Source organism: Macadamia integrifolia, chromosome 10 (genome assembly GCF_013358625.1).
Source record: "Macadamia integrifolia cultivar HAES 741 chromosome 10, SCU_Mint_v3, whole genome shotgun sequence".
NCBI classification, from domain to species: Eukaryota; Viridiplantae; Streptophyta; class Magnoliopsida; order Proteales; family Proteaceae; genus Macadamia; species Macadamia integrifolia.
The window spans coordinates 2,011,758-2,083,846 of record NC_056566.1 but is presented as its reverse complement, the minus strand read 5'-3'; the positions used below and the strand labels follow the sequence as shown (position 1 = coordinate 2,083,846).

Below are 72,089 nucleotides of genomic sequence, written 5' to 3'. Positions count from 1 at the left end.
GGTGCAGGGTCATATCTGAATCTTTCTTTGTTTTTATTGATCTCACATCCATCGTGGGTGATTCAATTATCAAGTATAAGAGTTATGAGATTACCCTATCTCCAATCAATTTGTTTTAAAATGAAAATCTAAACATGGTATCTGAGTAGGTATATTGAGCCTTTGTTGAATCTACAAATGAGATCTGCAAGTAAAGAGTGGCATTGAGGTAATCCCTTATTAATTGTAAACAACTCAACCATCAAGTATAAGAGCCACACGAGACCACCTCACTTTAAATCAATTGGTTTTAAAATAATAACCATAACAATTATCTACGACTCTAGAGGCTTTTGTTTCCTTGAAGCAATGTCTTTTTCTTTTTTTTTTTAATAGTTTGAAGCAATGAGTAATTGAAGATGGATTTGGTTATTGTAGAAGAACCATTCTCGTACGGGTTGACTGATCCACACAGATGAAATCCACCATAGAGTTGATTGTTGGGTGGATTCCATCTTGCGGATCAGACTTGTATGAGGATGATTCTCATAAGTAATTCTTGGTTTTTTTTTTTTTTTTTTTTAAATCAGCAAGAGAATATATTGAAAAAATTAAGAATTACAAATACAAAAAATGAGAGAAAAATAAGTCATGAAATTGCCATTCCACCTTCAACATTGCCATTAACAGAGATATAATCGAATCAACAAATGAAAACCGGTTAACAAAATCTATATTCTTAGGCTTTGTTGAATATATTGATGATTCACTAAAAACAAAAAAAATTGAGACATTTACCAAAATCAACCAAACAAAATTGCAGAGATGACTGGTATACAGTTTGTGATATTTAGCATGAACAACCAGAGCTGTTCCTTCCAAACTTTTGGTTTGTAGGGTATGGATGGTTCCAGAGTTGAAAAGGTGGTTTAGGAATTGGTTTGCGAGGCAGCCCACAAGAACACTGTTCCTATGGGTGTATCTGCCACATGGTTCAAGAGATCGGATTGGTATAAGGGGCATGGATTTAGTATTGATATTGGTATTGATCGATCTAATATCAATCTGGATTGGATTGGATTGATGTATATCGATTACTTCTGTTCTTGCTTTTCCAAAAAAAATATTACATTTCTATTGTTTTACCCCTGAAATGATATCGATAATCAATCCAATTTGGTCAGCTATCAGTATTGGTTGAGACTGATACCAATATTGAAACCATGATAAGGATAATCATTTCAATTGGATCAGTAACAATCAATGGTGATTCTATTACTCATATTAGTCTTACATCGACTTTAAGTGGGATAATCCTTTTTCTCATATACCTGTGAATAAGGGTGTCAATCGGTCCGGAACCAAGTATTCGGTCTGGTTCCGGTTTTAGTTCCAAGGAGTGTTAGTGTGATCTAGAACCGGACCAAGTCTCGTCTCGATTCTAAAAATCGGTACTCGTACCTGACCTATCCGATTCCGGTCCGGTTCTGGTTCCTATTTGGATTTTGTATTCGGTTCTTATTTGGTTCCAGTATCCAGTTTCAAATTCGGTTTTGTTATGCAGTTGTTATTTAGAAAACAAAATGTAAATGTTCATTCGCTATGTTATTAGTCTTCCCCAACAAAAGAATGAAAAAAAAAAAAATCATGAGCTATGGATCATCTATTGAACTTCTAATATCCGGTCATTAACCATATCCATCAAGTTTTTAGTTAAAGAGGAAATTAAAGAGGAAAAAGTGGACATTAAGTTATCCGGTCTGGTCCGGTTTCGGTTAGAGCATCCGGTTCTTGGCATAAATCCAGATCTGGACTAAACCGAATTATAAATACTTATTTCAGATCCAGGATTTAACCATATTATAATGGATTGGATTTGGTTCAAGGTATTCGGTCTGAATCTGGATTCGGTTTTTGGATTTGATTCCGAATTGACACCCTTACCTGTGAACACCTTATCTTACTTGATCAGTCTTTTGAATGAAAATTTACAATTCTGATTCATGAATGATCCCATTTAACTGGATCAATATGATAAAAATAAAATAAAATAAAAATAAAATAAAAATAAAATAAAATAAATATCATTTTCAAAATTAAAATTAAAATAAAGAGTAAATATGTCCAATCTAAACCCAATACACCCAATCTTGATCTAGATCATACTCATATCGGCCGATACCAATCGCAGTCCCGATTCGGATATCTAAAACCATGGTCCACCATGATTCCCAAAGCAATCCGGATGGGTGATCAATCAGTTTTACCCCTCTTTTTTTTTTTTTTTTTTTTTGCTAACGACGGGTATCTAGGCCTTCGGCCCGACTAATCCCGCGAGCCCATACTGACCCTATAACCACATGGATCAGGTCATATCGATGTTGAATGAAAATCATTCAACTTTCACAGAAAATAGTAAAGAGCACTAAACACCCCATATGAGTGGCCCAAAATGTACCTAATGGGAATCGATTTTACCCTTTCTTTATTGATTATATATATTCATGAAATGTTCAACTAGATAGTCTTTTTTCTGTCTCTGCTGATTCAGGAGCCACATACCCTTGCTCTGTAACTAAAGTTTTCTTTTTTATATTTTTTAAAGTTTGGCTCTATTTATGGGAGAGGTGGGCTTTGATGCTCGTGTGGTCTTTCTACCCAAAAAAAAAATCACTCTGGTCGTCCTGTCCAAGTCATGCTATGATGAACCTCAATATTTATATTTTTTTTATGGGGATTAATTAATGAAAGAAGGATTTGCATTAATTTCTCTTTATTTAAGGATTAAATTTCTCTTAACCTAAGTGAAAGGAATGATCGGAATCCCCTCCATAGAGGGCATCGCCCATAGAATACCCACCTAGAAAACAATGGAGATGTGACACCAAGATTTTTAGGATTCAAGGGTCAAGAACAAATCCCACATTTTCACCCACTTCAAACCTAATTCATCTCAAAATCCGACACTTTCAACTTGAGCCATACCTGACTCAGGGAATTAAAAATACCTCTTTCTCAATTTCACCATCAAAAGAACGAACGGGATCTGAGGAATCCATCTTCAAACAATTGGCTTTGGCATATGGGTTTTTCATTATTAACTTAGATCAGAAAATCAGAAAATAAAGATCTTTAACCCCTGATTAATCATCTGATGGTTGCAAATTAGTTAAAAATGTTAGATTAGAAAATCTGAAAACAAAGATCTTTAACCACTTTTCATATTTTAATCTCCCCTTGCTTTCTTCAGTGGGGTTTTCTTTATCAGGTAAATTAATAATGAAAAACCCATATGCCAAAGTTCTGGTCGTCCTTGAATCATTTGGAGGTGAATTCCACAGATACTGCGATTTGAGCTCCTTCGCTAGATTCTAATAGTGGAGGTAAGGGTGTTAATCAGTTCGGTTTCGATTTAAACGGTTTAGTTCACATATATTTTGGCTGAAATCAAAATCGCACCATTTACTAAACGGTTGCACTTTCTGAAACCGCAACAATTTAGTAAACGATTTCGGTTTCCACGGTTTTTTAACGGTTTCAATTTCAGTTTATTCCATACAGTTTCTAAATGGTTAGCAATCAGTTTGCTAATTTATTCGCATATTTACTAAAATTTTCTTTTGGTGATAAATGATTCAATCTTGAGAATGTGAAATACAAACTATTATGTTTTGTTAAAACAACCAAACAACTAAGTAAAAGAAAATATTTTGATAGAAAATAGCCTTAAACGCATTTAACAAGTCAGTAAGTAATGCTTACAATAGGGATTTTCTTCTTCTTCCCCCCCCCCAAAAAATAATGTGTTATAATATTAAAACATATATATTTAATATGCCTTGGTATAAGCAAAAATTACATTTTTATCGGTATACATTCTACTTAGTGCATTAGATTAATTTAATCGGCATTCAAAACAATGAGCAAGCTATCTCTAGAATTACTTGCAAGCTTACAGCACTCAATCTTTGAATCAAATGAGATACTAATGATATTTTGCAACCACCTTATTTAGTCTTTAAATGGGTTAATCGGATTGGTTTTGACAGTTTAAATAGTTCGATTTTCACAGTTTCAATTCGGTTTGAAAGCAACGAGTTAAACGGCTCGGTTCAGTTTCAACATGTTTAGTTAATAGGCCTGAAACTTGATACCATAACCGAACCATTTACTAAATGATTTTGCGATTTCGGTATAAATGGTTTCGGTTTCAAATTCAAATCTTTAAGTGGAGGTAAGTTTTCAGGTGTTTGGGGATCGAATCCATAGAGGAACTACTCGAGGTGGCAATCTAGCTTCTTCAAGTTCTTCTTGTTCATGATTTTGACAATGAAGTTGATGAGAAAGGAGAGGTAAGCGGTGCGTAATGAGGCAAAGAGATATTTTTAATTTCCTGAGTCAGGAATGGGTTAAGTTGAAGGTGTCGGGTTATGCTTGGTGTTTGAAATGTGTGAAAACACAAGATCTGTTATTGACCTTTGGATCCTAAAAATCCACATGTCTCGCCCTCATCGCTCTATCGACACTCTATGGGTGATACCTTCTATTGAGAGGATACCGATCCGCGAAGGGAAATGGGTATTACTCTCCAACAACTACACCCTCCAATGATCATCCAAGGGTTGGGAGGCTTGGTTACGCATTCCAACACGTACCAACACTTAGGGATGCGTGTTCTGATAGAAAAAAAAAATGCGAAAACAATTCATGGAGATTAGTAAGCATACACGATAAACACTATGTACAGAGACATGTTTTGGGTGTACCTAAATCCATAGTTGAAGAATAACAACTCTTCAAAACTCTTTTCGTATGCTCCTTGTACAACACGATGAATGTTGGTTTGATTTACCTTTTTTCCCTTTCAATTTTGATCACTAGCTTCACTTAATGTGCCAATGATAACTATATATAAAGGTGATGGTAGGGACCAATTCTGCAAGAAAATTAGGGTTTCTTTCCCAATAAGGAAACAATACTTTAGTTCCACACATAGTAATATATATTTCATACCATTAAGGTGTACTAAAGAATCCAATATAACCATAGAGATCACTTACCAATATTGGATCATTTTTGCTTACTCCATTTAGTCAACACCACTAAACCGATTTTGAAAATAAATCTTGTACTATGCTAGCCCACCTAATTGAAAATCTTACAATCTCCCACTTGAGTAGTAAAAAAACGATATGAGACCAAATGCATTGGTCCGAATGAAAATTACAAAATACCCAAGCGTATTTGTCATCACATTTAAAGTGATATGAGACCAAATATGTCAAAATGCTTATAACCTCGTCGACTTGGGCTAAAGAGTAGTAAAGTGTGGTATGAAAATTATATGTAATAGTGATCATCATGACTATTTTCAAATTGGTCTAGGCTCGAGAACCAAATGAGCCCTATGAGATAGATACCGAATGTCTCATTAATCACAAACATCTCCCAAATGCAAAAGCTCAAGCTTAGATTAAGGAAGCTCATTGGGGCTGGGTTCCAATGATCTAAAACACTAGCACTAGACCTCAATCAATCAAGGCCTTACTAGTGACTGGATGTGTATGTATTGACTGGAATCTCAGATATCGAATAAAGTAAATACACCACATATAGCCTTAATTTTCTGTGGGATTTAAATAAATAAGTGCATACATATAAACAAATGGTCATAATAAAATATGCATTTTTTTTCGCTAAAAATCCAAATTTTATAAAAAAAAAAGAACAAAAAGATCACAAACAACAAAAAAGAGCTGAAGAGCTAAAACCCCCACCTTCGGCATTGCCATCAGCAGAGCCACTCAACAGCCACTATAGAAACAATAACGAGGCATACCTAAAGCATCTTTCACCACTTCTTCCTTAATGTGAGTTGGAAGATTTGGAGAAGTTTCAGAAAGACCTGATTTGGCTGCTACTTTAGCAAGATAATCAGCAATGACATTTGCTTCTTTGAAGCAGTGAGTTAGCTTCCAAGGAATAGACTGAAGATAACGAGAAATACTAGACCACTCTTGCAGAACAGACCAAGGAATGTTTTTTCCCTGCATCACCGCCACAACCGCCTCTGAGTCTTATCTCTATCCATAGAGCCTCAATCATTTTGGTTTTTGCCCTCCATATTCCTTCTACAAGACTTTGAATTCAGCCACATAGTTTGATTGTGTTCCTAAGAAAACAATAAAAGAATCAAGAATTACACCTTTATGATCTCTAAGAACACTAGCAGCATCAGCTTGGCCTGGATTTCCCAAAGAGCATCCATCAACATTCAGTTTATACCAGCTCACCATGGGAGCACACCAATATATATCATACTATTATATAAAAGTATGTACTCATGTTTCGTGGCTAATCTTTTCTTTGACTTTTTTACCCCTCTTACTTATTTAAATACATCAAATTTTTCATTATCTTTTTAGTCAATTCTTTTTATTTTTTTGATATTGTTGGTACCCTATCTTTTTTTCTTAAAATCTATATCTTTTTTAAGAGAAAAGCAAAAAATATATATTTTGAAGAGTTTTCATAATACAAAAAAAAAATCTTACTAAAATTTCTCCCTCCCCTCTCTCACGTTCCTCTCTTTTAATCCATATCTTTCTAAAAAAAAAATTATATATTGCTATCTCTCTCTCTCTCATCTTTTATTATATTCTTTCTTTATTAATTTACTTCTCTCTTCACTATCTTGCTATATTTTATCTCTTTCTATTTTTACTAAAACAAATCTATATATTTCTATATTCTCTCCTCTCAATTTCTAAAATTTCTCCCTCCCCTCTCTCACGTTCCTCTCTTTTAATCCATATCTTTCTAAAAAAAAAAATATTTATATATTTTCTAAATTTTAGTTTTTTTATTCCTATCACATCCCTTTCCTTATCTCTCCCTCCTTTTTTCCCACTTTCCTTTTCTTCCTCCCCTCTCACACGTTCTCTTAAGTTGGTCTCTTTTTTTTTTAAATCTGTATTTTTTTTAAGAGAAAAGCAAAAAATATATATTTTGAAGAGTTTTCATAATACAAAAAAAAATCTTTCTAAAATTTCTCCCTCCCCTCTCTCACCTTCCTCTCTTTTAATCCATATCTTTCAAAAAAAAAAAAATTATATATTGCTATCTCTCTCTCTCATCTTTTATTATATTCTTTCTTTATTAATTTATTTCTCTCTTCACTATTTTGCTATATTTTATCTCTTTCTATTTTTACTAAAACAAATCTATATATTTCTATATTCTCTCCTCTCAATTTCTAAAATTTCTCCCTCCCCTCTCTCTCGTTCCTCTCTTTAACCGACCAAACCTGATATCCCCTAACTCGCCTTCGGCGAGTGCATCTTCACGCAATTTCATCTTCCCTCTTCCCGTCGAGTGCATCTTCACGCAATTTCATCTTCCCTCTTCCCGTCGAGTGCATCTTCACGCAATTTCATCTTCCCTCTTCCGGTCAGCCAGCTAAAGAAGTGGAAGTTAAATCTTCGGAATGGCTTCGAGAGTTTCGAATCGAGTTTGTTATACAAAGGTAAAATCAAATCTGAATGTGTCCCCTTCCCTGTAATTGAATTTCTGGTTTTGATTCGTCTTTAATTGAAGCTCTTTTATGTTCTCACATGCATTTTCACGACTCTCTCTCTCTCTCTCTATCTCTCTCTCAACATAAGAGAACAAATGAAACTTTGAATTAATATTACTCATTTTTGTTCCCACGTGCATTTGCACGTGTATTTCTTACTAGTATATATATATATATATATACACCCCAACAGCAAATTACCCATAAAAACGAAATGAAAAGGGGAAAGAATTAAGGAATGATCCTTGTTGCCAAGGAGATCCCCTTCTTCATCATCTCAAGGTAAACTAAAAATTGCAACTTTAGATAATCTTGTCTTGAAACAATTCCTGAAAGCTAGCCCGTCTGTCCAATGCCTAGGCTGGAGAGAAGGGGGAAATGACCCATCGTGAAGAAAGAGGGGTAATTTTGGGTTAATGAACTCCAGCGCCACCGCCATCGGCAGGTCTACCTACGCTCGCCTTTGCGCAGTGATGAAGAACGCTGCCGACAATGGAATATATAGACCAAGATGAAGTAGTAGATGAGAGAGGCATATTGCCTCCTTTCCCCACCATGACACACCCCATCCACATCCACATCCACATCCACATCCACTCGATCGTTATATCCAAACTGAGAGTTCATAGCATGGGAAACAAGCCAACAATCTTCCTAACTAGTCTCATGAGAACCTCTAATAGTCTAGTGTGTTCTTCCATGTAAGTACAAATGCAAAGGGTTTGTTGAAATAGTTGCAATTTATCATCACTGTCAAAAGGAAATTGGTAAAATAAATTTGAGTGTTGATTGCAGAATAAAAATGACCGATCAATCAATTGGTGCAGAGGAAATAATCTTATAATTGTGGCATTCTGCAAGGGATGGCACTGTAAATTACCTTTTATTTATTTATTTATTTATTTATTATTATTATTATTATTATTATTATTATTATTATTATTATTATTATTATTTTAAGAGTCTAGAGTTTAGAGCTGTTGTTAGCAGTTCGTTGTCAATTTAAATGGTTGCACACAGAAGTGTTCCTTTAAAACTTTTGGGTAGCCAATCAGTTTCACCCTCTATTTATATATTCATGACTTGTTCAATTTGAATAGTCTTCTCAGTCTGCTGATTCAGGACCCCACACCTTTTCTTACATCAAAAGAGTCTGTTGAAGAAGATTTTGTCAACCTAGCGACTCTTTTTGACTGCTGTGAAGTGTTTTTAATTTTTTATATATATTTTTTTAAGTTCGGCTGGATTTGTGGGAGGCGTGGGCTTTGACACTCGTGTGGTCCTTCTACCAAAAATAAAATACACCCATACTATCATGAGCCTCAATATTTTATATTCCATTATGAGGATTAATTAATGAAAGAAGGATTTGCATTAATTTCTCTTTGTTTAAGGATGAAATTTCTCTTCACCTACAGAGATGTTGCAGATGGGTTTGAGTGGTATTAGAATAATGAGAAAAGCATTATCGCCTTAAACTAATACTTGTGTATGCTTACCTTAATTATCATTGTTAGACCACCTTAATCATGAATTAATCCATCTCCCAATCCATGTTCATTGAGACAACTAAGTTTATGGTGAGCTTATGCAGCTTGGTTTTATGTTGACAAATTTTTAAATGACCCAGATAGCAAGAGCCAAAATAGTTATTGGAAGACGCATTGTTTCTTTCAACAACTAAAACTATTTCTTAAATTTTCTTTATCGATAGAGTCAATAAGGAAAAACATCAATCAAACATAGTGTATATACAAGGATTAAAGTATCGTTATCGGTCATCGTATCGGTCGACCAAAATTAAGATACATATCGGAAGGTATCGTATCGTATCGGAGATACGCTAAGATACGCTAAAGATACGCACATAAATAGATAGAAAACACTTTTTTATACACATTTGCATAAAAAAATAGTTAAAAAAAATTATATATAACATGTATTATGCATAAACAATAAATTGAGAGTATTGCACTAAGAATCCAAGGTTTGTAATTGTCCCATAAATGTAAAATCCTTGTTCCCAACCTTGATTTCCACTTTAGTTAGAGAAAAATGGTTGGCAGCAACTTTGGAACAAAAACACCTCAAAAAATTATGTTTTTCTAAAAAATGACCCATTTTGGCCATTTTATGACCGTATCGGTGTGTATCGGTCGATACATACCCATATGCACCGATACGTATCGATACATACCGATACATATCGAAACGTATATTTCACTTCAATTTTGAATTTTTCATAGAGTATCGGTACTTATCGGTGAGTATCGGTGCGTATCGGTGGGGTATCGGTGTGTATTATAGGATACGTATCGATACAGAAGGGTTTTAAAATTTTCATGATACGTATCGGTATGTATCGTGCCGATGCCTACCGATACGGATACGTATTGACCGATACAGATACGTATCGATCGATACGATACGATACGCACTGATACTTAAAACCATGTGTATATATATATATATATATCAGTGGAAGATCTACAGAATGTTTACTAATATTGATATTTTATAATTCAAGTCAATAATGGGTACGAAAATAATATATTTAATAAAAAGAGAGAAGAAGGACCCGTATATTTCATGAGAAGATAAGCGAGAGACTATGATACGAAAGTATCACTAACAATATATGCTTCATGTTCCTAGTTTGAATATGTTTGAAAATATTTCAATTAAAAAAATCACTATAATAAATAAATAAATAAACTTTTTTTTACGTTGAGGGCTCATAGGCCACCAAGGATGGCAGTGCAAGAGGGTGGCCAGGAGCGGCATCCCAACTCCTAGAGGTGACGGTGGGCAAGGGATTAGAGGGAGGGGGGCACAAGAGAGATTTACAAGTGTCACGCATCCAATGGGGGGAGAGTCAAATGTTCGAACTCTCGCTAGAACTCAGGCAAGCGTTCTCCTACAACTGGCAACCACCCCCAAGGTGCTGATGCTACATGTCATGACTCAATTTAAGGTGAAAGGCTTTCTTGTCATGCAACATCTAACAACCCTGCTTATACTGAATGCATATATACCAGTGGAGGTTAATTATCATGGGAAATCTCACTTCTGAAACAATTAAGCAAATTTATACTCATGGTTAAGAATCCGAACTATTAAGAATCAAGGCAGGGGTTACTCGAAGAAGTTATGGAGGAGGCAATTGCAAGAGAGAAAATTTGGTTTTTTTCAAAATTGTTGATAAAGTAGTTATAGATGAAAAAGCATAATATAAATTTGTTTTTTAGTAATTATTGCAATTACAGGAAAATGGATATATACTAAACCGGCAATGTTCTACAACTTATAGCCAATTCTTAGATATATGACCTTAAATTAGTCTTTTATCCACGGGATTTTCTTACGGGCATTATTTGATATATCAAATAATTTGCGATCTTAATTTTTTTCCCCTTTAGTATCAGTCGCAAATGATTTCCAATGAAGATAAATATTTTCATATCACAGATATGGTACAAATATGTGTATAAAAATAAAACATTTTAATAATGATAAGTGACATAATGATATGTCATTCAAACCCTCTAAATAGTTGACATTTATCTACTCCTATAAAGAAAAAAAATATTATTTCCTTCAGCTACCATTATCTTTTCAATTTCCTAAGCACCTTCTCAAATCTGTGTGTTGTGCAGGATAACTTAAGGGGACCTTCAATCTTGGGCTCCAACTCCTCACCATAAGACTGCTTCAACAATTCTTGGAACTCAAGGTCAGACAAAAGCTTCAATGGAACTATATATCTCTTACATTCTTCTCCTACATATATAAGAAGACACCCTTTAGGCACAACAAGATAAAGATCATCATCAGCCATGTTCAGCTTTCTGATGGGATGGTAAGAGGTGTTGTCATGGCTGTAGAGACTCATGAGGTTCATCATGACCGAACAGAGAATTCTTCAAGAAGAAGAGAATGAAGATGAGAGAGGAATAGAAAGAGAGAGGGAGCTCTGGTTTTTAAAGGGGAAGAGAGAGAAACCAAATGATTTGAAAATGTCAATGATTTTGGATAGATTAATTTAATAGTCCACAGATTCCACTCTACTTTTTTTACTCTCTTAATTGACACGTGAGTTTTGTTTATTTTATTATTTAAACCTATGCCTTTCAATGAGGTAGGGCTTTATAGGTAGACCATCTAATTGACACGTGAGTTAAAAGAAGACATTGGTCAGATTATTGACGTTGCTCTAGCTTTCTACTCGGTATTTCTATATTATTCAACTGTCATGGACTTCGGTCAAAGTTGAAGGGTGGGGGCGTCTCTGACTCTGGATCTCCTTTGTTTTCTCTGGAGGCTTAGGGTCGAGCTATTCTAGTCAGCGTCCATCGTTCAGGTCTTGCACATTGTTATTTAAGTGAGTGTTTCGTGTCTAGTTAAGAATTCAATGATTTTTCATGCCTTACTTTTCATCCTTTTGTCAGTGTCTTGTTTATCGTGCTTCTTTTCAAAGTGTTAGATCTTCGTTTTGATACAAAATACTCACCCAAATAATTATAGGTCAACTTGAGTGTTGGATGCTCAGGAGAAAAGTTGAATCCGAAGGCAAAATGAAACTGTCAGTATTTGTTAGATTGGAATGATATCGATTAGGGTGAAATAGAGTCGGATTGGATCGGGTTTCTTTAAAAACTTTAGGTCCCCAAAACTCAACACTTGCCCAACCTACCCCTGTCGAGTTTATGCTCAGGCCTAACCCTATCGGGCTCAGGATTGATGGACCAAGTTGACCCTACATGGTACCCTTATTCCATAAATTTATAGCAAGCAAGATTGTCAATTTAATTATAAGATAGACCTTTTAATTGCCTGTTATTATCACATCTCCCAGAAATTAGATAGAACAAATTTTTTGCCCAATTCTTTATGATTGCTATTGTAACTAAAGTTCACATCAATACATGACATGGGACACAAAGACAACATATGTAAAGAAAAGGGGAAGAATAGTTTAGTCATTTGGTTGTCTTTGTTCAATAGATAAGAGTATTTAGCTGTGTAACACATGATGTGACTTGAAGTCATACATACAACTTGTATATGCTTATGTAATACTTGTGTAACACATGATGTTGGCCTAGGGGAAGGGGAAAACTATTACTAAACATAGTAATAGATCAAGGTTAAAATTGGGCAGGGTTGAGTCGGGTCGGGCTAGGCTAGGGTCTCAACTCTAGCCCAACCCAAACTTAATCAAGGTTGGGTCAGGTTGGCCCGGGTTGACCCTCATAACCTAGTTAGACAAGGTTCAGGCTCAGGGCGAGCCATGGTGGTTCAGGCTGTTTAAGCGAAAATTACAATCCAAGTATCAACCATGATGGGTTCCCGATCTCATTCTACCTATATGGTTTAAGGGTAAAATGTTATAAAATTGATTGAAAAACAAGGATAGATCTGTTCATTAAGATCCAATTCGATCTATTCCAGAACCATTTTGGCCTCGACCAGTCCCAAGTTTTAGAACCATTGTGATACTGTCTATCATCTAGATTTGTCAATCATGCTGCGGAGCAAGCTGATGGTAGATACCAATTTGATTCCGATGTGGATCAGATTGGATCGATGCAGATGAATAATTTTTACCATGATCACTTTTAAAAAAATACAGTTTTTTTAAGGTTTTACCCTGAAACGATACTTGTAATTGATTTATCATTACCAATCTTAATTTCGTTTTAAGCGCGTTTTAGTGATCTTGACTAATAATAATATGATACAATCAGTACGACTGATGATACAAGAACCATGGTGCTGATTCAACATCGAACTGCATACCATTGCTTACATCAAGAGCATTTTGTCAATAGCTGACTCTTTTTTACTAGAATTATTTAAATTTTTTTTTCTGGCTGCATTTATGGGAGACGTGCACTTTGATACTCGTGTGGTCCTTTTACAAAAAAATAAAATACTTCTGTCATCTCGTTCAAGTCATACACTCTGGCTGCGTTTGATGGTTATTCAGAAAAATGTTTCTCTCATTTTTATCATTTTATGGCAATAAAAATATGAAATAAAACGTTTGGTGTCAATTTAGGCACCGTTTGACAACATTCATTTATGTTGTTTCTGTGTTTTTCTGTTCCCAGAGATGGAGAAACAACCTAAAAAGTGTTTGATAAAGTTATTCTGTTTCATCCATTTCTAGAAACATAAATCAAAATTTTCATTTCACATGTATAATAGAAATATGTGAGACAATAACACATTTTGATAATAATAATGACATAATAATATGTCCCCAAACCACTCTAAATGACTTACATATATCTATTCTTGACATTTTGATAATAATAATGAGATAATATGTCCTCAGACCACTCTAAATGGCTTACATATATCTATTCTTGACATTTTAACAATAATAATGACATAATAATATGTCAAACCACTCAAAATGGTTTACATATATCTATTAAAAAAAAAAAAAAACTTATTTCTACCAACTATCATTATCTTTTCAATTGCTTAAGCACCTTCTCAAATCTCTGTGTTCTGCAGGATAGTTTAATGGGACCTTCAGTCTCAGGCTCCAACTCCTCACCATAAGACTGCTTCAACAATTCTTGGAACTTCGGGTCAGACAAAAGCTTCAACGGAACAATATATCTCTTGCATTCTTCTCCAACATATATGGGAAGATACCCTTTTGGGACAGGAAGATGAAGATCATTGTCTGTGTTCAGCTTTGTGATGGGATGGTAAGAAGTATTGTCAGGGTTGCAGAGACTAATGAGCTTCTTCATGACTGTGCAGATCATTCTTCTATGGAGTCCTATAGAGAAAATTGTTGCCAAAAATATTCAAGTAAAGAAGGAGAAGAGGATTATGAGTATCTAATAGAGGTAGAAGGCAAAGAATGAGGATGAGACTTGAAGAATAATAGGAAGAGTGAGCTTTCGTTTTTAAAGGGGGAGATAGAGACCTTATGGTTTGAAAAGGTCAATGTGCATACATTAATAGTCCATTCCTTTCTTACTCTCTTAATTGACACGTGGGATTTTCTTATTTTATTATATTTTTTATAGGTAAAAAGGAATGTGCACTGTGCAGAAGCTTGTTTACTTATTTTATTATTATTTAAGGTATTGCCTTTCAACAACGGAGACTAGGTAGTCCATCTAATTGGCGCGTGAGTTAAAAGAAGCAAGATCTTCTCCCACACCGCAGGAGAAAGCCCAACCACGATAGTTGGTGTAACGTCTTCAAATCCGAGTAAAATATGGGTGCAGGTCCTCGCGGGCCATTGTTAAATAATAGTAAAAGTATATGTATTATTGTATTGAGTGTGATTATATCATGTTCTGTTTTACTAAGTTAATTCTCATTAGCTCATGCCACAACAGTTTCATGTCTCACAGATCAGGTGTGACTTGGTACAAAGAAAAAATCAATTGAAGAGAATTGAGGAAATACATTTTTGAAGAATTAATTGTATTTTATTATAATTTATGAATAGACTACATGATATGTATTTTTTGAGTTTTTGACAAACTTTGACATGTAGCATGTTGCACAAATGTTAAACGTGTCAATATATATGTATATTTGATGAAATTGACCAGAGTGCGTAGCGGGAGAGTGGTAGGGCCCTGTGAATAGTAAGATGAATATGATTAATTGGCCAAAGTTTTGAGGTTTTGAAGTTAGTTGGTCGTTTTTATACTGTTATTTAATGGTGGCCCATGAGGGTCTGCACCCATATCTTGCCCGGATTTGGGGGCATTACAGTTGGAAGCACCTGGGCATGCACCCCAAGGGGTTCTCAGCCGTGGTTTGTGTGTTGGGCTCTCTCCTACGTGGGAGAGGATCTGGTTCCCCTCCTAAGCTGCCGTTGAGCGGAGAGGTCTAGGATTGTTGATCGTCTATCGTCAAAGTTGTGTGCACCCGGTCGTGCACCCCAAGGGCTTCCCAGCATGGGGCTCTCACCTACGTCGGGGAGGGATCTGATTCCCCTTGTAAGCTGCTGTTGAGCGGAAAGGTGTAGGAGTGTTGGCCATCTATCATCAGAGTTGTGAGCAACACCCGGGCATGCATCCCAAGGGGTTCCTAGACGTCGAATGTTTGCTGGACTCTCTCCTATGTGGGAGAGGATCTGATTCCCCTCCTAAGCTGCCCGTCGAGTGGAGATGTCTAGGGGTGTTGGCTATCTATCATCAGAGTTGTGATTCAAGGGGCCAAAGTTGGGCAGATGCATTCAATGTGCAAAGAGTCCTTTTATCTGGTGATTAAGTCGCTTTGGTTTTCCTATTCTATGTTCGAAGCTTTGGGCTATTGCAAGATATAATAGAGCCATGCATTGAGAGCAATAGTGTAGTAGATTTTCTAATGAAATTAGCTGTGAAAAATGGGACATTGTCTATTATAGCTGTCTTGCCATTCCATATGCAATCTGAGTTGTTTATTGATGCTCAATGAAGGTCGAGATTTCGTATTTCGTAGTAATAAATTTAATTTAGCATATTAGATTTTTTTGCTGATGACAATGACGAAGGTGGGAAGACTCTAATTTTTCTTTTCTGCATTAATTTCTGGTTCATTGCCATTATTGTTATTGTATCCTATTATTTTCATTTATTTTTTTCTAATGCAATGATCTTTTAGTAGGGGAAAAAAAAAAACAAGAAAAACAACCTTTTCTGTCTCCATCGATATCGTGTTTTGATGGAACTTTGGGTCTCTAAAAATTGTTTATATAGAAGAAAAGGAAGAACAATAGACAAATCAAGTTCCTCTCTTGCAAGCAACCACCCACCACCTGACATCATTTCACACCATCTTTGGGTTTGGGGACAGTGTGAAATGGAGAAACACACCCCATAGAAAGTGTGAAATGGAGTGGGGTGGTTATCTATAGGGAAGGTGGTCCATACCTGGGACCTTTTTCATAGTTCTCTATCCATTTGTTAAGTTTAGGCCAAATATAATCCTCCATGTACAAAATTAGAATCCAAAAAAAATTTGAAAAATCAATTTTTTAAGAGAAATAATAATAATAATAATAATAATAATAATAAAGATAAATGTTCAATATATTGTGGACTATATATTTTCCTCGGGCTATTAAGTATGAGTTAGGATCTCCTCCCTTGTAGGTAATCACCCCACCCCACCCCACTCTATCTCCTGAAATACCTTTTTCTTTAAATATTACATGCATGTGTCGGCAGGGTCTTTACCTATTGGAGTGATCATCCCTTCAAAATTTGTCAACAAAGGCATTTTATCTAATCAAAAATTTTTTAATTTTTTTTATCTTTGGCAAACTTTAATCAAGGATTGTTATATCACATAATAATATCATGTGATATATTGTGTATATTTTTAAGGTAAAATGTAATGTGACATGATACGGGATATTGGTATGCAATAAGTATTTATTGGGTTGAGCTTACCAGTCAAATGTGAAGATTAGTATTTTATGAAATAGTGCCATCCAAAGCATAAATGATAGGTTCAAGTACTACTTATATTATATAAAAGCAAGTTTTCATTTTATAGTTTTCATAATAAGCAAAGATATGCCTAGTTTGATTATCTAATCCCTTTTATGATAATCAGCTAAAGCATATGATTAGTGTCTCTATGAAAAAAGGTTTGTGTCATCATTGAGTTCCATCCTAGAGTAAAATATTATGGAGCTTGTACTTAAGGTATCATAAGGACCACTACCTGATGTTATCCATTATAATAAGCATACTTCCTTTTTTTTTTTTTAATTTGGTTTCATGTGTTGATAAACATGGTACTCATGCAGGGGCCAGAATCTTATATTGTTCATCATCACTTTTCGAGTCCAATATTGAAAATTGAAAATTGATCATCATATTTTATTATCCGTTTAATAATTTCAATTCATATTGGATGATACTTGAAAATCTGATTAAGTAATCGAATTCAAATTTGATTAAAAATGTACAAATGGTTCGGCCATTTGGTCAATGCCATTGATTTTTTATCCATTTTTCAAAAAAGGCTCCAGCTGAAAGTGCCGCAAGTCGCTCACTCTCCCTCTCAATCGTGATTTTACATATCTGATAGATACTTTAATAGAATTCGAATATCAGATTTTATATAAACTCAGATAAATCATCCAAGACAAACGAGAATGGTAACAACCAAAACATGAAATTCAAGGAAATTTACATGCAAAAAAAAAAAAAAAAAAAAAAAAAAAGGAAAAAGCATCGAGTCTATGAAGTTCCATTGATTCCATCAACTTAGAATTTCAAGATACCTACATCAGTTCAAAGAGTACAGGAAATAACTTCGTTAAATAACTTAATATTAGATTAGTCTTCACCATCTAATCCATTCTATTTTCTCATTGCATACATGTGTCAAGCTGTTGGGCTGGGCTGGTCTCGGTTGGGCCTAGTCGGGCTCGGTCAACTCCTAGGACTGCACTGTGAACGCCCGTTTAGCTAAACGGGCTTAGCTAACGCGGACATGGTACGGTTAATAATCGGGTCAGTCGGTCTCGGGCTTTAATTGGGCTACCAGAAACGCACCTTAACCTGGCTATAGGCCAATTAACTTTAAATAGGCTTTAAACGGGTTCTCTTTAAAATTTGTCTCTTAAATGTGCTTGAAGAGGAATACCAATAAAATGAGGCAAAAACGGGCATAGCAAAGGAAAAATCCCATAGTTAAAATGAATTAAGTTAAAGATGCGCAAAGTAACTAAATTACTAAAGTACTCGATCTTTAACTCACGAAACTCAAATCAATTAAACTATGCCTACACAACCCAAGTTTAAGAAATTCAAATCAATTAAACTAAGCATAAAAAAGATGAATGTTCATATAACAATTACCATAGATTAGTTGTACATATCATATAGCCTTAGGACTAAATACAAATAGTATTAAAAAATTAAAAAAAAAAAAAATACAAGTAGTGTTAAACGGGTCGGGTTAGGTAGGGCTTAAAGAAGTCGATTCAAATCAGGCTTGTAAATATGTCGGGCCGGTCTGGCGCCAGTTGGGATAGGTGGTTGCATCATGTACTACCTATTTATAAATGTATCAGGTTCTAGCCCGACACGTTTATTAATTGGGCCAGTCTAGGTCAGGCCATAAATGTGTCAGGTTTGGTCGAGCCTACTGATGCGGGCTTGGAATTGACACCCCTACTTCATTGTATCGTATCACTATTCACCCAAATATCTCTACGGCTAAAAGACTTTAGATTCTAACCCAAAACAAGATCAGGAAATTTTTTTTTTTTAGATCAGAAAGCAAATATATTAAAAAAGGGAAAGGTATAGGAAAGCTAGTGAGATACAATGGTATCAGGAATGCTAGCTTATATTAGTCATAGAAGTTGACCAACTTGAATTAAACTGTTGGATGGAGAGAAGATATACAAACTTTCAATCCATTGCTGCTACACCTTTCTTCTCCCTCTTTCTCTCCCTTCTCTCTATCTGAGTTGGAAAAACCTTCCTTCTACCAAATCCAGTTGGAGAAAGTGTACTCCGGTGGGATCTCCATTAGTTGGGAAACATGGCTGAGCTGGTGGTAGATCTTCACCAGGCCGTCCAATTCCGTCAGCTTTATGGATCCTTCTCCACCGATTCCTCTAGTTTGAGATGAGGAATCTTTCTCCGATGATGAATCCTTCTCTCCCCTAATTCTATCTCATGCCAAAACTCTACCATGCCGGCACGCCGGCGTTCATACAATTTCAGATACCTATCCCTCTCCCTAATAATAACTTGAAATCTAATTTGTGCAAAGAAGGTGAAGATGGGAGAGAAAGAATGGTACTTCTTATGCCAGAAATATAGAAATAAGTTAATTTACAGTATTCCTTCATTATGTTCTTCCGTTCGCATCTGCAATGATTCTTCCACATCCCACGAACGATTTACCATTTGGGATCTTTTCACAGAAGCTAAAGGGGATCTAGTGGAATGAACACTGGAGCTCAAGATCCTGCAAGGACGAAGTTTAGTCAGTAATTCAGCGAGCAGAGGCTTGCGATCCGAAGGCAATCTCATTTTCAACATTGATTATAGGAAATCACATAACCTTTACTGTTGATCTGTCGCTTCTCTCTATGAACTGTGAGGGTCGCTTTTCTTGCTTAAATCCTTCCCCAGTATTCCTTCATTCATTCGTTTAATTAATTTTCTCCTTTTTCATCAATATTTTCTTCAACCCTTTTAATCACTCTCTCTCTCTCTCTCTCTCTCTCTCTCTCTCTCTCTCTCTCTCTCTCTCTCTCTCTAGATTAAGAAGTAAACTTTATTAATAATTAAACTAAAAAACAATCCATTCCATACGTGTACGATTTTGCAGGATGAATGGGTCGTTTGTAGGGTATATCACTAGAACACACCGGCAGGGGCAGCCATGAGAATTCGATTTTGCAGGATCAACCTCGGTCGGCTTTCTTAGTCCAAATTGAGAGAGAGAGAGAGAGAGAGGGAAAAGAAGAGAACCGGAGTGAGAGTCGGAGTTGGAGAAGGAGGGAGAAGAAGAGGAACAGTCGGAGTCGGAGACGGAGAAGGAGAGTGGAACTTGGCAGCGGCTGTGAGGGATGGGAAATTGCTGAAGATAGTGAGGGAGAAGAAGAGTGACTATACAGTGTTGGTGCTGGGTAGGTTATGTAAAACAACAAGTACCCAACGGTATTGATGTAATCTATCTAATCCAACGGTCTACATTCGTTAGCTTTCCTGATACCATTGTATCCCACTGGCTTTCATAGAGAATGAGAGAAAGCCAACCATTGAGTCATTGCTTCACCTTCGGCATGGCCATCAGCATAGCAGTAACTCAATCAATTGAGAACATACAAATTAATTAGATAAATCCATATCTAGGTACATTTGGGAAGTTGCTAAGTGCTTTCATAGATAGTCAAGTGGGACTTCAAAAAAGATGTATGGCTATAGTGCATGTTTACTACAAATTATTTTCGTATATTTTGTCATAATCTGAAATTATGGTATTTGATGGTTGTAATAATTCTGATAGTACATTTTAATGGAAAGGGAATCTACACACTACTCACTTATATTGACATCTTACACATCAAATTAATAATGAAAAGAGAAACAATATATTTAATGAGAAGAGAAAAGGGACTACACATATTTCATAAGAAGATAGGGGAAAGACTGAAACAGATACAAACTAATAAGTTGTACTTCATTTTTCCAGTTGTAACATTTTTTATTTTGTCATTTTTGTTGAGGCCCCCATGGGTCATTGAGGATGGAAGCCCAAGAGGGCGGACAAATGAGAATTTACATGATATCACACATCCCAATAAGGCGAAGGGAACCTCTCCCAAGGTCTTAGCTAGGCCAGCCCTTTACTGAACTAGTAACCACTACCACGACAAGAGATGCTTCCCCAAAGATGTTGCATGTCTTGACTTAAAAGATGAAATTAAGGCTTTCTTGTCATGTGATGTCAAACAACCTTGTTTATATATACACACTAGTTGAGTTAATTAAACTTGGAAATTTCACCTTAAAAACAGCTAAACAAATTTCTTCGAAGGTTAAGTATCCAAGCCATTGGCAATGTAAGGGTAGGGGTTACTCAAAGATGCTATGGAAAGGCAATTATGAGAAAGAAAAATTGATTTTCTCAAAATTATTAATAAATAAGATAGATGAAAAGCATGATAAAGGAGGGCATCCCGCACTTGAGAAGGGCATCAGAAGCAAGGAGCGTCCACATAAGCAAGGAGTTAGTAGACTATTAGTAATATCACAAGTTATACCTAGTGCCTAGACATATGATCCTTAATTAGTCTTTTATCAATGAGATTTTCTTATTGACACTCCTCAAGGTTTCAAATAATTTGCTTCCTTATTTATTTATTTTTTGGTCCATTAGTATTAAGCATAATTTGTTTTCCATTTGAGGATAAACATTGTCATTTCATCACATGTATAGTAGAAATATGTACTTGATAATGCAACCTCTTGATATGTCACTTTCAAATTGTTTTCCGAAAACCCATTTTCTCCCTTAACTTGATCAAAAACTTTCGAGATTAAGAAAAGACAGGAAAATTAATAGAAGTTGTCAAGTTCTAAATACATGTTAAAGGTGTCATTCAACACTCCCTTTCTCAATTTGTCATTAGCACACATATAATCAAGGATATATTGAAAAAAAAAAAAAATTAAACAAATCACTATAGTAGGGGGAAACCCTTGAATCAATGGTTTACATTTACCCATTCCTATCAAAAAATAAATAAATAAATAAAATAAAATAAAATTTCTTCTATCATATTATCTTTTCAATTGCTTGAGCACCTGCTCAAATCTATATATAGTGCAGGATAGCTTAATTGGACCTTCAATCTTGGGCTCCAACTCCTCACCATAAGACTGCTTCAACAATTCTTGGAACACCAAGTCAGGCAAAAGCTTCAATGGAACAATATATCTCTTGCATTCTTTTCCTACATATATGGGAAGACACCCTTTAGGGATAGGAAGAAGAAGATCATTGTCCAAGTTCAGCTTTTTGATGAGATGGTAAGAGGTATTGCCATGGCTGAAGAGACTTATGAGTTTCTTCATGACTGAGCAGAGATATAGAGAAAAGAAGGAGAAGATGAGAAATATGAGTACTTAAACTTTAAAAGGCAAGGAATGAAGGATGATGAGAGGAATAGGAATGAAGTGAGATCTCTCTTGTATTTAAAGGGGAAGAGAGAAACCTGTTACGTTAATTGACACGTGGGTTTTACCTGTTACGTTAATTGACACGTGGGTTTTTCTTACTTTACTATTTGAAGGCCGGCTTTCAAGAACGGAGAGCTTGATGGTCCGTATTTCTTACCAAAAAGTGAAAGCTACGTAACCAGTGTAATTGACTTTTTTTTTTTTTTTTTAATGTTTCTGGAGGCTTCCGTTTCCAACCCACCAGCCATTACGTTCTTGACCCTTTAGGGTTTTTTTTTCTACCTGACATCTTTGTGCTTGTCAATTATGTGTCTTATTTTGGTTCTTTAAGCCCTCTGTTTGTTTGATGGAGGAAAGTTCAAAAAAGAAAAAAAAGAAAAAAAAATTATGTACATATTTATTTTTTATAAATTATCACAAATAAAATTATTTGGATAAATGAGATGAAAATTTTAGTAGATAAAATCATTTGATGCAATAATTATTGCCTATTGATGTGATAATTAACTTTTTTCATCCCTTATTCATTTTCAAAATCCTATGAAAAATAATTGAAGTTCATGGAAAAGTTGTTTTGTGTCTATCTCTCTTCTCTTTCTATTTCTTCTTTTTTCTCAGAGAATTCCTCTTCCTCTCTTTCCCATGGAGGTGGACCCAGTTAAAAATTACATATTTCATTATGGAAAATTTATTATCACTCCCCACACTTCGCCTATATTAATTTACTAAAACTTCCCTACATTTAATTACTTTTTTTCTAATACTCCCCTGCTTTTAGACTTTTATATCTCTTTCTCCCCTTCTCTTTTTAAATACTCAAATTACTCTTCCTTTTCACTTGGAACCTATTAAACTTTTTTCAAATTTTTTTCTTTCAAAACATGCTTTTCTACATTTAATTACTTTTTTTCTAATACTCCCCTGCTTTTAGACTTTTATATCTCTTTCTCCCCTTCTCTTTTTAAATACTCAAATTACTCTTCCTTTTCACTTGGAACCTATTAAACTTTTTTCAAATTTTTTTCTTTCAAAACATGCTTTTACTAATCTAAGAAAATAGCTAACTGGCTTTGTCCTTCTATTATTACTTGGTTAAATGTTGCTTTATCAGTTGAAACTCAAACTTCTCCTTAGCTCCCATACCATTATTTTTATATTTATATTTTTTTATTTTTTTTTTAAATACATTAGTATTGAGTCATCAAGATTAATTGCTTATTTATTGTTTGTTTCGTCTCATCCATTATCAAGGTTATTTTTTATTTTATTTATTTTTTCTTTTGTCTCATCCATCATCACGAATTTAGCATCTGTTTTTTTTATCGGTATTGGATTGGTATCAATCTCAACCAATACTAATTTGGATTGATATTGAATTTAATGTTACATTCCCCGTTAAGATTGTGACACATGAGTTTAAAGATTAAAAAAATTATAAAAATTTTGATAAGTATTGGATCTGTATTGTTCTCAATCAATACCGATAGGGACCACTTGATCCTTCTCCAATGAAAAGAGATTTAAATTTATGGGAATTCATCGCCCTCTAATGGAGAAATGGCACCCATGTAAACTATTGGTTTTCATTCCCAATCAATTTGAACAATCAATTTGAAAAATGTTTAATAGGTTACAACTGTAAAGGAGGGGCAATTTCGGTGTTTAAAAAAGGCAAGGGGGAAAGAGATGTAAAAGTCTAAAAGCAAGGGAATATTAGCAAAAAAGTAAAAGATATGAGAGTTTTAGTAAATATAGATTAAGTGTTGGGGAGTGATAGTAAATTTCCCTTTCATAATTTATTTTCCTACCCTTTACTTCTTAACCCAACCCACAACGTGTAGGACCCACTATCACAAGTTTTCCACCCGTTTTTATTGGTCAAACAAATGGGGCCCAAGAAAATTTACTCACCTAGCTTTAGTTTTCCTGTTGTATGTGTGTAAAAAAATTGCTTTCAATTCTCTTATGTTATGTTTTTTATGGTATGTGCCATGGTTTAAAGGACCAGTATTGGATCGTCCAAATCGGGTGATTGTATCAGAATCAATAGAGACTGATACCAATTCCAGGGGGATCCGTTTGAGAATGCCAAGGCTTCATCTTAAAACTAATTAGTTCAAAGTTGGGTAGCCTCTTGTGGCTCTTATACTTGATAATTGAGTCACCCAAAGTTGATGTGGGATTACCTTAATAAAGAATGATATTATAGGTCGGAATAATACCTTTATCGGTTATTTTGAAGGTAAGTGTTTGCCTTTCTTATTGGCCAAGCCAAACATAAGTGTACGTTGTGTGGTGTATATATAAAGCAAAAGAATGTTACTTGGCCATATTATGCCTACCCCAACATGGAGCCAAAGAGAGAGAGCACACGCAAGGGCATCAACAAAGATGTAATTTTTGTATATATATCCGGACTTGGGCCTGGATATTTGTACGGATTTAATGGTAGCGGGCTTAAGTGTTGGCCCGGGGTGTTTGGGTCTGAGTTTAAACATTAATGAAATGACACCTCCTTTCTCACGCATTCTTCTCATTCTCTTTTCTTTGTTTTGGTAGTGTTGCGCATAGCCTTCGGTGCCCTTAGTTGGCCTAGCCAGTGAAGTGCATTTCTACTAGATTGTCTCACAATTTTGTGTCTTCGGGCTTGATAGCAAGTAAACCCAGTTGCACTATTACGAATGTCTGTACAATCTTAAGGAGAATGATCATTTGACATAACTCAACCCATATAAAGTTGTGAGGGTTGCAAAACCCAAATCAAGTTTTATTTAGTGAAGTTGGGGCACTCTCCTCTCTACTTGAATTCCAATTCAGCCTTTAGATAAGTTCTTATAATCTCTTCTTAGTGTTACATACAATCCAAACGTAGATGGCTTGATATATAGCTTTAAAAATATTGTTACTCCTTTCCTTGCATCAAGGCAATGGAGATTACATACAAATCCCACTCAAACTTAGAATGGGGATTAGAAATTTCACTATTTATCCGTTACATTAGCTATTAATTCCGACGTGTGAAGGGATAAAAAGACATGACAATTAGGCCACATCAGCCAACATATGCATCACTAATATGTGGTTGTGGAAAAATTAGATTGATTGACAAAACCGAGAAAAAAATTGATAAGATTACATCTTCTAAGCATATTGAAACCAGAAACTAGTTTATTTGGGCTCACTTGAATTGTCTCAATTATTCAAAATGTTTAGCTGGCCCGATTAAGTTGAGATAAGGTTGAGTTTCTTGTTACAGAATGAACGAGATTACAACATAGACAAAACAAATCCTTCTTCATCAAGTGTAGAGCTCTACATTGGATAGCCTTGGAGTTGGGATGATAAGGAGAGGTGTTGTCTTCTTCAATAAGAATCTCAATTTTTCTGATAGATCAAGCTCAGCATTTTCTGGTAATCGCCACTCAAACAAATGCAGGAGAGAAGCTAAGACATAAGTTGACATCTTTTCTACCAAGGGAATTCCTGCACAGATTCTCCTTCCAGATCCAAAAGGAAGATAATTGAAGTTGTTGCCCTTAAAATCATATCCATTAGTATCACCTAAGAACCTCTCTGGGAGGAACTCAGAAGGACTCTCCCATGCCTCAGGGTCCCTATGCATCTTCCAAACATTTAAAAAGACATTAGTACCCTGTGGAATAGTGTACTGTCCAATGGTGCAGGATTGGCTTGGGCAATGTGGGATCAAGAGTGGTATTGGTGGGTGCAACCTCAGAGTCTCTTTAACCACAGCATTTAAATATGGCAAATTGGGAAGGTTAGACTCTTCCACCATATTACTTGTACCAAACACTTGAGCTAATTCTTCTTGGGCTTTCCTCATTACCTCAGGATGTTGCATCATTTCTGCCAATGCCCACTCTAATGTTGTGGCACTGGTGTCTGTTCCACCCAAAACAATGTCCTGTTAACAACATCATAGTAGCAAACACATTAGGTTTATACATAATTCGCATATACTTTTTTTCTTCTTTCTTTTGTAACTAATGACAAGTATCCAGGCATTCAGTTTGACTAATCCTGTAGACCCTTGCTAACTCCACAATCGCATAGATTGGATAATATCGAGGTTGACTGAGAACCATTCAACTTTCACCAAAAACAATGAAAAGCACTAAAGCAGTTAGGCCTCTAACTTATATGACTATTCCTGTGAGTCCATACTTACTCAACAGTCGCATAAACTGGGTCATACCGAGGTTGACTTAGAACCATTCAACTTTCACCGAAAGCAGTGAAAAACACTAAAGTCAGTTTGGCCTCTAACTTTTTTTTTTTTTTTATTAACTAATGAAGTGTATCTAAGCCTTCGGCTTGACTAGTCCCGTGGGTCCACACTGATTCCACAATCGCATAGACTGAGTCATACGAGGTTGAATAAGAATCATTCAACTTTCACCGAAAACAGTAAAGAGCACTAAAGCAGTTATGCCTACTTATATGAATCACCACTGGAAAAAAGATATATATAGAATAGGACTACTATAAACCATCAAACTAAAAATCTTTAGAAGGAAACTAACCAGTAACAGAGCCTTGACTTGTATCATCTTCAAAGATTTTTTGTCATCTCCTTGTTGCTTAAGCTCCAAGAGGATTTGCAGAAAATCTTTATTTTCTGTATCATTAAAATCCACTCCCTTCTCTTTCACTCCATCAATTTTAAGCCTTTCACTTATAACTGAATCCAAGATACCATCCAGCCAAGACAATAACTCCTTACCTTTTCTCTCTATCCCTTGTAAATCAAACCAAGAAAGTATAGGAAAAGTATCTGAAACATTAGTCTTTGCCACTAAACACATCATTTCTGATATAAGTTTCCTGAACTCAACACCTACATTAGTTCTTTCTTCCCCAATTAATGTGCCACCCCATACCATACTAATCATCATATTAAGCAAATTGACAAATATCAACTGACCAATATCTATAGGTTTCCCGATTTCGGTGTAAACTTCCCTTACCATTTGTTTAACCTCTCGCCGGCGAAGATTAGAACAGGCATTAAGACTAGTATTACTCATCATTTCGCGAACAAATACCTTCCGCATCAGGCGCCAATCGGAGCCTTGCTGTTTCCAAACCATGTCATTACCACCATAAGAAAGTACTAATGCTGCAATGGATGGTGTGTGATTTGCAAAAATTGCATCATTGTCTTTTAGAATCAATTTGGCTAAGGAGGGTGAACTCACTACAATACATAGCTTGGTACCCAATTTGAGTTTAAAGATTGGACCATAGATTTGGGCTAAGTCTGAGAAGTAGCTATGGAGGTGATCAGGTTTGAGAAATGGAAGGTTACCTAGCAATGGCAAGCCTCTTGGCCCCGGCGGCAACCGCAATATCTCTCCGGTAGTCGATTTCTTCTTTGACACAAACAGGCGAGCAGCAAATGAAATACTAATGAAGGAAAGAGTAAGGATTGTAAAGAACCATAGGAATTCATCACAAACCAAGTAGACAATCTTTGTAAAAGTATTTGAAGCCATGCTTGTATGAGAGACTTGCAGAGTTGAAGAAGAACTATAGAAGAGGTTACATGGTATATATGGATCAACAAAACCAGCAGTCAATTTTGAATACTCCATATAGTTGATGAGGTTTCTTGTCCTTATGAGATGGCTGGTTTTATTCAGACCACATAGTATTTGTTCATTGTACTTTAGCTTTAGTCCTTTTCATCTCCTCTCTCACTCAATAAATGTCAAGTTGGGTTTGTCCTCTCTAGAAAAAAATTATATCCTTTCGGTGGTCTTGGCTTGTATGGTCAAAAAAGTCAGTAGAGCCGTACTAAACTCAAAATCTTTTTATTTTATTTTTAATAGATTCTCAAAAAGATAAAGATGGAAATCTCAAGCCCAGTCCAGATCCTCTGTGGTGAGGGATGAGTGGGAGCAAAGATATAACAGTTGGAAAAGCTCTGGCATACACCCAACTGTTAGATATTTAATGTTGGTTCACCCTTCACCACAAACCACAAAAGGATTCTTTTCACTCTCGAACTAATGATTTGGTCATTATTTTGTGATAAAGCTCAGGCCTGCTTCCTTCTCTCTCTTTCCAGATAAGGACAATAGGAAGGAGAGATATAAACGCATGGGAGGGTCAGTTTAGGCCCACTCCTAAACAAAATTATTTCTGCTAAGATCATGGTTTTAAGTATTTTTGATATCGATACGATACCCTCTGATACGTATTTTAAATTTAATCGATCGATACGATACACATCGATACGATACATAAAATTTTTAAAATCCTTTCATATCGATATATATCCTACAATACATACCGATATGCATTAATACACCACCAATACACATCGATACGATAAGATATGTCTTGATACGACTATGAAAATTATAAAATTGAGGTAAAATATACGTTTTGATATGTATTGGTACGTATCGGTGAGTATCGATATGTATTGATCGGTACATATGGGTATATATTGGCACATATCGATGAGTATCGATATATATATCGATACGTATTGGTGAGTATTGATACATATCGGTGAGTATCGGTATATACCGATACAGTGCGCTATGGTCATATAATAGCCAAGATGGATAATTTTTTAGAAAAACACGATTTTTTGAAGGGTTTTTGTTCCAAAGTTGCTGTCAGCCATATTTCTCTCTAACTAAAGTGGAAATCAAGGTTGGGAACAAGGATTTTACATTTATGGGACAACTACAAACCTTAAATTCTTAGTACGATACCCTTAATTTAGTATTTATGCATAATACATGTTGTCAATAGCTTTTTTTAATAAATTCTTTATGCAAAAGTATTTAAAAAAATGTTTCCTATCCATTTATGTGTGTATCTTTAGCGTATCTTAGTGTATCTCTGATACGATACGATACGATACTCTCTAATACGTATCTTAATTTTAGCCAACCGATACGACGATCGATACCGATACTTTAATCCTTGGCTAAGATTAAGAAAGTAGTTTTCTGTCTTTGAGCATAGCTACACCAACACTCCCTATATTTTTCTCTCTGCTTCTCTTAATAAGGGCAAAGCTGTCTTTTCACTACGAGAGAAGAGAGATAGACTCATGGGAGTGTTAGCGTTGGCCATATTCTGGACAAAATTCTTTTCCATTAAAGTTAAAGGAAGTGGATTTCTATCTCAGTGTGCAACTACACCAACGTTCCATGTGTTTTATTCCCTCCTTCCCAAAAAAATACAATGACGTGCTTTTACAAACCATTAATTGCACTCATCCTCACTTGCTTTGCAAAAGACCTACATTTCATCACAATTCAATACCTAAGGCTTTGTTTGGTTGCAAGAGATATTTAAAAAGAAGATAAGTGAAATTTTCATACTCAAAAAAGAAAGTTTTATAATCATATCTCTATGTGATCTCATGTGATAATACAAAATACTTAATTTTTTTTAATAATAACTAGTAATTATACATCCATAATTAGTAAATGATACATTTTACATGAAATTTTTATTTTATATATTATAACAAAGAGTTTGTATGAAAAATAAAGTAAAATTTATATTATCAAATATGGAAAAATTTCAAATTAATGATACAGTCATATGGGATAATGATTACAAACATTTTTTTTTTTTTTTTAAGTATTAATTCCCCTTACAATCAAATGAAGACTAAGGAATATGAATGACAATTGGACTTCTAACACTATGAACCTTGTCACTCCACACAAGTGAACCTGAAAATACATTTTTTGGTTCATTCATTACTGGGATCTTCACTGAAACTTCAAAGCTTTTCTTCTCATTCTGTTGTATGAATGTGAGTGTTGTTGGGTTGACACTGATCTCTATCCCAGTTGGAGCAGTGATCATGGCTATGTAAACTGCAGAGGCTTCTCCTACATTGGTAACTTCCCTATAATACACTATCTCTGATGGCTTTGTCTTATCTTTCACAATATATTTAATGCTTGGGTAATTTAACCCATCTTCTCCAAGTGCCTTAGGATAATCTGTACAGATTATTCGGTCATCTGAATATTGACTTAGTATTTCAGGGTTAGTGAACTCCTTGCAAAGGTATGAAAGGTAAGCCTTATAGTCAGCATCATAGATTAGGCCAGTGTCTAATGCTCGTACTGGATCGATCTGTCCTGCACCATATGCATATTCCGTGTCGCCATTACTCGTGGCTGATGGGTCTAGCACTTTTGCTGGTGAAACAAAATCAATATTTCAACAAAAAAAAAAAAAATCAACAAATTTTGAAAATTTTGTTACATCTACAACAAATAACTTACTTTTCTCTAAACATTTTTTTTTATATAGACTTTTTTTTTTTCATGACAATAATGGGAAAATAAGCTCCCTAATTGCGTACACATAGGCATAAATATGGGGTGAATTTTTTGGATTTCACAAGGGTGGGGGCATCATTTCACCACCATGTGTCTTGGCACAAGAGCCGCACATCTAGGGACTGAATAGAGAGAGAGAGAGAGAGAGAGAGAGAGAATGCTACCCTATTGCATAGTCCATGTGCTAGCACAAGGGCCAATCAGAATGTGCACCGAGGCATCCAAAAGGCTAGGGTTGGGTAGGGTGGTCATTTTGCCACCCTTGTATCTAGGCATAGGAATGCACGACTAGGTAATCTTTTCTCCATAATCATAATAAGAAAGAAAAAAAGTTGTTCATCTTGCGTTTCCCCTGTCTAGACATGGCTCATGTTTTTAGGTGCTATGAAAAGACATCCCTACCTTCCTGAAAATATGGGCTATGTTTGGGCATGGGGGACGCTAGACAGTCAACGTTCATCCTCTCTACTAATAATAAGGGAAAATGATTTTATGTCTGGGAATTTATCTCCCTGCACTAGCCCTTTGTGTCTATCTCTTTCCTTCTCCCTGTAAAATAACTTTCCTACCCCCATAGATTCAACCAAATGAAACGAACCGATTGAGTTTCTCATAACTTCAAAGAATAATAATAATAATAATAATAATCTTACCATTAGTCATAAGGGAAGATTTAATAGCCGAAGGGGACCAAGTGGGATGGAAGGATTTGAAATAAGCTGTTGTTGCCGTTACCATTGGAGCTGCGCTGGAAGTACCTATAGAGAATATGGTACCATTATGGTGTTGATGGGTTGAATAATATTTCTTCCAAATAGAACCAGATAATATGCTCGCTCCAGGCGCAACCACAACAGGCTGTCAATAAAACAAAACCTAAATATTATTATGATAAAGAAGCAAACTAGTGCACGAGGATCCGTTATTATAAGGTCTGGAAGGGGCAAATGTACGTAGCCGTACCTTCTGCAAGGTTGTTTTCGAGTTTCTACCTGTGACCAACATATATTGCAATAGTGCAACTTAACCATTATGTCACATGCGCTACCTTAATATATATATATATATATATGTATATATAGCTTTATTATATTCTTCTTATGTAAATATTAAGACAAGATAATTTAAAAATAATAAAATAATAATAATAATAACAATAATAATAATAATAATAATAATAATAATAATAATAATAAACTGACCTTAAGAATGGCTGGGTAATTTGTGGAAGGTCCTCGGGAAGAAAAATTAGGTATGCAAGGATTAGATTCCACTTCTCTTGCGTTGAAAATGGTTGCTTCTTTGTTCCTGATTTAATTATGAAAATTTCAGTCAGAGGCTCTCTTCGTCTCTCACTCTCTCAAAAAGACAGAAATATGCTATGTTTCATAGCAATAAAATCTAGGCAAAAATTTTCTTTCAGCCATCCATCAAGCGAGAAGAATCATTTGCCCAGTGGTGATGTGATCGATCGTAGGATTAGACTTTTATCCCATGAACAAATTCTCACATTTTATTGAACAAATTAAGAAATATTCTTTTTCTTAGTCATCTGAAGGTACTGATAGCCACAGGCAAGAGATTCTTCCTTGATCATGGGTGTCAAAAAATTCTACCCTAAAAATATGTATAGTAGAATAAGCTTCCTTTTGCTTTGCTTGTGATGAACATAAAAAGGCTTTCTAGATGTGTGAAATGTCATACTTAAAAGGAGTGGCACATCTTCATAGCCTATATATGTACTCCATCAACAAACATCAACAAACTTAGCTTTATCTTAATTTAATGGGATCGATTACATGAAACCAAAGTAGGGAAAATTGAGGTCCAAACAAAAACATGGGGAATGAAGAAATGAAGAAATATGGGATGAAAAATGAAAAATGAAAGTAAGAGGAAAGTGGCACATCCTAGTAAATCAGAAGAATCTCAACTAAATAAGGTTGGCTATATAGATAATTGCCCTCCAATAGGTTTTATCGAGGTCATATTTGGTACAAGTCCTAAACTATGCAACTAGAGAAATCCATATATCTATATATTTCGAAAAACAGAATGGAGGTGGTTGAAATTCAAGTTCTCCCATTGGTGATGTTAAAGCAACTTTTGTTACCATCTTACCCTTTAGAGCCCAAAAGTAGATACTCAGACACAGTTCGGGATTGGTCTTCCCCTAAATACAAACCTGGTATCCAAGCCCAAAAGGGAATCCATATCGTCCACAGAAGGTCCTCCAATAATGATCCCTCCTGGTTCTGCACCCCTAATATTTTTTACTACATCTTCAACTGAAGAAGGATCTTCCACTGTGTGGAACACAAACTTGTCTGCAGCTTTACTTGGGTCCAATGATCTGAGTACAAATTAACGGAGAATATTAATAATATATACCATTTGATCTGATCTAAACCTTTTCAATTCTTTCACTCTAGTATATACTTACCCATCCTCAGCTGTAGCATCAACCAACCTAATTATGGGTTTGGGTTTATTCAATATCTCACGGCTGATAGAAGGCCCCTGAAATATGCGACACCAAATAGGTATCATTATTTTTATTAAAAAAAAAAAAGTTATCAAAATAATGATGAATTTGGGGGTCTCAAAATTAGAGTTGAATCTAACCGAAATAGATCGGATCAAACTGAATCGATCTCTTATTTAGGCCGGTTTTAGTTTTGGGATATTCCAAACCCAAAAATGAATCCCAAATTACACTGGAAGGTTGCGTTTGATAGTCATTCTGTTTAAAAAACGATGCTTCATGACAAAATCAGAAATTTCATTTCTGTGTCAAAATTCTGTTTTTGAAAGAAAATCAAATGTTCCAACCTTTTTTGCTTTTTTCTTCTTTTTTTTTTTTTTTTTTTACCTGTGTTTGGTTAAAAAAAGGGGGGGAGAAACGAACAATGGACACCAAATGAAAGATTCTTTTTTATTGTTCCCGTCGAAGGAAAAAAAAGGTTAGAATTTTTTTTTTTTTTTTGGATAACTACCAAACGCAGCTGAAATTAATTAAACTGAGATCATTTTGCAATGGATTAAAATCAAACTAATAAAAATCCAAAATCAATACAAAACCTAGCTTTTTGAATAATTTTGTATAGATTTGTGTGATAAATCGAATCCAAACTGAAGGGAAACTGACCTGACAACAAATCGATATAAGAAACCAAATTTCTTCATTGGTATGGATTTGATTTCAGAATTTCCAATCGAAATTGATTCAATTTAAATCAAAATCAAACTAAATCGAACCAGCCGATTGACACCCTATGAATCATGATGATGAGGGAGGGATGGGGATTATAGGTTATGGGTTACTACTTACAGTGACATTCATCCCATTGCCAAGCATGAGTGTAGCTACAAACTGTCGATTGATCCATAAAGCACCCACAAGAAATAACCATGGAACTTGATTGGTAAAGAGTCCCACCATCAGGTCCAAGATTTCCAGCAGCAGCCACTGTGAGGATTCCACTTTCCAAGGTATAAGGATCCAATGGTCACAAATGTAGATGTTCTTCATCCTTAGGACCTCCAAAAGACAAATTGATGATGTCTACTCTATCATCAATTGCTGCCAGGAATCCATGTTATGTGTTTTCATCTTCAATAGTATTCGTGTAACCAATTTTGTAAACAGCAATCCTTGCAGAAGGAACGCCTCCACGAGCCACTCCCTTTGCTAGTCCATTAATACTTTTGTTGAATGGGTTTCCAGCTATGATTGAAGCCACTTCAGTGCCATGGCCAAAGTAGTCAAGGGGAGAAGCTCTATCTGTTGGATGTATCTCCATACCTTCAATTTTGAACCATCTTGCTCCAATGATTTTGCTTTAATAATATCACAAATAGAGGTATCCTCATTAGACAAATTATTATTAGGAAGAGTGTTTTTAAAAGGCAGTGTTCCCTTTATATCAGTTCTTGGGCCAACAGGAGTACTAGTAGAAGTATTAACAGAATGGATTTCTATCATTCATGAGGGGTGGGGCAATCATTTCACCCTCCACTATATCTGAAGTAGGGGCAGCACAGCCTTTTAGATTTCTCATTTTTCTTTCCTTTATTAATATTTGAAAAACATAGACCAAATCATGTCAAATCATTATAAATTTATATTTGAAAATTAGATAGAACTCACCCTTAAAAGCAAGTCATTAAGGAGAGGGTGCCCTAATAACTAGCTTTCACATCGGATTACTCACTTCCGATTTCGGATTTTAATTTCTTACATCCGCATGGAACCTCAATACAAATTGGATAGCCTGACCTGATCTACCGGTTCAATGAATGTCTAAATAGAGTGATATGATTAGGTGAAATATGTATAATAAGCTAATGGGTGGCACCAATGGGAGTATGTGATGGGTATCATACAGGAAGGGTGGGAAGTTTATTTCAAAGGGGAGGGTGGGGGGAGAAAGAGAGACAATGGACACTAGCTTACTTGTTGCAAGTAAAATTTTCATATGGGCCGCAAGATCCTTTCCATTTTGCTGGTGGAGGACCGAATCCCTCGTCCATGAAGCCTATGTGGTGTGGATCAATTCCTATGACACAAAATATCCAAATTTTTATAGTAAGAAAACATAAATCAATAAGAAAAAAGGTTTTCCTAAACTCATAGAAGACGGTTCAACCACGATCCTAATAATGAAAGAACTCTTGAACATGGAAATCTATTAATTGCTAGAGTTGGAAATACTTACCAGAATCCAACACACCAACAACAATGTTGCTCTCTCCTGTGTGGTTTCTCTTGACATCTAGAGGCATTCCAAGATAGTCCCATGACTCAGTTGTGGCCTTGACTGAGATGAGAAGACCCATAGAGAAGATCATAAGAAGAAGAAGAAAATGTGAATGCTGGAAGATACGCACCCCATCCTCACAGTGATATTGGAAAGTTGAGATCGAGGAGGATGGGATGAGATTCTTGAGTGGGAAAGTGGTGGGAAAGATGATGGGTACTTAATTTATAATCATTGGGACCTTTTTGTTTGAACCGCACATAACAGATGAGTTGTTTCATCCTACACAGCTTTGTTTAACTGACTTACTGATCAGTTACTGGTATAATAACCAGTTTGACTGATTTACTAATAAAAGGAAAACCACCTCACTGTTCGTTTAAATGGTTTTTTTTTTTTAATGGGAAATCTAGAGAGAGACCAAAATTTGGATAAAAGTCATTTATAAGTCTTGGATATTTAGAACCATTAGGAGATGTTGAACCCAAACCGATACCATCTCAAAATCATGAAAAAAGAAAACATGTTTTCTCTTAATTATATATATATATATATATATATATATCATACAACAAACTGATAATAGAAAAGTGAACTAAATCGAATCCAAACCAAATCAAAATTGAAACCAATTGAACCAAGCCTTCACTTATTGGTTTGGTTTCACATTCACCCCGTCTTACATTGAAACCGATTCAACTCAAGTAAAATTGAATCAAACCAATTGCGGTTCGATTGGCTCCCTAATTATTAGGGTTACTAGGAATTCATTATAAACACAGAGGTATGAGTAAGAAAGCTGGTAACCTTTTTTTTTTTTTTTTATTATTAGTGAAAAACTGCTCTCATCTCTCCATGGATGTAGGTATCTAGTCAATCCATGTAAAATTATTGTGCAATTTTTTTTTTCTTTTTTTGGAGAAAAACCCTACCAATTTTGTTCTAGGTCACAGTGTAGAGTGCAAAAAGACCATGCTGCCTCTTCCCTTTGATGTGGATTGAATATGCTTCGACATGCCCTCTCGTTGGTCTGCTGATCTATTTTTTTTTATGTCAAACCTGCAGGGTTCTCTCACCTTTTTTTTCTTTTTTATTCTGTTATACTTCATGCATAAGATTGCGCTTCTAGAGAATCTCCACACCCCAACCCCTCATTGCAATGGTAAGGATGACAAAAAGTAGAAAGGGCACTTTACAATCCCGTTAAGCACTAAAATAATAACTCGAAATGCATAATTTCACATTGACACACAACTCCGCATAAAGCCTCATAAAAGCCACATGGAATTCATTTGCCAATTTTAAGGGGGCGTTTTACTTGAACAATACCGCCATTAGGGGTGTCAATTCTTAAACCAAATCGATAAAATTGGTCGGACCAAATCGATAACAACACGGATCGAATCAAACCGAAGTCTTATTGGACTGGTTCAGTTTGGAGTATTGCAACCCCAAAACCAAACCAAACCGCACCAAAAACCGGATGAACCCAAAACCAAACCGAAACCGGCTCAAAACCAAGACCAAATCCAAAACCAAACCGGTAAGAAACCGAAACACTCCAAAATTCATTAAAAAAATCAAAATTTGCATAGTTTTGTAAACATTTGTATGAAAAGTCGAATCCAAACTGGACCAAAAACCAAAATCAACCCGGTTACAAATCAATTTAAGAAACCGAAGACAAACTGAAACCAAACCGCACCGAAATCGAAACCGAAACCAAACCAAAATCAGAATTTCCTCATTGGTTCGGTTTCAGTTTCAACTTTCCCACACCGAAACCTACTCAATCCGGACCGAAACCGAGCTGGACCGACCGATTGACACCCCTGTCCGCCACACACAATCTAGTGAGCTGTAGGTTTCAATCCGGGTCGGATCCTTTTTAAATCAACAACTCCGAGTCCGAGAGAATCCATGTCCGTTGAAAGTAGGAAGAAGAGCAACTTCTGTGTTAGAAAGACGACGACAGAGGTGGTGGTCGCGTAGTGTGCAAGAATACAAAGACAGACGAGCTCAGCCATGGCGAGTTCCGATCCTGAGAAGTTGATGACCAAAGGAGATAAACTGTGAGTCTCTCTCCCCCTCCCTCTTTCTAAAAAATCTAGAACTTATAAGCGGAAATACACAGAATTTTTTTTTTGTTTTTTCCTCTTTCGAAGTGTTGATAGTTATTTGATGGCGAATCTGTAGATATTCTGCAATCACCATTACATCAATTACTCATGATTATAGGTTGTAGAATTGCTATTTCATGGTGTATTCGATATTGAGATTTGGAAATGTTGGTGAAGAATCCAAGAATTTCTATGATCTGCAATTATGTTTCTCAGATGCCATGGTTGCCTCAAGGTTTCCTAATGAGTTTAGCAAGGAGGGCTGTTGGTATTCCCTTTTACTTATTTTCTGGACAAAATTTAGATTCGAGTAATTCCAGAGATTGAAAAATGACATATAAAGTTCTGAGATTCTAACCCTTTTATTTTGAATGTGGCTTCTTGGATCTGGAGTTACCTAAGTGATGTGGGAAATGTTTTATGGTGGATCCTTATATTCCGTAGACATTGGGACCTAGTGAAGGGAAGGATGGTGAAGAACCTTTTCAGTTTTGGTATGCTAGATCCCCTAAATTTTCAGGATCATGGGTGTAATCCACAATGACTGGTTACTGGTACTATAGGAGTTTCCGGACCATGATTGGGAAAACTTTGGATGTTAATGGGACAGAGTGATACACTATAATAAAGCACAAAGCTGTTTACAGGACCCCAACCCATTTTTACTAGTGCATTTTGCTCCTATCTGTACCTCTTGAATGCTTGACCTTTGTGGGTTTTACTTTTATTTATCAGAAATGACCAGAAGGAGAAGGAGGAGGAGGAGGAGTTACATAGGAGGATTACTTCTTGGTTATATTAAAGAAGAAACAAACATGTTCTTCATAAGGAACTTGCTAAGTTAGTGAAGAAAATTGAGAATAATATTACCATTAATTTTCTTTCCTTTTGCATCTAAGAGAAAAATATTTTTTCATGCCAAAGAGTCTTTTGAGGACCATTAACTCATCTATCTTGAAATATATATGTTTTTGCCCCTTCCTTGTCTCAGGACAAAACTCACTCTTACAAGATGGAATGCTGATTGGAAAAGTGCCACTGAATTATATGAACAGGCTGGTTCGTAGTTCTGTATATTCTCTGTCAAGTACTTGTACTTGTAGCATGCTTGTTAAGGCTTTCTTCATAAATTGTTCTTTTTTGTTGTAGCTGTTGGCTTTAGGCTTGCCAAAGACTATGGGAAAGCAAAAATTGCATTTGAGAAGGCTTCAAAAGGACAGGAGATGCTTTCTTCGTATCCTTGTCTTCTCATAATGATATGGTTTCTTTATTTAGCATTTTCCCCCTCTTTATTTTTTTCTATGTTTACTGTATCCTTTACAAGTTGAATAGTCCTTGGGATGCTGCTAAACATATGGAATCTGCTGCTTCTATGGCAAAGGAAGTAGGAATCTGGAATGAAGTTGCTGACTTTTTCAGAACGGCATCGAAGTTTTACATTGAGTGTGGAAGATCTCAGCCTGCAGCTGATGCTCTTGCAAAGGGTGCTCGGTATGCACAGGGATATTTATATTCGCTTGGCATTCTACAGTCTCTTTGCAAATATCTCGATTGCCTTTTGAAAATCTTGTGGTTTATTCCATGTTAGAATGATAGAGAACTTGAATAAGTTGCAGGAAATTCATGCAATTTTTGTGAAGTCAAATGAATTTCATGAGAATTGGATGTTCAATTTTGTTGAATAAGATACTGTCTCCTTTATTACCTCCGTCTCTTTTCCTCTTAAGAATGTGTGGTAAAACACGAGTAGTTTTAACCGTGGAGTACTTCTTGGACCAGAAATGAGTTGATCAAGTCCATCTCTGTTTATAATTGTAGGATTAAACTTGCAGCTATTAGATATCTTGCTGTATGCTATAAGACCATGTCATTATGCTTTCAACATAGCTTGCCTATCAAATTAGAATATATTTGATAAATAATATCATTTCATCTTATAATATAGTTTATTGGAAGAGGCTTCTTCTGATGAAGCTATTCAAATGTACACCGAAGCTTGTTCGATTCTTGAAGAGGACGACAAGGAGCAAATGGCCTTTGACCTATATCGTGCTGCAACAAGCGTCTATATTAAGCTTGAGAGGTAAGAAAGCAAACCGACTTAGCTTGCTTATAAATGATGAACATTATATGAATAGATTGTTTTTTTTTTTCTTTTTTTTTTCCAGAAAGTAAAGTGCTGATATACTTTTTTCTATTGATAAATAACCCTGATTCATTATTTTTTTTTCTATTCACCTTGTTGTGGTGTTGTATTTGGCTTAGCTCGATGTTTCCCAGCTGTTGTAGTACTCCTAAAATCTACTACATTTCTTTTCTCTCTTTATTTTTTCTTTTTCATGAGAAGAAATTTATTAAAATATATTGGGGGAACCAAATATATCAAAACTTGGAACCAGCCTCTTCTGCAAAGCAGGGGGTAAGGATGCATACACTTGCCCCTCCCAGACCCTGCAGTAGCGGGAGCCTCGTGCACAGGGTTGCTCGTTTTATATTGGGTGAACCAAACTTATGAAATTACTGTTCAAAGAGGGGGAAAAAATTAGAGAGTAGAGAGCTTCCTAGAAGTAACTCTTTCATATGTGAATTAAATGTTACTTTGGCTTATGGTTCCCTTTTCTTTCAGGAAGTTTGTTAAAAAATTTTGGTTGAGGAGGTACAAGGAGAAAAAGAATGATTTAGATTTCATCGGATTAGGATACATGAGGACTAATTAAAGGAACACAAGCAAGACTGTTTGATGTAGATAAGTCACTTAATGGGCTTATTTTATTGCAATTAAGCCTTAGGTTGGGTTATGTATATGTTGGACCTTTGATCCCATGGGTTTTCTTTGTAATGGGTCACTTTAATGGGCCTAAAATATGGGTAGCAAGTAGGAAAACGGGATTTACTTCATTAATTTAGTTAGAGTCATATTTTGAGTCTATTTTCTTTGTTATTGCAGTTATTAGTCAGTTTAGGTTAGTTAGTTACCTACTCCATGTTGGAGTTATAATCCTAGTCCTATTATGAGTCAAAGTCCTGCTAGGAGTGTCTAGTCCTATTTGAAAACTAGCTCTTCGTTATAATAGGATTGCTATTCTGTCCTCTTTAAATAGAGGAGCCTATGTATTCATAATTACAGATTTGAAGAATGATGAATTGAGTTAGTGTTTAAGAGCCTTGGGGCTGTGAATGATTCTTCCCCTCTCCCTTCTTTATGCGATTTCGAGTTAGTGTTTGAGAGCCTTAGGGCTGTGAATGATTCTTCCTAGGTCTGAAATCAAGAAAGCGCATAACTCTCAAACCAGCCGTCAGAAGCTCTTCATATTTGGGGGTTTTTGTACCCTCCTTGGGCCCTACAATTGATCGAATTTGCAGCTCAATTAGAGCCCTACAGACTTGGCCGCACCTCTTTCTCTCCAGTTCCATAGCAGGTCTTTCTCTCTCCTATTGGATTGGGTTTTGGGCTGGTTTTGCTCCTTGGGGGTTTATTTGAGGGTCTTATTTCTTTGTTTCCTGGTCCTATTTGTCTTATTTGGAGTTATAAACTGTGGGGGTTAGTTTCTTGAACTCTACTCCTACATTACTGCTCTTAGTCAAGTTTAAAATTTTAGAATTTCAGTGGGATTTCGACCCCTGCTAATGCCAAAATATTTCGGTTATTTTCGGTAATTTGTCTATGAATTTTGGTCATTTCATTTTGATTGCTTGCAAAACCGAAATATTTCGACCATTTGGCGAAATTTGAAACTATGCTCTTTGTAACATCCAGAAATCATGACCAGTATGGCGAAACATTGAACCATTCTCTTAGCAACATCTTCATAGAAGTCCTGTTTTTGTTTCTTTTTCAGATACTCTGTTTTTCAGAGTCTCCATGTTTTGAACTACAGCAATTGGTCTAATTTCCTAGTGTATTCTATAGGCCTAAGGACTCAAATCTGTAAGAGAGTGATTAGATTGGGTGGCGTGTAGAAGGGAACCCGCGTGTTTTTTTTTTTTTTTTGGGGGGGGGGGAGTGTTGGTTGGGATAATGGTGGTTTGGAATGGAAACAGGATCACACTCGTCGGATTTCTTGATTATGCTGATGCTTAAGCACACTTCGGTACTATTGTTTGAAAGAAGTTCATTTAATTTCTGAGATATTAAGTCCCTATTTTTCTATAGTTTGTTAATATACCAAAAGCAAGCTTTTCATAAATCATTTCCTCAGATTGTTTGCCTTTCTGGTGCATTTACTCAGGTATGCTGATGCTGCAACTTTTCTGCTGAGATGGGGCTTAGCAGCAGATAAATGCAATGCTGTTCATAGTCAGTGTAAGGTATGGAGTTTATAGTTTAGTTTTCTTTCATGCAACCTGCTACTTCATAACAATGAATCCTACTATCTCGCGTATTGAGCTTGCTTACAGACTCATAATGTGAACCATCTATTTATTTGAAACCTCTTTGATGAGCCTTTGCTATAAACAACTATGTCTACAGACAATATTTATTGTTTGATGATATTATTTTTTATTCAGCCACAACAATAATGTGTATTCATTATGATAGTATTTGGATATGATGCAGCTATAGACGAGTGACCTGCTTAAAATAATAGACTAAATAGCTAGGATGAAGGAATCATGTTTTCATGACCATTGCCTTGCAGATATCTATTTTTGGATTCTCCCTGTTGGCCTTCATGTTGTCTCTAAACTCTACATGAAATGATGCAGGAAAATTACGTGAATGGGTCATTTTAGGCAAATTATTAAGTGTTGGATTGCCCAATTGGGTTATATAGGTGTTGGGCATTTGGACTAATGAGTTCTTATTGTAATGGGCCATTTTAAGGGCCTATAATATAATTATAAGTTAGAAATATGAGATTTAGGTCTTTTCCTAGTAGCATGCTTGAAAATGGAATTGGTTATTTAGGCCCTAGTTTCGTTTGGATTTCTGAAGTTGTAGTTAGTCTTAATTTCCTAGTCACTTTAGGAGTTGTTTTATGCTCTTTTCAGTCTATTATTGGTATTATAAATTGTGGCTTGAGTTGGATTAGGATTAGGCAAGTTCCAGTCATGTTAGTAGTTGACTGATCCTTCTATCCTTGATCTGAGGGTAATCCTGTTGGTACAACAATTGTCCCACCATCGTTTCAACTTTCAAGGCCATAGTGTGATTTAATAACATCATGATGCATTGGTTTTTTCAATGGAAATCTCCAAAGCCTCTTAGCAAGGAGAATTTTTTTTTAATAATTTCTTACGAATGCCTTGACACTCTTCGTTGAAAGGAAAACTAACCCTGTGCCAACTAATTTTATGATATCTTTTTCTCTATCAATGCTATCATTTGGAGTTTCTAATGATTCACTCAATATGCTCAACTGTTTAATCGCTTTCTTCATAATCTTAAATTTAAAGAGTTAACCAGATCAGCAGTCAAAAATTGCTGACTTGATAGGCATTAATCTATGACCTAAGGGAGTATGATTTTTTTTTTTCCTATATGCCAATTTTTTCACTATTTTTCAATCAGTGGATGGCGACATGACAAACCCCTTTGATCCCCCCTAGCGGAAGCCCTAGATATTCTATAGGCCAAGAGTCCACCAAACAGAGCCATCATCAGAAGCTCCTTCTAAGCCAAAATTATTCTTTCCACTAATACTGAAATCTTCTGAAAGAATCTCACAATATCTCTTAGACTCTTGACAAACTACTTGTTGTTTCACAAGGAATGATTGTGTTATCTCCAAGCTAAAATTTAGAGTTTTCAACGCCTTCATGTTAAATTCTGAGAATCTGAGGCCACCAAGATCTACTCAAAGACATCACTTACAACCTAGAAAAGAGATGAGAGCAAGGGGTCAATTTGTCTTAGACTCTTTTGGCATGAAAAAATGAATTGAATCTTACTTCTCTAGATCCATTACCTCCACCTATGCCCTAAGTCTTTCTCCTGTAAACATAGTCAAGAAACTAAGAATAGAAATATTATGATTTGCTTTTTCATGAAATCACCTTGAACTCCAACTCCTTTTTCTCCTTTTGGGTGAAACTATTCCAACACTAATTTGCAAGCTGCAACAAGTTTCCATACTTCCATTTAGGATTTCCATTTTTCTTTGCACAAGCACCCCTACTATGGATAGTGATATTTTCTTTACAGAACTTTGGCACAGAAATAGAGCTCTATCTAAACTATTTCTTCGATAGGTGTCCTACGTATTTTAAACTCTATCCTATGTAGGAATAGGAGTTCTATCCAGTCAAAGCTCTATCAATCCTTGTCAAACAAAGAAATAATAATTACTTAATTAAATAAAACACTCAAACTAAGATAATGAAGTAAACCCCGTACCCTACCTACTACTCATATTTAGGCCCATTAAAGTGGCCCATTACAATGAAACCCATTGGGCCAATCCAACACGTATGGAACCCAAACCCAAGCTTATTTCTACTATAATATGCCCACTTTTCTGGTTTATCTGCGTCACAGACTTTATTCATTTTGAAGTTCTATTCTTCTTTCTTTCAAGACTCATTTTTTTTCCCATTTTTCTAATCTCAATTCCATATGATCCCTTATGTGTTCTTATCATGGTTTGCCCCCTCAACTCCACTCCCTCCTGAAAAATAAAAATAAATAAAATAAAATATGAACAAAAAAAAATCTCCATGAAACCATTATTGGCTGTATGTACATTCTGTAGATCTGGTTCTTCACCTCTGTCATTTTTCCTGTTTCTAATCCTCAAAGGGAAAGTCATATATTTTGCTTTAATTACTATTTTCTGATTATCTCTGATAAATTTCCTCAAAACAGCCCCATCAAAATCATTTTAAATATAATCCTAACTCTCAATCCACACCTGAGACCAAATGCTTAACTGACTTCCAGCGCCCTTTCCACTTTTTCTTATTTCTGTTAGAGATCTCCATCTTTTTCTTCTCCTTCATTATGGAGGATTTGGGGACCTGCACTAGAGAAGACATAACACAACAGGGAAAAAGGTAGTGGCATTGACTACAGGGAAGTAGGGGACTTGAATACTAAATTAGAAGAGGCCCATAGAGTTCGCTTCTAAATTTGTAGGCCTACAGAGATTCTGATGCAGCCAGGTAGCCCAAATCATCAGTTAAAATATATAAGGTTTAACAGATGATGGAGAAGCCCAGTAAAAGCTGAAAATTACAGAATCACAGAGATTGATCTAAGTAAATAATATTAATAGAACAGATTTGAAGAATTTGATTTGAAGAAACAAAACCAGATTGCAAGAATAATTAGAGGGATAACTCAAGTACCATGATATAACTCATCATTAGTGGCAGTAACAGTTGCCTTAGATAGGATTAAAAGAGGAGAAATAGAGAAAAATAGGGAAGAGAAGAAGAGAGAGAGAGAGAATGTCAATAGGAGTGAAAGGAGAGAGATTTGCATACTCACAAACACCCTAAAAAAACCTTATATTCAATCACTTTTTTTTTCTTTTTTCTTTTTTTTTTTTTGGGGGGGGGGGGGTGTGGTGAGAGGGTTACATGTATTTAAAATTTTTAAAAACCCAAAACAGGGTTGAACTTGACTTAGGATTCTGAAACCAACTACAGCTTTGTGTAATAATATTAGATATTTGCAAAGTAAGCTATCGACTATGAATCTGTTAAAATCAAAAACCTGAAATGACATTTTTTCCCCCGTAATAACTTACTAGTAACTACTTAATAATAATATCGTGCACCCTGTAAGAACCTATTATCTGGGCCTTAAAAATGAACCCATCACGATTTAAAGCGTTAAAACCTAAATCCAATGCCCAACTTCTATAAAAACGGAGCTTAGTTTTAAACTGTGACTGCGGTAGTTTGTATTCTGCCATCCGAGAATTTGGACGCTCTCTTCCACAGCAATGGTGTGAGCCAACTGTCTTTTCTATATGCTGTTTCAATTTCAATATTTACCGGAGGATGAAAAATTAACTAGGACTTAGAACCCTTATCAGCTCCCTTATAGGCAGATAACTTATCCAGCAATAAATGCTTAGCCGAGTCAGGAAACACTACAACCTTAGATACGTTGTTATAGGTTGTTGAAGAATTGACTGGGATGCCACTTACAAATTTGTCATTAAATGTAATCCAGAAGGAGCATCTTCTGGGTGTTCTGTAACCTCTTCATCAACCTGGTCAAAGCTTCCAATTCCTTGTAAAGCCCCATCCAAATTGCATTAGCCTTACAATAGATGCTTCAACCCATCTAACATTCTGTCGGAGATTTCTGCTGGATCAAATTTTGTTCATCATACAGTCAAATTAATTCTGTTGTATATTTATACACTGAAGTGTTTTCGTCTATTGCTGACCACCATTGAGTGTCAGGCTTCTTAGATCTCTTGCCTTTTCTTTATACCATGGGTGGGTAAACTAACAGTTTCCTTGTGAAAGCTTCCTTTGATACAAAATTTGCTTGTATTTCAGTTATTTCATTTTCTCATCTGCTCTTACAAAGTCATGGTTTCTGTTACCTACTTTTCTCTCAATTCTTTTTGTTTCTTTGTATATTCAGCCGCCCTTATATCTTGCCCTACAATTTTCCAACATTCAATTTCTTTTTGAATTTGTTCAATTAGTCCCCCCCCCCACCAAAAAAAAAAAAAAGAATAATTTTTTTTTCATCAACTTCTTGATTTTCTCTCATGTACCCTTGTACTTATTTTCTCTTGGTGGGAATCCAATAGGGGCTCAATTGGAAGGCACTCCAATTGAAGCAGCTTTCACCATATGGCAGAGGTTATACATGTATTGATATTGATTTTGATGGGTGCCCAACTCTAGGGTCCATATCATCATTCCCCATCTATCTAATGGTCAGAATGATCAAATATGTAGTCCATTTGGCAAAACCAGATGCTTCAGTAGGCGGCTTCTTGCCCTTTTTATTCTTTACTATATATTTATTTGTACTCTCTCCATTTATTTTATGCCTTTATCCATCAGCCCTAAATGGTGGAAATACTGCTTTGGTAACTAATTCGGGTATGGCTTATCATCCACTAGATCTGTTTACCATAAAACCATCCTACAGCAACTCTCCATGGTGGTCTTATCTGTTGGGCAGATTTTTTGTTTGTACCCTTCCCTTTTTAGTTATGCTGCCCGTTGTACTGCATGCATTTCATCAGGATGGTGCCAACAATGAAACCGGACCAACTGAACTGACCGAACCCCTTATTGGTTTGGTATTATTTTTTGTTTTTTAGGAACCAGCCATTTGGATCCAAACTGGAAAAGGCCAATAAAAAAGGGGAAAAAACCTCCCGATAAAATGAATTATTTTATTACACTTTTTTTGGAAAGAACAACCCAGTGCATGAGGCTCCCGCTATGCAGGGTCTGGGAGGGGCAAGTATATGCAGCCCTACCCTATATTACACTTTTTTCCTTTTATATAAAAAACTGAGACCTGACCAATGATAGACTGATAAAGGACTGTTAAAAGAAACCAATTACAGATCAAAACCGACTGGATCGATAACTTCTGAGTTTGGATTGGATTTGGTAGACCAACCTTCTTATCGGCCTGAAATCGGACCTAACTGATATATGAAAGAACAGCAAAAATGATTGTTCGTAACCATCAGGCATTTATCTACAATTGGAAGTACCCCCCTACCAGGGCTGTTTTAAGTCTCGCTGATTGGTAGCCTTGTTTTTAAATAAACTTTCGAGAATTTTTATGTTGGTGGTGGTGATTGTTGAACTTGTTGGGCATAAATTTAACTCTCTTTACTGGCTTCAATTTAGTTTGATATTTCTGCATCTGTGATTTGGAACTCACACCAAGGGAGAGGGTGCAAGATAGAAACTTCTGTCTTTGCTTGACTGCCTGCTGTAGGAATTTGTTTTCCGTTTCGTTGTTTCTGCTGGATAAATTCAATTACTTAGAAAATTGTTCTCATTCCTCTCTGTTGATTTCAGGCTTATCTTAGTGCAATCATAGTGTACCTTTACGCAGATGATTTCAAGCAAGCGCAGAAGTGCTACAATGACTGTTCACAGTAAGTCTTATTTTGCTTCCTACACTGTTTTCATCTTTTAATGTCCTTACCTGAATGACTCTATATATACAGTTCGTCAATTGTTTGGATATGATCCTATTCTTTGGATATGGAGAAGTACAAATCAGACCTCATCCTCCGCCCACTTCCCCCACCCCCTGATGAATTCCAAATGGGTTCAATTTGGAGATCTTTCATGAATTTATAACTTTTTTATGGAATCTTAAAGCATGAAGCATCATTGTGGTGAGGAAGTTTTCTGTCAGTCTGATTCAGGAATACACTATTTTCCAAGATTTACTCACCAATTTAAAGATTTTCATTGATGAATAGATAGGTCAGATGTCAACGAGGGTTGTGTAGTGAGGATGGTGACATCCCATGGTGGTCCATCAGTTCATGGAGATTAACCTACTCTCGACATATTGCTCTGAAGGCGGATGTGTGACAGTAGATGAACATTCTATTTGGTTAGTTACCTGTCTCATCATAAGAAGAGACACAAATAGCCTGTTGTTACATATACTCCATAAAGCAGAAGCAGAGAGGAACTGCACTCTCTTTAAAAGTAGGAAAAAAGGGTTTAGATCTGTGTGCATCTGAGTTCGGATCTGAAATCCTCATCTGAATTCTCATTAGCATATTCAGTTTAGGTCCCAGTCCAGATCTGATTTGAATGTCTGATGGTACATACATACCAAATAATTCATTAATCTGGGCCAGATCTGTTGATCCCAACATTTTTTTTAGGATCCGGATCAGGTTCTGGATGTGGTGAAAATCCATGGTTCTCATTTCTGGTCTGTCCCACTTTAAAATGAATCTGATTTTAAAATCAAACCTATATTATTTTTGTCCTTTATAGAGGATCCAGAATTGTTAGACTTGGGATGTGATGTTTCTTCTTTCATGCTTTTATGGTCCTGTTAGTTTTGCCTTTGGGATTTCCCAGAGAAGACCTTCACTTAATAACCTTGCTGCTTTTGGCATCTACTTGCAGGATTGAGGCTTTTCTTGGTAGTGACCAGAATCGTTGTGCTACTAAACTTCTTTCAGCTTATGAGGAAGGTGACATTGAAGAAATCAAACGTGTTTCTCACTCAAGCACTATTTCAAATCTTGACCATATGGTAACTTTTCCTAACCCATTTATCTCATGTGGCAGTGTTCTACCACCATTTTGGGTTCAATGAAGTAAATCTCTGAAGTTTATCTGTTTACCTTCTAGTTCATTAGTCGTTAACCTTGTTCTCAACCTTCCATTTCTGAATTTAAACTTCAGCAAATCTTTTTGTCAATTGTAAGAATTCTCACTTTTGAGTTGTAGGATGAAAACTTAGCACTTATGAATGGGTTTTCCATTAAGTTCCCTAGTTTTAATGGATTTGGTTTTCTGAAATGACCACAGATTATTAGGCTTGCAAGGAAATTGCCCACTGGTGATGTGAGTGCACTCAAAGCTGAAACAAGCAAAGAAGAGGAAATGCCACTGGATGAAAATGATCTCACTTAGCTTTCTCCATGAATACTCCACAAAAACAGCTTGCCAAGGACTGTCTACTCTTACTGCCAGTATGAGAGTATCATTGTAATACAAAATACTGTAAACTGTGGTTGTACTACAACCATACAAGAGTTCAATGTATAAAACTTGATCATCAATCTCACTCATAATGACAAGGTATTGTTTCATTGTAATAGTTGAAAAGGTCATTTTGTCACGAATTCCTGTGCAGTTGCAAGTTTTGAACAGAATGTTGTGCCACGTGCAACATTCGATAAGGTTGGAACTTTAGAGACAGGTAGACCCAAAGGTATCCTGCTCACATATCAAGGTGTAGCTCAAATGGAGTTTGTCTAGTGGCAAAATAAAGCAATGAAAAATTCTAAAGTGTGGAGAGAAGGTGTATGGGCATACATGAGAGGGCATGCCATTACATGGTAGGGTATATGATTAAATCCAATCCAAATCTGAAATTTGTTGTTTTTCCAAATCACACTATTATTATGTGGATATACATATGATTGAAATTGCCACATCAGTTTCCAAGTGGCAAAATTTTAGTGATGGTGGAGAGACTACACAAAATGTAGAGTATCGTTTTAGGGGAGGTCAACTATTAAGTTGAAAAGAAAAGTAGTTTAGTACATCAATGTCTGGCATAGTGATGTTGAGGTGAGATTAGTTTTTTCATAACCATATAGGATGCTTAAGTAAGACCACTTCGTTTCTAAGCTTGAGCCAAAAATATCTTATAAACAAAAAACTATAAACATCCAAAAAGATGCAAAGAACTTTTAACAATATCTATTGGAGGCGAGATTCCTATTGGACGGTGAACATTTCCTTTGATCTGGTTATAGTATAGCCACATGGCATTGGTAAGTGACCAGATTTGAATGGATATTTATTCATGCTATCAATGTTTTTTCAATCTGACTTGACTTGAAGTGCTTATCTGAGGCCATAGGAAGTTTTTACCATTTTGCTGGACATTGAATCAGCCATGAAGCACTAATGCTAAAAATCTGTCTTGGGTTGGGTATCTCCTTTCTTGTTTTAGTGCTTTCCTTTATTTATTTATTTATGTTTTCTATTATTTAAAATAAATAAATAACTATCAATCCAATTGTCATTTTTTCAGGGGAAATTTTGCTTCACGAGGGTAAAGATATTTAGCCATTTGGGGTATCATTATTTTCTCTGCCCTCTATTATATGAAATCTGAAATATTCTTGACACTATTCCAGGGGACCTATCGAACCACGAGAACCCATGGATGCACACAAAGTTTAATAATGGGGTATTGATGGGTTTGTAACTGCGCTACAAGTAACTCACCCTGCTCATCTCTGTGAAAGTAAAATTATTAAGAAACTAAAAAGCAAAAGGAGATCATTATTCAAATTTTGTGGGTAAAAGACTCGGGAAAAAAAACTGCATGGCAGCATCCCCTACGCCCTCTCCTAAGAGGCAGTGAATTACCACTCCCCTCCCCTTGGATGCCCGTGTGTATACTTATATTGGCCCCACATTGATGCAGGGGCCACCCAACCTGGCAGCAAACCCCTTCACTTTAGATTAATAGCAAAAAGTCGAAACTTCCGAAGAAAATAGTTAAAAAGAATTAGATTCCTCAAAGAACAAAGGATAGTACCACATCATACTTGCATGTGGCAGAAACTAGGTGGGAAAGACAAAAACCTTGAACATCAATCTAAGGCTGCGTTCGGTGTGCAATCTTGGAATGCATTTTAGGTCTATAATGCATTTTGAGATGATAAAAGCAGTGAAGATTATCATCTCAGAATGCATATCAAACACATACAGCAGCCTAAGTGTGTATCTACTAAAAAGCTTCAACCTAAAAGGTCATATAATAACGGGGACAACGTTCTCTATGGGATATACAGCCTCCGCCACAGTCTGTCTCTCTTCCCCTATGTGAAATGACCTATATGAGCAGAAGAGAATGACAGATGGATGCTGATGGAGGCTGCACTCCCCCACATAGAACACTATCCCATAATTTCAATGCCACTCGAACTAAAACCAGTTGATGGCATAAGGAGATGATGAGGCCCATTGAGCCCACAACAAAGCACACTATCTAGACTGTGAATGGAAGGATAGTGTTAACTCAAAGCAAATGCTTCAATTCTTGCACATTTTTATCGGTCCATGATCACTCAACAGGATACACTCCCAGTCTGATTGAACCCTTTTACCAGTTTCCTCTCTCTCTCTCTCTCTCTCTCTCTCACACACACACACACACACACTCACACACACAAAAATAATAGGAATAATAATAATAATAATAATAAGATTCCATACAAAGCCAGTCCCCATGATAAATGGGTTCAATATGAGGCTACAAGCCTATAAAGTACACAATTCCATGGGGAGGATGGGGGAAGGTACATAAACAAGACTCAGAATGACATAGATAGAACAAATGCTAGCTCAAACCCTAATAAAATACTCCATAAAAACTATCTATTATCATGACAAACCAAATAGTATTGCATCACTGCCTCTTCACAATCAAGATCTTCTCAAACATCTAATGCTACCAACTGGTCCAAGGCATGTGGCAATATACCATGAAGTAGATCTCATGGGCTAGTAGTTGAAGTTGAAGGTGGTGGGGAAAGGAATGGGATTTTTGGGATAGTTGGGATTGTTGGGATGGAAGGGATGTTTGGGATGACAGAAGGGATAGTAGGAATAGTAACAGAAGGAATTGGAGGCAATGTGGCTATAGGAATAGAAGGGATTGTTGGAATGTTAGGGATGGTCGGTAGTGCCGGCAGCGGCGGCATGGTTGATGGTAATGTTGGTTTTGGCAACGAGGGGATGGTTGGTAGGGCTGGCACAGGAGGGATGGTTTGAAGTAGATGACGAGCGGCAAGGCACATGTTGATGCTTTGCAGTGATAGAAGTGTGACCACAAAAATGAAGGTCTTGGAAGCCATGGTTGGAAGTAACTAGGCCTTGGGCAAGAGACAATACAAGAGAGGGATAATAGGTACTTGGGTTGAATGAAGAAGATGAGCAAAGTTGGGGAATATATAGTGGGGAAGTGGGGAAAATATTTGGATATAGTTGTTGTATCAAGTCTAGGTTGGTGGGGTTTGAGTCCAATGGGTTGTTTGGAAAGTATTGAGGTGGTTCTTTATTGTCTTTGTTAGTTAACCTCTTTATCTATATTAACAATAACATCAAATGCTTCCATCTCATAGAGATGTGCTGTTTTATAAGTTTTGCATTAGGTTACTGATCTTACCAGTCGTTCAACAACCTCTCTCTCTTTCCACCAAAAAACTCTCTCTCTCTCTCTCTCTCTCAAGTAAGGATATATAGTATTTTATGGCCTTCTCAAAATTTTATTCTAATCATATTTTTTTTATTTGTTTTGTATTCTTGTAGTAAGGGGATACTATCATACTAAAATATATATATATATATATATATTTATATATTTCAATTAAATGTATACTTGTAATGTGTAACTATGATTGGATACAAATTTTGTGCACATATTAAATCACTGTCCATACGTCTACAAAGTTTCGACAAGATCGAATAATGATATCAGCATCAGCTCCTTAGGAAGAAGAGAGAGATTTTTTTATTTTTTGATGGAAAACATTAATTAAAAGTTGTTTTTTTATTTTTATTTTTTTTTTATTTTTTTAAGGACACTAGGCTGGCAAAAACATTGTTGTCTTGTTTCATTTTCGATAAAAAAAAAAAAAAAAAAAAAAAACCTCGTGACATTTTATTTTAGTGAGAAAAACGTAATGATCAATTATTCCCCAAAAATTCTTAACAAAAAATAAAATTTATTCCCCAAAATTCTTTATTTGTTAGGTTTCAGTTTATATGATTCAGTGGTTTCAACCGAAATACATAGAAGGCTTTCATTTGAGATCTTGTTTACAAAATTCAGTCTTTATAGCATGGTTTAGCTTAAAATTAAACCCAACTCATTAAAATAGGAGTTTAGGGCAAAATATTATTTTCATATTTTGATGTCTTGCAATTTTTTGGTTTGCCCTATTCTGTCTACAACTTGAGAGCAGAACCTAAGTCTGCTTGCTCAATTTGGTAGAGAGAGATAGAGAGAGAATACCTTAGTTGGGTGCACCTACAAAAGGGTTTACATGGATAAACTGAAGCATAAAGACCTAGGTGGTTCACCACATTAGATATTTATTTAAAGAAGGAGCAAGTTTTTCTTCACCCACAGTCAAGGGAGTAATAATGATAAAAAAGAAAAGGAAAAAATAGTAGGTGTTTCCTCTACCCACTGTGGAGAAATACTTCCACCTTTAAAGAACAATTGAATGACTTATAATGGCCCCTTGCTCGGATGGCTTCTAGCATTAATGCAACACCCCTCCCCCACCCTACACCATTTTTGTGGATCAAGATCCTTTTCAGTATGCCAGTCCCTCCAGCATGTATTCGACTGCTAAAAGTATCAGGGCAAATACCCCAAGTGTCTCCTAACCATTTGATGTGCCCTGGAGGGATTGGCACACTAGAGAGGATCTTGTCCCCATTTTTCCTCCATCCCACTAATTTTCTTAATTTTTTTAATTTTTACATATATATATTAGTAATACATGTTGATCCACCAGGCCATCAATCTACTCAGATAGGCTGTCTTGGGTACCCCAACATTGTGTTTGTACAATATATTTTAGTAATACATGTTGATCCACTAGGCCATCAATCTACTCAGATAGGCTATCTTGAGTACCCGACATTGTGTTTGTACAATATTTATTACCCCTTGAAAACTAATCTACTATGGGGAAGTCTGGCTCTAAAATTCCTATCATATTAACCCTTCCTGCATGTGTAAAATCAAATCAGACCCAAATTTCATGTACAAGTGTAAAACCCTAGGTCGTTGCTCACATGTCACATGTTAAGTTAAAACCCTATTAGAATATGAACATGGAAAATAGAGATTTAAAATGCAGGTTTTTTTTTTTTTTTTTTTTTCAGTTAAGCCCCTAGGAGAGTTGAAATCATGACCTCTTAATTTTGAGGTGTTAGTCTTAGCCAACTGTAAGGAGTTTAATTCAGGGTTATCATTGGCATGTAGGAACCATTTATCCTCAATCATGTTTTAAAAGATTTATATTGATGATCAGAGCTTCTTAGAATATTCTAATGATTCAGTTCTTCCTTCTTTCTTCTTCCTTTGTGACTGTTTGAATCTCTTGTTAACTCTCCATTTATGGATCACTCTGATATCTCCCGTGTCCTGTCTATATCGGCTACTACATTGTATTTTATTTGGTTATTTAAAGTAATTATCAGGATATTCACGTAGGCTATCAAGTAAGTAAATTCAGGTAGTGGATAAATAACAATGAAGCAAGCCAATAAGCTCAAACAAGCAAACGTAAGCTTTCAAGTCGGAGTGCATTAGCATACCCAGCTTAAAAACTACAGTGCGCTCTAAGTTTGTTTCATTCACAATTTCACTTAGCTACTGTAAGTAATGGTTTTATAGGGACTATGTTGGCACCGAAGCCAAAGACATTATACAGGATTTGTTTGGCATTTATATTAGGGGCAATGTTAGAAAGGTTCTTAGGGTGAGATTAAACAGAAAACTTATGTGATAGTCTGTCTTAGATTCTTTTATCTACATTGAAATCGAACATATATTACGGTTCTCATCTGCATGTTTATATTTCAAAATGGGCTTAACCATAGCTGGACTTCATTATACTAGGGGCCAATCATAGGAAGGTTCTTAGGGTGGAGTTATATAAACAGTGAGATTTGACTTTTTATATATATATATATATATATATATATATATGAAGAAAAAGAAAATAAACTAAAGAGCTAGGCAAAAAAGAAAGTACATCATCATCTACATGTAGCTTAACTTTTTCTAATCCAGCCTTATTGGCTGAAAGGTGAGCAACCCTAATATAAGAACCATCTTCTTTGGCAATGTTCATAGTATTCTTAATATCCTATAAAAATATGAGAACATCTCAAACCCAACGATCCACATCTCCTTGTATCTTGTTGACCAGACTTTGACAATCAGTCCAGATGGTGGTGGCAATGACTCCTAATTGTCTTCTTTTCTCAATACCTTGAGAACTCCCCTTGCCTCGAATATTGTTTGGCCCCTGCAAAGCTGAAGTGGAGTATGGAGGTTCTTGTACAGTGTTTGATCTACATTTGGACTCTATTTAATCTCTTTTTTTTTAATTGATTTTATTTTGAGTGGAGTCCATGTGTGGATCGACACCGTACGAAAATGATTCTTGTACAAGGACCTGATCCGGACTCAAAGTTTATAGTATCACCAACAAAGTTTTTTCATACGATGACGATACAAGATGAGGGAGGGAAAACCTCATAGAATGCCTTTTAAGGTTAGTGCACCAGGGCAGGAAAGTAAAGGTTTCTCAGTCAGTAGAAAAAACCAACTATCTCATCATTCTCTATAATGTAGCGAATCTTCAAAAACCCACAAGATTATTAGTTACATGCATTTTTTAGTTGGATTTCAATATGGGTCAGATAGATTTTTTCCTAACTATCTAAATTCGAATCGGAATACCCCTAAATGGGTATGGGTGCAAATTGAATTCAAATTTTGGAATATCCATTTACATAAGGGTGTCAATCGGTTCAATTCTAGTGTAGATTATTCGATTCGATTTGGCACAAGATTTTTTAGGTAAAACAAAAATAGAATCATTTAATAAACAGTTTCATCTATTAAAACCAAAATCATTTATAAATGGTTTCAATTTAAATGGTTTTTTATGTTTTCTGGTTTGTTATCCAAACAACTTCTTTACCTTTAAAATTTTTAGTGAAATAGATGTAAAGTTTAACATTGAATTGAATTGTTTTGCTATATGCTTTATTTTTTAATAGTTGTTTACTATAAACCTATCTTTTTTTATTATTATTATTATTGAAATGACTTAAACTTATTACGAATATGTTAATCGATTTACCAGTGTACTTAAACGGTTTACTAATGGTTTAAACTTTAAAACCAGAACCGAACAAATTATTAAATGGTTTAAATTTTAAAACCAAAACCAAACCATTTGTTAAATGATTTCACTGTTTTGATGTAAATGACTCAATTCAATTTCGATAAATGGTTTTGATTTCAAATACTTACTTTCATATTTTTACTCTAAAATTTTCAATTCTTTATTTTACCAGGTGATAAACTCTGGTTTTTTTTTTTTTTTTTCAACATCTAATATCTGAGGAATGTATTCAAAATTATGGAGTTTTGTGATCATGACTCAAGAACCAAAATCTCTCTCTCTCTCTCTCTGAGATAGAGTAAAAGCACAAACAGAGGAACAGTAAAAGAGAACTGAAGTGCTTTAGCTAATCAATAAATAACCAGTCCCAAATAATTATAAATATGAGACTACAAAGTACACAATTCAAAAAAAAATGGAAAGCGGGGGGGCGGGGGGGGGGGGGTGGGGGGAGTACAATATAAAGACCCAGAACAACAAATTAATGGACAAAGAAAATACCCACACCCTAACAAAATACTCCATATATAATCTAATATCATGAAAAACCAGATGGTCCATGACTGCCTCCTCACAATCAAGTGCTTCTCGTACATCTAATGCTACCAAGTGGTGCAAATCATGTTAGTGAGAAGTATCAAATGGCATATAAAGAACTCATGGTTTAGTAGTTGAAGTTGAAGGAGGTGGGGAAAGGAAAGGGATAGATGGGATTGTTGGGATGGAAGGGATATTTGGGATAATAGAAGGGATGGTGGGCACAGTGACAGAAGGCAATGGAGGCAATGTAGCCCTAGGAATAGAAGGAATTGTTGGGATGTTAGGGATGGTTGGCACTGCAGGTAGCGGCGGCAATGTTGCCGTCGGTAAAGGTGGCACTTGGGTGGCTGATAATGGCGATGGCAATGTTGGTTTTGGTGAGGGAATGGTTGGTATGGCTGGCACAGGAGGTATGGTTTGAAGTAGACTGCGTGTGGCGACACACATGTTGATGCTTTGCAGTGAGAAAAGTGTGATCACTAAAATGAAGGTCTTGGAAGCCATGGCTATAAGAAACAAGGCCTTGTGGAAGAGATAATACAAGAGAGGGAGAATAGGTAGTTTGTTGAATGAAGAAGAGGAACAAAGTTTGTCTATATAGTGGGGAAGTGGAGCAGAAATTTGGATTTTGTTATCAAGATAGGTCCTGGTTGGTGGTGTTTGTGTCCCATGGGTTGTTTGGAAATCTTGTGAGGTAGATGTTCAATGTCTCTCTTAGTTTATCTTCTTAACCACATGAAGCTTTAAATTAATAATAGTAATACTATTAAAATTAAGTATGATGAGAAGAAGACACTAAATATTATTGTTTTGGTTTTAGATTGAGATGCTGACATCCATCTTACAAGATTTGCATTTCTAATTTTGTAGTAGATTCCTTAGTTGTTCAACAACATCTGTAGAAGGGAGATGTTGCAATTTATGACTTCTCTGATTCAAAATTTGGCTCCAATTATATACTTTCTCACTTTTATTTTCTTCTAGGGAGTGGATTTTCTATTTTCATCCACAAAAGAGTAAAAGAAACCCCTACGTGGATATCTACAGGTCATTCATGGTCTGGTCGGCCCTTAAATTTTTGTGAACAATGCGTATGAGAGAGAGAGAGAGAGAGAGAGAGGATTCCTTCTTAAACTTGAAACATTGGTTGACAATTTAAGTAATTTCTTTTATAAGAAAAAAAAATTAAATTAAAACAAAAAGCTTAGTACATCAATGTTTGGGTAAGAGATATTAATGTTAAATAAATTGTTCATGGCCCAATGAGTGAGACACACCATAAGGAGTACCACATTGTTGGTAGGCCTGAGCCAAAGGGTGTTAGAGTTCGTGTTTCATATATGTTCAAAAAACGATAAAGATGTGCTCAAAAACTTTGTGAACACAGTCACCCTCTATAAAAGAGAGAGAGAGAGAGAGAGAGAGAGAGAGAGAGAGAGATTCTGGACTAGAAACATTGGTTGACAGTATAAGCAATTTATTACTCTCCAGTCTCCAGGGTGGAGGGAATTCTGGACTTTTACACAGAAAAACACAGGAATGGAGGATCTGGATTAGTAAAAATTAGGGAAAAGAACACTACCTGGTTATGTGGCCCCTATGACTATACACAAGAGCATGTGAATTTAACACACTGCCCTCCAGAAATAAAAAAAATCTATCAATGTTGATGCCACTGCACACATTCTCATTGACCCCTGTGCTGGTTTAGAGACCACTTGACTGGGTAGCAATCACTTGCCATAAAAATTATCATGGAGAATAGAGCCCAGAATGGTGGACTTCGGACTTCACTATACAAAAAAGCAAGCACAGATTGGCTGTTTCTTTTTTTCACCTGAGCATAGAATATTTGCAAGTTATGGTAGTCTTACATGTATTGTGCTGATATCTAACTGCTTAGATGAAAGTAGGATCTCCCACACATAAGAGATCAAGATTGAAATTTAGCAAAGATATTACAATACCAAAGGAACAATGACAATGGAGATAAAGACTAAATATCAGCTTCCTTCTTACTGCCATGCCTTGATTCATTTTGAATTGCAGTATAAATCAAAGTTCATGAATCAAAGAATTCTTCTGCAAGGCAATGGCAAGAATAACTAGATCAACCTCTGCAGCTCTGCTCAGCCCATTCATTCTCTCCTCTGTATTAGCAAGGGAATGCCGAAAGGCAATCCAGCTTGTGCAGTGTTTTAGACCTGGCTTCCTCAGATTGTGGCTTTCCAATCATCAGACACAATTTGAAGTACGAAGGGGAAACTTCATTTCATCTCTTCAAACAATCTTCTCTCTCATGTCTTATTCCCTGAAACTCTCAATAATAGTCCTCAGAGACCATAGCAAGAATGAATTCTAGTTCTCTCAGGCTCATGGTTCTCATCAAACCCCATCTTAGAAACTGCAGAAGCTAGATCATAGGCTTGCTGGAGAATACCTTGGATAGCAAAAATATCCTGCATGTAATGGCAGCCGAAACAGTAGGGGAGCGACTTTCATTTTCAACAATCTTGCATGTACTGGCAGCTGAAACAGTTACGATGAATATTCACATGAGCATCCGAATGCAAATACGTCAACAATTGACAGACCCATAAGCATAAACTTGAATCAGAACAAAAAATTTACCCACTGGAAGTGATCAAACCCTCAAAATGTCCATACTAGTTAAAAGGAATTCCAATGATCTCAATCAAAACCATTACTAGCAATGGAATATCAAGAATGCCAATAATCAAGTCCTTAGCATCCACTCATCAGAGAAAAATTTCTCCTCTATAAGTGACCAAAAACTCAAAATGTCCATACTCATTATTAAATCAAAACTATTTGCACTTTTTTCATAATATTACAACTTTTTATATTCCAAGAATGTCAATAATTGACAGACCTATAAGCATCCACTCAATCAAGAGAACAAAAAATTCTCCAGTGTACCTCAAAATGTCCATAATCGTAAAAAAGAATTACAATACTCTGGATCAAAGCTTCTACAGCTATCTTCTCTCTCTCTTTCTCTCTCTCTCTCTGAACAAATGCCGTATTTATTCCACTGGAAAGTCCAGTTGAATCTCAAAATGAAAACTAGAACTGTAGTGATTTTTAAGCTGCATTTTCATCTCTTTTTGTTGTTCTTTCTTCCCTTCACTTGTTTCTCTAGACTCCTTAGCCTTTGACTGAGAACTGAAGACGAAGATATTCTCCGATCCATAGACTTTGATGACTCAGCAGCTGGAGAAGATTCTGGTGTAGCTGATGTAGAAGGTTTGAACATTGAAGAAAAGGCAGAATGCGAAGCTGGAGTAGGTGCAACAGGTAATTTGGGAAGATTCAAAAACTCCTTCACTGCAGGTTGTCTCAGTACTGGAACATCACCAAAGAGATTAGTGCTTCACAAGAGAAAGAAGGGAAAATGAGAAAGAAAGAGAAGTTCATAGCAGTTCAAGTGCATTTCCCTTGGAAATATGTGTCAGGTTAACAGAATCGGAAACCACAAGGTAGCAATTAGATGTTCTTAAAGATAGTTTATGCATTTTCACGTGGGTCAAATGTATTGTGATGGTGGTATAGGAAACTACCAAACGTTGGATAATTTCTTGACGGTCGGGAACTCACCTAGTCCATAAAAAAGCGAGAACAGGTTGGAGGTCATCCAGTAACAAAATATTGCCTGCAATCATATAAAATCCAAACCAGATTTGGTTTTTAAGTCCCTCGTAGTTTTCTGTAAGTAGATAACTCATGTTCTTAAAGATAATGGAATACGAACAACCATCAATAAGAGAACAGTGAAACAAAAAGGAAAAAACAGAATAGCAGCCATATTTTATCAACCAATCCCAAACAAAATGCTAGTGGCTGGGACACACACACACACAAAAAATGCAAAGATCCTAAAATTTGGATGAAAATATATCCCCAACTAGGCTTATATTTGGTTACAAAGGAAATTAATGGGAAGGAAAGTGAAAATTTTCAAGCCTAAAAAAGGAACTTTTGTAATCATTACCCCATGCAGTTGTGTAAACTTTTACCATATTTAGTAATGAAAAATTTTACATGTAATTTTTTTATTACTTTTTAAACTAAAGGGATTTGGATGCAAAGTAAAGTGAAATGTAGTAACCAAATATGGAATGACTTAAAGTCTGATAATTTCACTTCCCTTCCTTCAATTCCCCTTGCAACCAAACAGGTATTTTTCAACAAAAGATTATGTCCCTTGCAAGGTCATTGGTGGCAATATAAACATACCTTAGGGAAGCTCATGGTGAATGGAACTGTAAGAACAGCAAGGATCCTGGAAAAGTTTTTCATGGTACCAGCAACAGGATTACCTTCCATACCTTCTTGCATGTTGCACTAAAACAGTGAAGCCAAGAGCATATTAGAACAAAATCATAGTAGCAGTAAGGAATTGACCTTACACAAGATATAAACAAGTAATAGTTACGAGGACACTCTTTAGGATGAGAAAACTTCAATATAATTCAGAACAGAACCCAACGAAAAACTGGATAAGATGCAAAGAAATATCAAAGGACCCCAAGAGTTTACAAAACCTTGTCATGATTCTTCTAAGAAAAAGCCAAGCAAGATTAACTAACATGCCGAAAGGATTGCTTACCTCCACAGTTATCAAGAAGGTTAATGCTGTCAGAACTGGAAAGATGTATAAACTATCAGGAGTTGTGAGATCCGTAAACCAGAATGCTCCACCTGCTTTGAAAGAGGGAACTTTCTCCACCATATTTGAAATCTACATGACAAAAAAATAATAATAATATATATCTGAGAAACATATATGTCAAAATGCGGAAGAGGGATAATCAGAATAAAAATTGCTAAACAATGCAACATGTTATGGAGCTGAGGCAAATGATCTTACAGCGAAGAAGAAGCTGACAAAAACAGGACCTTGGATAAGAAGTCCCTTCAATGGAGTGAATGGAGTGACCCCATACCTGCAGCAACCAAAGCAAACAATATAATGAAGATGGTAAGGAAAATGCACAGTTACCAACAAAAAATGGATACACACTTCATATGAACTATAGAAAACAAGAAGTAGGACATTCCTGACTCGTAATAGTCACAAACACACATAAAGATTTATATTTTTAAATATTCGTATTGAGACACTCTCAGAACCTGCAGTAGCAGGAGCCTCATGCACTGGAACGCTCATTTTTTGAAATATTTGATTTAATTTTGGCGAATATAATTTAAAAGAAATTAAAGAGTTGAATCAATCATCTGAGGTCATTTTGGGATGTCTAAAACCCATAGGAAGGACCCACCCAATGGTCGCAACCCCTCCATGTGCATATTATGTGCATTTTTAGCAATTAAAGAATAGGAGACAACATATGACTCAACATTTAGTTTCCCTTTGAAGAAACGGTGCATGTGGGATTTTACTTATTATAAAATAAATAAAAATTAAATTATTTAAATCACAATTGTAACTTTGCGAAAGGAAGGCTCCACAAAATCAAACTAGTAAAAAAAACTGAGATGTGAGAAACAGCCAAAATTATCTGTCCCAGGTAATTTCTGACAGGAGCATAATGAAGTCGCTTACTCCTTGAATAGTGCCTGCATCCGTTTCTGACCCTCTGCCATAGCGTTAGGATCCATTCCCTGAAGCCACCAATGAAATGGAAAGAATATTTTTTGAAAGTCAATTTTTTCATCAAGAAGGAAGAAATCCAAGATGGACAAAGGATAGATCAGATAAATAATCGACCGATAGCACCCGTTGTACAACCAAGAAGTTGGGTCTAGTTCTCTCAGACAGGAAGGAATGAAACAAGTAATTTCTCCCTAAAGCATGGGCAAAAAGCCTCAAGTCATAAGGGCCTATGGATCCCAAGCAAGCCTTTTTTTAAATAAAGAAAGAAAATAATATCAAATCTAACAGCACTCTTCAAATATGTATCACACAATTGTGCCATGCATAAAAGGTCAACTTAACCACAAACAAATGGGGTGAAAAAGTTGGAATTTTTTTCCAAATAAAGATGACATTATCCCTTTTGTGCTTCATCTGGCCAACGAGGGTTCACTTATTATATTAATCCTAGTTGGACTTCTAGGTTAAATTACAGAACGCTTTTTCTCTTTTGGATCTTCTGGCATTCTGTGCTCACAAAAGATATCCACATGACGTACTTATGAGATGCATGCCCCTGAATTGAGGAATGAAAGATGAATGCACCTTGTAGTGTGCCTAATTCACACTCACAAGTCTCCCCCATGCCTCACACTAAAGATATGCAGAGAATGTCTTTAAAAACAATTGATAAAAAACAAATTGAATGAAAATAGCCATATATCTATGAGGTAGATCAATTATTTATTGATGCATAGTTTTATTTTTTAGAAGAAGCTTTAAGGAGAATGAAAGTAGGCAAGGCACAAGGGCCAGATGAGGTCCCAATGGAAGTGTGGAAGAGCTTAAGAATTTGTGGTTCAAGGAAAATGCCAGATGAATGGAGGAGAAGCATTGTGGTTCCAATTTATAAAAATAAAGGTGATATTTAGAACTGCAATAACTATAGAGGCATAAAACTAATGAGTCATACTATAAAATCATGGGAGAGGGTTGTTGAAACCCACCTGAGAAAAGAACCATTTTGATTTATGCTAGGATGATCCACGACTGGATCTTTTACTTAGAAGATAATGGAAAGATTTAGTGATTGAAAGAAGGATCTCCATGTAGTCTTTATTGACCTAGTCCCTAAAGAGTTCATCTGGCAAGTACTAGAGAAGTGTTTCAAATAAATATGTGGACATAATTAAAGATATGTATAATGGTTTGGTGACTAGTGTAAGAACTGTGGGGGTTTATGGTAGTGAATTCCCGATTATAATTGGGTTACATCAAGGGTATACTTTAAGCCCCTAACTATTTGCGTTTATCCAGGATTAATTAACCAAATACTTCAAGATAAGGTTCCTTAGTGTATGCTTTTTGCTGATGATATTGTTTTGCTAGATGAGACAAAACTAAGGATTACCGCCAAGTTGGAGTTATGGAGATTAATCCTTGAATCAAAAGATTTTAAGATAAGTAGAACGAAAACAAAGTATATGGTGTGTAACTTTAGTTACGCAAGGACGGATAATGAGGTTCTGCAAAGTCATCATCTTAGGTATCTAAGCTCAATCAAAAATAAAGAAGGTGATATAGAAGATGATATTTCACAAAGAATTAAAATAGGATTGATGAAGTGGAGAGGTGCGTCCGGGGTGTTGTGCGATTGATGTAATCCTTTAAAACTTAGAGGAAAATTTTATAGGACAGTCCAACCATCGCCTATAATGTATGGTGCGGAATGTTGGGTAGTCAAGAAGCATCATGTAGATAAACTCAGTGTAGCAAAGATGAGGACGTTAAGATGGATGAATGGTAAAACTAGGAAGGATAAAGTAAAGTATGATCATATTAGAGCTGGTTTGGGATTAGCTCCAATACATGATAAGCTAAGAGAAAGTCCTTTGAGGTGGCATGGTTATGTTCAATGGAGGCCTTTGGATGCTCCAATATGAAGGAGTGATTTAATTTAGATTGAAAGATCTAAAAGAGCTAGGGGTAGACCCAAAATGACTTTAGGATAAGTGGTGAGGAAAGACTTGTATAGCTTAAGCTTTTTATCCAGTATGACGTCGAATATAGCTGATTGGAGTTAAAGGATCCATGTAGCCGACACCATTTAGTAGGGATAAGGCTGAGTTGTTGTTGCAGTATTATTTTCTAAATCATACAACAAGAGCCACTGCACATCGATGCCAGTCAGGTTTTCCAAGAACCCGTCTGTACCTGATTAAGTACTGCAGGCCTTGAGTCTCTCTTGACAGTGGCCCTTATGGGCCTCACTTATGCATTTGGTGACCTTACCTGTCAGTGGGACACCTTTTTCCCTTCAAACTGGGGTTCCATTTTTGTAGTTGACTTGAAAACCTGACAATTCCCCACAGACTACAGCCTTCTTGTCTATATCTTAGTATGCAATTTATTGATCAAATTGTTAAAATCATAAAAATGAGTGCAAATTCTCCACTCAGAAGATAACCTTGCAGTATGACCCATTTAACAGTATGTCATTTTTATGGTGATCCTAGGGTTTGGAAACCCTATTCAGAACCACTATAGGCCCACACAAGCTAGAAAACACTCAAATCAGAGGCTTAGTGGCAAAACAGTAATAAACTGAGTTTATAAGCATGGTGGCAGAACTGTAAATATTTCATAGTTAGAAGGGGAAGTGGCAAGGCCATAATTACCCAAATAGGGGAGGTCACTTGATAGAATAAAGATGAGGACATAAATGGAATTACCATTTATTGAATTGGGTTGCACTTGGAAGTAAAACAAAAATAAGGATAAAAGAGAATAAGAGGGAAAGGGAGGGGCAACAGAGGAAATAGAGTTTAAAATCTAATATATCATTGGAGCGGGGTTGTCTTCAACTTCCCAATCGAAACAAGGCAGCAGAAGACTAGAACCCATGAAGGAGAACTCCTTCAATTGCTATTGGCTGGGCCAGAAATTTCAGGCGAGAAGTCGCTACTCAAGGTTCTGTCGAATACAACAGGTAGCAGATCAAAAAAGCAAGCAACAAGTGATTAAGATCAACCTGATTCAAGACCTGGAGGTAGGTACAGGCTCTACTCTGGTTGCATTTAAATATCTCACAGAAAGAGGATTGAATGGGGAAGGGGAATCTAAGGTTGGAGTTGCACAGGGAAGGGGTTCCTCCAACCCTAATCTCAGGCAAGGGCTTGAGTAGATGGAACTAGATTCAATCCTTGGTGGCTGCAAATAACGTTAGAAACAGAGGTGGGAAAAGAAAACAAAAAGAAAGAATAAGGAGAAGAGAACAACAGAGGGGATAATGGAAGATGAATATGTCATACCATGGGAGAGGGGAGGAAGAAGAAATCAATCACAAATCCACGCAGGCTACTCAAGCAAAACACAATATTCCACTAATCTGCCTGTAGTTGAAGAGTACATCCCAATATATAAAGAGGAATAAAATATGACTCGTAAATTGATTGTAAGAAACTGAAACTAACTTGTACACAAACTCTATCTCTTATGTCCTACATAATCTACTCAAAGAAAAAAATAATTTGGTCAATCTACTCAAAACAAAACATGATAAAATAAAGCAAATAAAAGACTACAATTTAAAACCGAATAAATAACTAAACCACTACCAGCCTTTATTAGACCAAAATCCCAGGTTGGGAAGGTTCTGTCTGGGCTTGGGCTTCCAAACCCGGTCGTGCTGGTCCAACAATTCAAGTGCCACTGCATCATATTTCCTTAATGAGCACAACGACCACCTAAAACTAATTGGCAGTCCATAAAATACAGAACAAGTTCCTGGGTTGCTGCAAACAAGTCACAAACACATATAGATACATGAAGAAGAAGAATTAGGTAGCAGTAGAAAGAAAGAGGCTTGGGGAAACTTCTATACCGTAACTTGCATCTGTTGTCTAATCTCCTCAAGATGTGGCCTCATCAGCTGCATAGAATAAATAGGAATCACTAAAATTGGATAAAACAAATGGAAGGACTTGATGACAACAAAAGGAAGAAGATAAGTAAATCAAACTAAAGATCAGAACCAGAAGCCAATACGAGAAATTGAAAAGTAAAAACTGTTATAATTCCTAACATGTAGGAAATAAACAAATTAAGTCTAGGACCAAGACCAGATTGAAAACATAAAACCTGCTACTAACAACAACTCAATGAGTGAACTATATTCATCCAAAAAAAAATAAGTGAACTATCTACAATTAATGAGCCGAAGAAATAGAAGTGTCCAAAGCATAGACATTTACCTTTTCCATGTCACATATTAGGGTGAAATTGAACTAGATATCCAAAATTATACTGAAGCAATGGAGATGAAGGAAAAATATCTAATCACACACTGCTGCATAAGAAATAACTAAATAAGAGGAGAATTAAGATACTCAAACAAAAAGAGATGCATATTTATCAAACACATAGGGTGACCTCTCAAAGATGCCAAGGAACCCATCGCTTGGAGAAATCATCAAAGTTCTCTTTTGAGGACATAGTGGTGAAGGATAGCATCAGCTCAGAAAAAGGATTTCAAGTAACATATTAGAGGTCATATTAACAAAACATTCACCCACAAAACAGTACAAATAAAAGGGGGTGATGCAATTCAGAAGAACAATAAGGCCAACAGAAAACGACGACATTGGATTGGACCAATATGTTTAATTTTAAGTGTCCAATGGGTTATATCTTATATGGGCCATGGTCCTAGTATTTTTGGGTTTATTATTACAATTGGCCAATTCTATAAGCCCAATATGTTTAATTTTGAGTGTCCAATGGATTATATGGGTCATGGGCCTAGTATTTTTGGATTATTATTATAATTGGCCAATCCTATAAGCCCAAATAAGAGAGATTAGAGTCCTGTAAGAGATAGATAATGATTCTCTGGGATTCAGAACTGCTCAATGGGATGCAATAGGGAAACCTTGGTGGATGCTAAGGATGGAGTGGGTGGGATTCTTTCCCCACAGGTGAGAGGCCTAACATTTCTCTTCTCTTCTTCTATCCTTCTACGTTTTACCCTTCTTCCTCTTCAACTTCAAATTCAGTTTTCCCGCGCATGCTATTCTGCTGTTTATGTTTACTCACTGATTTGATTTGCTTTGCTTTGCTATTATCTAACTATTTTTAATCTTCTTCTCAGTTTTCAGACCAGGTTATACTGCTGGTAGTGTCATCTTCATCTCCCAAGACCATAAGTTATATGGGCAGACAGCTGCCAATTCTTTGTTTCCTTGATGCTGTTACAGCCCTGTTTTTACCGTTGATTTCTACTTTTGACTAGTTTCAAGATTTTGATTACTTGCTAATTCTGTTCATCCTTGTTTCTAGAATAAATCCTTTGTTACTAGATTGGTTTTCACTCACAATTCATTGATTTAGTTGCTATTTCATCAGTTTCTAGTTCTGTTTTGGAAACTTATATTTTCAAAGACAGTGCCATATCATGATCTAGCCGTTGGATTTGTTCAAAATTTTGGGGACTCTTTCTATTACTTATTACACTCAACCAGAATTTCGGAGAGATCTAATTCTTTGATTGAGAGGCATTAGGTTCCAGCCAAGACTGTCCTGTTTTGTGTACTGCGATCCTACTTGTTATGCAGAATATAAAATCAATTTCTAGCTTAAACTTGAATCTATTAACTAGGTATCAGAGCTATGAAGGGACAGCAGATCCACTATGCTGATGGGACGATATCGAAGGTTGCTGCATACTACCTCTGATTGAAGACTGATCATGCGGATCTGATTTGGTATCACTACAAAACCCATGGAAGAGGTGTTTTTTCAAGACGGGGGGAGTTGATGCAGTTAAGAAGAATAAGAAGGCCAACAGCAAACCAAGCCATTGGACTGGACCAAGAATAGACTAATATGTTTAATTTTGTGTGTCCAATGGGTTATATAGGTCATGTGATTAGTATTTATGGGTTTATTGTAATGGACCAATTCTATAAGCCCAAATATGAGGGATTTGAGTCCTACATGGGATTAGGTGTTAGTTTCTATTTTTTGAAGTTCTAGAAGAGTCATTTTGTGGGAAACTTAGGTCGTCCAGGATTCCTCCATCCACACATCAGGGGCTTCCTATTTTTCTTATTTGCATGATGTTGTAAATATAAGGGGAGGAGATCATACCCACCTCAACAATTTGAGAAACAATTTAGCCTTAAGCTCGTGAGTTCTGTGAGAGAGAGCACAGTTCTATAGAATTCAGAACTACTTTAATGTGCGATGCAGTATGGAAACTTTGGCAGGATGCCAAGGCTGGAGTTGGTGGGAATCCTTCTGCAAAGTTAGGTGTGAGGCCTAACATATCCTTTCTTCTCTTGTTCTATCTTTTTATCTTGCACTCTTCTTCTTCAACTTCAAATTCAGTTTTCCTGCTATCACCTTTTTTTCCTACACACGCTATTCTGCTGTTTCTGTTGATTCCCAGATTTGCTTTTCTGTAAACTAACTATTCTTAATCTTCTCCTTGCTTTTCAGACCAGGTTATAGTGCTGGTCGTGCCATCTTCATCTCCCATTGATCACAAATTATATAGGTAGACCAGTGACCACTGCCTAATCCTTGTCTCCTCAAGGCTGTTAAAGCCCTGTTTCTACCATTTATTTCTATTTTCGAGTAGTTTCTAAATTCTGGTTTACTTGCTAATTTTGTTCAGCCTTGTTTCTAGAATAAACCCTTTTGTCATTAGATTGGTTTTCACTTACTATTCTTTGATTTAATTATTATTTCCTGATCAATTTTTAATTCTGTCTTGGAAACTTTCTATTTTCAAAGATAGTATCATATCCATCAATCTAGCCGCTGGATTTATTCAGAATTTTGGAGACTCGTTCTACTACTTGTCTCCTACACTCGACCAGAATTCCAGAAAGAACTAATTCTCTAATCAAGAGTCATTAGGTTTCAACCAAGACTGCTCTGTTTTGTGTCCAGCAATCCTACCTGTCGGGCAGAATCTGAAGGGCCCATCAAGCTACATTATTTTCATGGAGAGTAGCTTTAGTGAGGACATTACACAGACAATCTGATTGTCAGGAGCCATCATTTGGCTTGCTCTCTTTAGATATGCAATTTAATCAACTATATTTTTTATTAATTTCTGCCGAAAAGCCCTCATCAAATGTGGGTGCCTCATCATATCCAGAGCACGTCAGATATTGCAGTCATTCCCTATCGACATGGATGGATTATTGGAGTTTGGGAATGGCAAGATCTAGGATTAAGAGTGAGAACTTGCGGCAATTATGTAGCAGCACCCCCTTTTTCATGTGAAGAAGAAAACAGAAAGAAGAGTGCTTACCCAAGCCCAATCATGGAGACTAATCTGACCAGCTTAGGCCAGCTTGTAGCAGGTGGGTTCAATAGCACAAACCATGGCCCATTTGGTTACTTATTTGATTTGCTTAATAATATGGAATTGATCTTGAACCAGGTAAAAAACCAGTGGAAGATCAATTTCAATGGGATCAATGATTTAGGGAAGAACAAAATCAATTATAAAATACTTTTCTTTCTTTTTCTTATTTTTTTATTTTTTTATTATTTTTTATTTTAAAATTTTTTTTAACGTGTGAAAGCAAACAATAAAAAAGACATGACTTGGGCATCCCACCTAAGCCTCGATTAGCATCATACCGACTATGCAAATCCTCTCACCTTGCAACTGGATCTCACAACCCATCTTACATCTTACATCTTACAAGGAAAAACAATATAAAACCACCATCTTTCTTTTGTCTAAATCATTTTTCTTTATTTTTTTAAGCACATGTACCAATTCACTTAAAGCCTTCCACACGTACTATGTTTTCTGAACAGAATAGAATTATGGTCCTGCCACACCTCTCACAAACATAGAGATCCAATCTTTCTGGTCTAGCAAGATAGCTCTGACCCTATCAAGGTTCAACAGACTTTCAGAACATTCTGAAATATCTGTAAAATTGGACCTTCTAGACTTGAAATCCTTTAGCAGGACAATTAAAAGTTCAAATTGAGAACTGGCAGCCATACCATCGGAGATATTTATCACACAACCCTGATAAAATGTTGAAGAACTTCTGCTACTGGAAATGAAAGGTTAAACGACAAAAGAAAGTAGAAATAACAAAGAAGAGAGACTTCAATTCACAAATAAAAGCAAAGGTTGGCCATAAGAAAAACCATTGTTTCTCTAAAACATGAAATGATACCGTTCCATAGATTAGAAGAAGCCTCATACATTCTCTTTTATAATATGGTTAAGACTCCTTAACACTCTTAACTTAAACTCTTTTCTTACAACATTTTTAAACTCCTAACCTACTTCGAGAACCATAAAACTAAACGTCTAAACCTATTACCTTTAACCTTTTTTAATGACTTAACTACACAAGTAAAGCCCCAACCAAGCCCAAATTAAAGCACATGCCTTAGATAAAGCCCAGTAACAATGACCCCAGCACAATTACAAGCACAAACAGACCCAATCAAAACAGTCGTTGTTCTGCATCAACAACCCCCCCCCCTCTTCCCATCACAATGTTTCAAAAGGACCATTGCCTGACAGGACAGTTTTACCAAAATATATTGCCTCAACACCCTATTTTCTTACTCATCTAGGAAGATCAATCACCAAGATTCATATAGAAATAGGATTCCCTTGGGAAACAAGATGTAAGCATAGGGAAACCATGGGAGGAGAAGGGAAAGGAGATCCCCTAAAAAAAGAGTTCTATTCAAACAATAGTTCATACAAGCATATTTATGGTGATAGCCTCAAAATTAGGTAATCGGATATAGCACAGTGCACAAATAGACGCCCATTGATTCCAAGATGACTGGTACAGACATTCTTCTTCATCCAAAGTATAAACAAACGTCTACCACACTTTACTTTAACCTGTGATGTTCTAGATTATGCTACATTCCAGCAAATCGTCACAATGCAGTTTTGACTTCTAATATCTAATTCTACGATCACCATTCTCACCTGTAGACCATACACTGCTAAATGGAAATGTAAAATTCCATGTGAAACTAACAAATTAATAATTGACACAAAAATTGGAGATATGCAAATCGTATGGAAGTTCTGATGTAAAAGGAAATCTAATTACAATAACTGTATGCATTAAAATCGTATAACAAAAATTGTGAAGTCACATGTTCAAATAAAAATAAGCCCACCAAGTACTTCCCAAACAAGTTTAATTGTGCCTATTTGCAATGGGCACAATCAATTACGTCATTGACAACCATCTTAAATGCCAATTAAAAATCAATCTCAGAATTTATACTTGAAGTATTGCAGATGAAGTTTCCCATTCAATGGCTTTTAAGGAGATAACTTACAGTCAGGCATGTACAAAAATGGGCAGGGATATAAATCAAACTTACATTGAGCTTTGAACTAGCTTTGAGTTGATTTATTAGGAGAGGAACTGTAGCCCCTCGAATCAAGACAGTTGTTAGAGCAATGGATGCCCACCTAGAAGAGTTATTCTTGCATTAGAGTAAGCAGAACCACAAAAAGAATGTGCCACACTTTAACGCAGACAGATAAATGTGTCACCACCTTAACATCTAGATAGTAATATACATTTTGGAGTCACTAACATATCAGATATCATTTCAATGTGGATTGACTATACAATCTAGCTACAAATACGTAAAGAACAACAAATTGGTCCGATCTCCAAAACAGCTAAAAGGATTAGTTTCATGGGAAATATGACAGGACAAACAAAAAGGGCAGTCAGGAGAAAATGCTTCTATTTAAAAAAAGTTTTTGAGTCAAATAAAGACACATTTCCCAACTATTTTACACATAACCACCTTCCAATAGATTTTTGTTTTCAAAT

At 36.0% G+C, this 72,089-nt stretch overlaps 4 protein-coding genes across 6 annotated transcripts in view; 1 reads left to right on the top strand and 3 right to left on the bottom strand.

Annotated features, from left to right (window-relative positions):
• Positions 1-25,319: 25,319 nt before the first annotated feature.
• LOC122091040 (flavonoid 3'-monooxygenase-like) lies at positions 25,320-27,859 on the bottom strand. 3 transcript variants are annotated; one of them, XM_042660850.1, is made up of 3 exons: positions 27,572-27,858; positions 26,787-27,338; positions 25,320-26,167 (listed from the first exon to the last, which is right to left on the bottom strand). In XM_042660850.1, exons 2-3 carry the CDS (start codon positions 27,315-27,317, stop codon positions 25,541-25,543), a joined length of 1,158 nt encoding a protein of 385 aa, XP_042516784.1. In that variant the 5' UTR covers positions 27,318-27,338; positions 27,572-27,858; the 3' UTR covers positions 25,320-25,540. The 3 variants fall into 3 exon arrangements, with proteins under 3 accessions (XP_042516784.1, XP_042516786.1, XP_042516783.1); XM_042660852.1 differs by having other exon boundaries at positions 26,787-27,001; XM_042660849.1 differs by having other exon boundaries at positions 26,787-27,859.
• A 2,045-nt stretch (positions 27,860-29,904) lies between these two features.
• LOC122091556 (subtilisin-like protease SBT4.14) lies at positions 29,905-35,429 on the bottom strand. The gene is made up of 8 exons (XM_042661567.1): positions 35,309-35,429; positions 35,047-35,149; positions 34,396-34,540; positions 33,034-33,110; positions 32,776-32,943; positions 31,793-31,898; positions 31,349-31,448; positions 29,905-30,446 (listed from the first exon to the last, which is right to left on the bottom strand). Exons 1-8 carry the CDS (start codon positions 35,427-35,429, stop codon positions 29,905-29,907), a joined length of 1,362 nt encoding a protein of 453 aa, XP_042517501.1.
• A 1,837-nt stretch (positions 35,430-37,266) lies between these two features.
• LOC122090654 (gamma-soluble NSF attachment protein) lies at positions 37,267-49,205 on the top strand. Its single transcript, XM_042660294.1, has 9 exons — positions 37,267-37,422; positions 38,462-38,529; positions 38,620-38,704; positions 38,803-38,961; positions 39,416-39,553; positions 41,700-41,778; positions 47,428-47,507; positions 48,508-48,637; positions 48,916-49,205. The coding sequence occupies exons 1-9, from the start codon at positions 37,376-37,378 to the stop codon at positions 49,018-49,020; spliced, it is 891 nt and encodes a 296-aa protein (XP_042516228.1). The 5' UTR covers positions 37,267-37,375; the 3' UTR covers positions 49,021-49,205.
• Positions 49,206-59,394: 10,189 nt separating this feature from the next.
• The window catches only part of LOC122091520 (mitochondrial inner membrane protein OXA1-like), a 19,606-nt gene continuing 6,911 nt past the window's right edge, over positions 59,395-72,089 (bottom strand). Inside the window, exons 3-10 of the mRNA XM_042661517.1 lie at positions 71,626-71,716; positions 66,110-66,157; positions 62,197-62,255; positions 61,501-61,576; positions 61,240-61,371; positions 60,867-60,974; positions 60,228-60,282; positions 59,395-59,975 (exon numbers count right to left, since the gene is read on the bottom strand). Of these exons, the coding sequence (XP_042517451.1) occupies positions 59,728-59,975; positions 60,228-60,282; positions 60,867-60,974; positions 61,240-61,371; positions 61,501-61,576; positions 62,197-62,255; positions 66,110-66,157; positions 71,626-71,716 (817 nt within the window). The 3' untranslated portion in view covers positions 59,395-59,727. The remainder of the gene's footprint in view (positions 59,976-60,227; positions 60,283-60,866; positions 60,975-61,239; positions 61,372-61,500; positions 61,577-62,196; positions 62,256-66,109; positions 66,158-71,625; positions 71,717-72,089) is intronic.

What these genes read in the sequence shown, in the direction of transcription:
- LOC122091040 (XM_042660849.1), bottom strand. Translation starts at nt 27,857, where the DNA reads ATGGAGTATTCAAAATTGACTGCTGGTTTTGTTGATCCATATATACCA. An exon ending in AAGTCAAGGCTCTGTTACTG is followed by an intron (nt 26,168 to 26,786) that starts GTTAGTTTCCTT and finishes TGTTGTTAACAG; the next exon opens with GACATTGTTTTGGGTGGAAC.
- LOC122090654 (XM_042660294.1), top strand. Translation starts at nt 37,376, where the DNA reads ATGGCGAGTTCCGATCCTGAGAAGTTGATGACCAAAGGAGATAAACT. An exon ending in GGACAGGAGATGCTTTCTTC is followed by an intron (nt 38,705 to 38,802) that starts GTATCCTTGTCT and finishes CAAGTTGAATAG; the next exon opens with TCCTTGGGATGCTGCTAAAC. An exon ending in GTCTATATTAAGCTTGAGAG is followed by an intron (nt 39,554 to 41,699) that starts GTAAGAAAGCAA and finishes GCATTTACTCAG; the next exon opens with GTATGCTGATGCTGCAACTT.
- LOC122091556 (XM_042661567.1), bottom strand. Translation starts at nt 35,429, where the DNA reads ATGGGTCTTCTCATCTCAGTCAAGGCCACAACTGAGTCATGGGACTAT. An exon ending in TGTTGGTGTGTTGGATTCTG is followed by an intron (nt 35,150 to 35,308) that starts GTAAGTATTTCC and finishes TTTGTGTCATAG; the next exon opens with GAATTGATCCACACCACATA. An exon ending in TGGTACCATATTCTCTATAG is followed by an intron (nt 30,447 to 31,348) that starts GTACTTCCAGCG and finishes TTGTTTCACCAG; the next exon opens with CAAAAGTGCTAGACCCATCA.